A 72089-nucleotide genomic window follows, 5' to 3' on the forward strand; every position below is an offset into this window, starting at 1 on the left:
CTGTGGGGGACGAGAAGCATTTTCGCTCTGGTGGTAGTCTATATTTTCTGGGTAACTGCTCATTTCCAAGTCCAAACTTTTTTTTTTTTACTTGGCCAATTAAAATTAAGTAAAAAAGCAGAAACCGTACATGGGCTAGGCCAGACTAAAAGCTCGTCGTGAGGTCATCTTATAATCTAGCCTATTTGAAATGATAATAAACTTCTCCAGGCCATTCTATATACAAAATAAAACCTGGCCTACCCTCATAAAACTCAAAAATATCTTCAGCCAGCAAGCAGGCTTGTTTGGATAAGGCATCAACTGAAAAATTCACCCATCTATAGCTATGAATATAACGAATATTGTTGTAAAAGTTCTTCGCCAACCTCCACTTCTGAACTACTGCCATGGAAACTCGTCCTTTTGAAAAGCTTGAATGCAACTCATCGAGTCTGACTGAACACAAATATTTTTCACGTTCCACCTCTTGTCTAGCATCACACCATAAATAATAGCATCCATTTCTGTGCAATAATTAGTCTGCCAGCCAAGACCAATACAGAGAACGCCAAGTACTGCTGCATTGACATCACGAAAATGAACACCAGCACCATCCTGACCTGGATTTCCAAGTGAAACACCATCACAACAAATCATGATTTCATCATGGTTAGGAGGAGACCAACAAGCCTCAATTGGAGTGGAAATTTTGCACGATCTATGCTGCACCTTGAAGTAATTTAAGATGCGTAATTCCTCCACATTATTAAACATATGACTGTTCATTCTAATTGAGTTATCACGTATTACCTGATAAATCCTTCCTTTAAAACCAAGCCACTGGACCGCCATGACTTCAAAGTAAGCTTTATTGCGCAGCTTCCATAATTCCGTGACAATTGCGAGATTCGCAACCAGCCACAGATCCTTTATCATCCTGTTGCGCCCCTTAGCAGCCTTGTAAAAGGCCACCATATCTTCGTTTCGCTATTGATTAAAAATCCCAGCCGTCCAAGCCCAAATCCTCTTAGCAACTCTGCAATGCCAAGTAATGTGGCTAATAGTCTCGCAGCTCTTTCTATATAAACGACACATCGTAGGCATGCTCCTACCAGTCTTCTTAATAATATTATCTTCACTTGCGCAACATTGTTTTGTACAAATCTTCCAATATTGTACACTCAAAGTAGGGTGCACAACCGGCCGTGTAAAGAGAGCAACACTCGCAGAATTAACTGAAAAAACGCCTTTAAAATCCAAATCTCAAAGTTTATAATCTTCTCCACCAGCAATGAGTGGTAAATTATCAACATCAATATTGCACTGTACCATCAAGTCTCTCATTTTTTGAGGAACAACCCACACACCATCAACAATTATATCACTCACTTCGGCCTTAAAATCATTAGGGCTCTTAGAAGTGATTCTAAGCCTCTTTGCTATCGAAAAATCACCACACCAATTATCAAAAAATAAGGAAGTATTCATATCATCACCAATAATTGAACGTGTATGCCGTTGTACAAAACCAAAATCCATATGATTCCAGGAAAAAAACTTGGAACCCAACTTATAATCAATCAGATTGCCATTAATTTTGAAATACTTGGCCCTCAAAAATCTAGCCCAAATCTTGTCAGAGTCACAGATAGTAACCCACAACTTCATAAGCATTGCCTTGTTTACCTCCGCCAATCTTTTAATTCCTAGGCCACCTTCACGCCTTGAACAACATAGGCTATCATAAAGAACCGTAAAATACTTACGTTTCTCAGCATTGCCAGACCATAGGAAATTCCTAATGGCCCTCTCAACCTGCTCAATGATCTTCCTTGGCCACTTGTAAACAGCCATAGAGTGAACAACATAACTAGAAATCACCGATCGAATCAAGACAAGTCTAGCCTGAAAAGATAGAAGTTTTCCCTTTCATCCAGCCAACTTATCCATAATCTTCTCTACCACTTGTCGAACATGAATGTGGCGCACAATTCCTGGCTTCAACTGAATTTCCAAATACCTATCCGGGAATCAAGCTCTTCCCATGCCCAAATAATTAGAAATAACAATATCCCGAGAGCCCATGCCACCTCCATAATAAAATTTTCTTTTGGTACTGTTTACGTTTTGGCCAGAGGGCCCTTTGATACATGCCGAGCATGTTCATTAAGTTTTGCGAACTATGTAAATTTCCTTTACAGAAAATAAGAATATCATCCGCGAAGAGAAGATGTGTAGGCGCCACACCTTTCTTACTAACCATAGTATGCATGCTTCGTCTTGCAAACAATTTAGAGAGATTACGACTCAAAATATCTTCAATAAGTACAAAAATCAAAGGCGAAAGAGGATCACCTTGTCCCAAACCTCTGGTGATACTAAAGAAACCTTCTGGACTACCATTAATCATAACAGAAATCCGAACCGAGTGAAGAATGTTCCATGAACACCAATTCTCGGAAAAACCATATTGATGAAATACCTTAGCTATAAACTCCCAACTAACCGTATCAAAAACCTGGGCAATATCCAATTTAAGGTCAACATTATCATGTTTCCTTGCCACATTAATCTCATTGATTAATCAGAAGCCAAGACAATATTCTCATGAATGTTCCTTTCCTTCATAAACAACGCTTGCTCTTCAGGAATCAAACTTATTCAGCACTGTTCCAAGTCCAAACCACTGCATGCATTTTGGTACCCCATAAAAACAGCCATGTTCCGAACTCCAAAGATGTGGGATACCAACCACTAGGGTACCACTACTGTACTATACATAGTCTATTTATTGCGGAGCTGTCTGCCCAATCTAGTCTAGTCTTGTACTTCACTTCAGCTGTGCCTCCAAAATAATACCATTTTCTAATTCGAATATACTTGTTTTCATCTTCCATTTCTAATGGATCAAACCTCTCTCGCTTGATCTTCTCGAAAATGATTCGTTCAATGTCCCTTTTCTTCATCTTCTTCGTCTGCTTGTTTATCATTTCTACAGTACAATCTGCAAACTCATCTTCTCCAGTTTCCATCACTTACACTCCCAAAACCCTAGCCAAATCAGGTGATTCAGTTAACATCCAATGGAGTGGAATTGAATCTCCATCAGATTTAGATTGGTTGGGTATATATTCACCACCAAATTCATCACACAATAAGTGGATTGGTTATGTTTTTCTATCTTCTTGTAAGAACTGGAAATCCGGGTCTTGTTCAATCGACCTTCCATTGGTTAATCTTCGATCAAATTACGAGTTTCGGATATTCAGATGGACTGATGATGAGGTTGATAAGGAAAAAGTTGATCATGATCATAATCCATTACCAGGAACAAAGCATTTTTTAGGGAAATCAGAAGAATTAGGGCTTGAAATTGGTAATGGACCACAGCAAATTCATTTGGCTTTTACAGATAATGAAGATGAAATGAGGGTTATGTTTATTACAGGAGATGGGAAGGAGAATTATGTTAAGTATGGAAGAGATGAAGGTGCCATGAATAAGGTTGTGAAGACTATAGTGAGCAGGTATGAGAGGAAAGATATGTGTGATGCTCCTGCTAATACTAGTATTGGGTGGAGAGATCCTGGTTTTATTCATGATGGAGTCATCAACAACTTGAAATCAGAGAAAAGGTATTATTACAAGGTAATTAAGAGTTATTTAATTCTTTTTTTGCAATTTTTAGTTCATTCATTTATTAGTTTTGGAAGACTTCATTTACTTGTTTCTTGGTTAATTTATCATAGAAATTTCTAACATTCTTGGTTAGTTTATCTTAGTAATTTCTAAAAATGCTCTAGTTTTCTCCTTCTATCTATGATCCTCTGTGTGTGTTGGTGTGTTTATATAGTACACAGTACCCACCATCAGCATGCAGGGAATTTGATTTTGTTTTCATTCTATATTCTACTAATACTGTTGGATACCAATCAAGAAAAGAAAAGGTATTGTTGCTATGAGGGGTTTGAGTTTCCTGTGAAACCTTTCGAGTTCAATTATGGCACATTGAATTATTTCTTGAGAAGACAATGGTATGGGAGTCTTTCTCAAAATACTCACGGGGTAGCAGAACTGGTTGCTGAGGCATAAGTATTAGAGTATGGTAATTGATCACTATGAGTTTTCTCCAATTGTGCACCAATTCTGGAAACTGCTTTTTGAGTTCTTTCTTGTAAACTTAGATGTCACTTGTCAGTTAGCTATCTTTTTGTCTATAAGAGGTTCGACATCAGTGTCTGTACAGCAGATTGATTGCCTTGCACACCTTCTTTATCTCCTAAGGCACTAATCTATGTTGTTTCTCATGACGGATTAGAGCTTTCCACATCCAGTTTGTCTTTTAGTGACTGGTTCCTTCCATGTTTGTCATGATAGGTTGGAAATGATGCAGGAGGTTGGAGTGCGACTCATAGCTTCATGTCACGTGCTAGGAACTCAGATGAGACAAACGCATTTTTATTCGGCGACATGGGAACTGCAACCCCATATTCAACCTTCCTTCGCACGCAAGATGAAAGTATATCAACAATGAAATGGATTCTACGTGACATTGAAGCTCTTGGTGACAAGCCGGCTTTTATTTCTCATATCGGAGACATTAGCTATGCAAGAGGCTACTCGTGGTTATGGGACACATTCTTCACTCAAATTGAACCTGTTGCATCTAAGGTCCCGTACCATGTGTGCATTGGAAATCACGAATATGATTGGCCATTACAGCCTTGGAAGCCAGACTGGTCTTCTTACGGTAAGGATGGTGGTGGTGAGTGTGGGGTCCCATACAGCCTCAAGTTTAATATGCCTGGGAATTCTTCATTACCAACTGGAACTCGTGCCCCTGCAACTCGGAACCTTTTCTACTCGTTTGACAGTGGGGTAGTGCATTTCGTGTATGTGTCAACTGAGACTAATTTTCTTCCAGGCAGTGATCAATATAACTTCATTAAGCACGATCTCGAGACAGTCAATCGAAAGAAGACACCTTTCGTTGTTGTCCAAGGCCACAGACCAATGTATACAACTAGTAATGAGAATAGGGATGCCCCCTTGAGGAACAGAATGTTAGAACACTACGAGCCTCTGTTTGTGAAGAACAAGGTGACTCTAGCAATGTGGGGTCATGTTCATAGGTACGAGAGGTTCTGTCCGATGAAGAATTTCACCTGTGGGGAGGAAAATGAAGCTTTACCAGTACATGTTGTGATTGGAATGGGGGGACAAGATTGGCAACCTATATGGACACCAAGGCCTAACCACCCAACGGACCCAATCTTCCCTCAACCTGAAAGGTCTTTGTACCGCACAGGCGAATTCGGGTATACGCGACTTTTTGCCACGAAGGAAAAGTTAACCCTCACCTTTGTAGGTAACCATGACGGAGAGCCACATGACGCGGTGGAAATTCTGGCATCAGGCAAAACTACAAAGAGAGTTGAGGATGCTTCAAATAAGTTAGAAGTGGGAAAAAGTTATTTTTCATGGTTCATGAAAGGAATGGGTCTTCTGGTGACTGGAGCTTTGACGGGATATCTGATTGGTTCCATAACACATTCCAGAAGAGTACCTTCATCTGGAGCAAGCTGGGCACCAGTGAAGACTGAGGATGCATGAACGGGTGGTTTCGGAATCTAAGCTGCTGTAAGTTATTGAGGTTCGGTATTCTGTAAACTTTAAGTACTTTATACTATGTGAAAGAGGAGCATCTCTTCATTCCTGTAAAGCTGTGATCGTGCCCTTGAAGTTGATCCAGCCAGGTAAACTGTAATTCCTTTACCCCTTCTTAAGCTTATGTAAATTAATAAATATACCTTTTTAACTCACCAAGTTGTATTGTTATGTATTTTTCATCTCCACTCTCATTAATAAATATCGTGAATCTAAATATTCACCGCTGCCACATCTCAGTTCTTATTGTTTCAAAACGCCATTATCTTGTTCCTCATTCATTTATTTGACTCGTAGATGCAGTGATTAGTTTTTTTAATGCTAGACATGGAAACAAGAAGAATGTCAGTAACTAATATCTATTCATCCTGTTTAGCTAATTCTTCTTCTTCTTTTCCCATTTCTCAAGTCAACCCACAGCTAAATTCCTTAATGTAAACAACTGACATTTATCATAAGCATATGAATTATACTTGTCTTACATGCTGCGTCTACACAACTAGTAGCTATTCATCTTAATTATCCTTAATTGATGAATAGGTAATTCATTCATCCCAGCCAGACAATTGTATGCTTACTCAGCTAATATCACCAATGATAAAGAAGTTATGTTAGCCATTCGTGTTAGAAACCTGTATCTCAGAGTATTTTGCAAAAATACAGCATTCAGGGTGTGGTATCGTTGTGTTGCTCCCACCCAAGGTTGTAAGACAAAGATCAGCTAGAGTATTTAGTTGCGGCAACCAACCATGCCTTGAGAATTGCAACAAAGTTTTCTATAATAGCAATAGAGTCTGACTGATTCAGCAGCAATTGAGTTGTTGGAGAGTTTTTCTGGGGTCTTTGCTGGTGATGCAGAATGAAAAAAATCTAAGCAGCGACCTTTCCATATGAACCAACAAATCGTGTGATTGTTCTTGCTGGTGATGCAGCAGAATGAAAAAAGAAAATCTAAGCAACGACCTTTCCATATGAACCAACAAATCTTTACAGACAGATCTTTCCATCCAACATTCCCGGTAGAGCTAATATTATCACTTCCAAACAACAACTCCACCTATTGTCTGACAGTTAGTCTGGAATTTCAACTCACTCATATGCAGTTTAGGCCAAACCAAACTGTCTTACTGTTTGTGATAATTGGTATGCCATGACCCAAACTAAATCTTACTCCGTACTAATTAGATCAATTCATTGAGCCACGAGTGCTGAAGTACATATCAAATAACACGGGCAGACAACAAACGAAAATATCAATGACCTGAAACGGTAGCATGTTCGGTCCATTCTACATACATAATAAGTTCGTCGTATCATCAAGAAAGCAAACGCTGTAAATGTGCTAAAGTGTTAAAAACATCCAATTCGGGTTAGAAGTAAAACCAGTTTGTATCTTAGTTGAAAACCTTGGAGTCAGTAACAGTTGCAGTTCAATATTAACTTGCCGCACCTTCCCATGTTTATGATTTCCTGGAATATCATTTGGGAGCTGAACCCAGACTTCTGCCAAATATCCTTGCACCATATGCACCGCAAGAACAGCAAGTACAAGCTTTCACTAACTTCTAAAGCTTCCACACTCTGCAAAGGGGTTAAACGAGTAAACGTTGAACAGAAAGCCAAATTACATTAAAATTTCCTGCAAAGGTTTAAGAGAGAGGCTTGTATATTTTTAGGTTAATACTACAATACAGTCATGGACCAGTATCAAACTGTCAATCGAGCGTGGTCTCCTCCAATAGGACCGTCCTCATCATTCAGCCAGCATGTACACGACGATTATTGCCCATGGACCACATGCGATTAATCCTCTCCACAAATAAAACCCGACGCACAATAGGGTGGGCTTACCAGCCTAAGAATAAGAATATACTTTGTAAAAGTCCTGTAGTTGATCCTCAACCCAAAAAGGAGAAAATTTTTGATGGGGTCGAAAGGGGCGTGGGGGACAAATGATATGTTGATAATGTCTTTGATTCCCATGAATTTTGTTTCTAATAATACCAAAATATATTTCTTTTATATTATTGGAAACAGAATTTATGGGAATCAAAGACATGGATCAACATATCATTTATCCTCCATGCCCCCTTCGAATTTCGCCCCCATCAAAAATTTTATCACCTAAAAGTGTGAATCTAGTAGAGACCTGCCAGTCGACAATGGCACGCCAACAATTTTGCACATTATTGAATCGAATAAAATAAATAAAATAATAAACATTATTCCGATTATAATAAAATCTTAAACGTTGTATACTTGCATATAAATTAAAATTCATTTAACCAATAACCGAAAGAGGTTAAAGTTATTAATCATTAAACCACCGTAACCCTTTTTAATTTATATTAAAATGCTGAATCGCTAATGAAACTGGACCTAACTCTAACCGTTGTGTAATAAAATATGTTAGCCGCACAGAAAACAAAAGCTTAAAACAAAATGGTGTTTGGATTTCCACTTTGGAGCCTATCTGGGGGCGGCTTGGAACCAAACCAGCCACTAGATTCGATTTCGTAGGTGGAGTGGGGCTAAGTAGGTGTACGAAGTTTGGTCCATTAAACCCCTAAACATCAAACACATTGATGGAATCGTCCTTATGGAGCTCCTCGAGGGGGGCATATGTAGGACAAGACGAGACCAGAAATAAATGTTTTTTTCTTACTTTATAGGTAGATGGACAGAAAGATCTCTGAAAATTTACTTTCGTTTTCTTTTCGTTGCTTAGCTGGAATTAGCGGATCACAGCTGGCAAATGTGTACGGTTTCTTCGTATACGCAGCTACACCGAGGCCGTTTGAAAAGAGAGACTGTCTAGAACTGTAGCCGTGCTGTCCCCCACCACCACCATATTATATACCCACGCTCCCCTCGGAATATTTTATAGGTGGAAAGATGAAAAAATAATTAAGCTTCTTTCTATTAGTACCGAGTTTGTTCTTTTATGGTCATTTATGCCGAATCTGTCCTCAGCTTTTTTTTATTCGCTCTTTGTTTTTACAGGCATCTCCAAGAATCCAATAGGGAGTTTTGGTTGTTAAATTGAGACATTGACTATATACAATCTTCATACCGGTTGAATGCCAGTGGCCACCCTAACTAAATACAATTTTGTTAGGACAACTTCAATGGAACATGAAAACAAACAAATATTATAATCTGTTATAGGATATGTAGTCCATGGATGTGCGACCCAATATAGTATCTAGTTCTCTTCCTACTCGTATATAAAGCATACTATGGTATGTAATATGATTGGTGTTGCTACCAATAAGAACTCTCTTACAGTTTCACATGCTCTTTGTCTTTTTCTAAGTTCTCCTTGAACACGTTATCACCACGATGTTATACCGTGGAGCGATTGATTTTATTTATTTTTTCTAAATGGATGATAAACACAAATTATTTGATTCAAAAATTGGTGTTTGGATTTACATCAAGGAAATTGTGGAACCAAATCAATAAGATAAGTTGCATTTACTTTTTCCTATTTTTTTTTCCCTTTTTTTTGTTTTTGATTTTGGCATATCCAATATAATTGTATCTCTATATCTTGGATCTATTAAATCCATGGAGAAATTGATTTGAATGTATGATTACATTTTGTATATTGTGTATACGTTTGTGCCTGAATTCATAATCAATCAAGTGATTTGGTTTTCCTAATACATGTATATGTTTGTGCTGAGTTTGATTTTGTGAGAATAGTCCGTCATTTGGAGTCCTCAGAGCATCCACAGTGGGCGAGTATAACCAAAAATTTGGGATGAGATCGTAACACAGTGGGACGGAGTAAAGATCAAATCCCAACCAAAGATCAAATTCCAGACCAAATATGGTCGCGACCAAATCCCAAATTTTAATATAGTCGGGCGTAAATTTAAAGTACGCTTGTTGCTGGGCATAAATTTAAAGTACGCTTGTTAACGGGCGGAGATTTAAATTACGCCCGATGAAATTTTAATTAAATAAAAAAAAAAAAGAATGAGGCGGACTTTTAAAGTCCGCCTGTTAAAATTTACAAAGAATGGGGCGGACTTTTAAAGTCCGCCTGATGAAATTTTAATGGGGCGGACTTTTAAAGATGAAATTTACAAAAAGTGGGGCGGACTTTTAAAGTCCGCCTGATGAAATTTTACAAAAAAAAAAATAAAAGTCCGCCTGACGAAATTTTAATCATGTACCGTTGCGTCACAACACGGACTAAACCCAAATTTTGGTCTTTTTTTTTATCTTTGATCTTTGGTTTTGATCGCACCACTGTAGTTAGGGCTGCACATACTCCGGTACGGCCCGGTTCTCCTATGGAACCGGTCCCTGTACCTGGTGTTGACCGGTACTGAAATTTGAGTACCGATACCTGTACTTGTACCTGGTGTTGTACCGGTACTCCGGTACCGGTCCGGTACAAGTCCGGTACCGGGTTTTTTACCTGAAAAGAAACAGTTCAAAATACTAAAAATAACGTTTCCAATTTTCCATAAGTTCAATGTTTCATAAGTTCATAATACTAAAAACAGTTCATTCTGTTACATATTTTCAATTTCCATAAGTTCATAATACTAATTAGATTATTCTAAGTACTTAAACAGCTCAACTGCATTGGTTTGTTCAGCTGAACCAAAGCACCATTTCCTCACCAACTCATCCATCCAGTCATCAAAGCACCACTTCTTCACTGCATTGCTTCTGTTAAGCTGAGGCACTACCTGCAGCTACCAACTCCTTATGTACCTTCCTGCCTGCAACAACAACCATATATACCATTCAGTTTTATCTCCACAATACATACTCAGCATCCCCACATCAACAACTTCAAAAATGCATCATTTCTTAAGAGATTGCAATCAGTACTACTTTCATATGCATACAAAGAAAGTTGTTTCTACTCCTATGTATAGTTATTGTGTCCTGTCTCGAACAAAGTTTTCAAGAATAAATTTAAGAAAGTTGTTACATAAGAAAACAACCTTAAAAAAAGACTACACAGAAAGCTACCAACCTTGCTGTTGGGATTTTTTGGACATCTATTCAAATGCTTTTGTAATCCAGCAGTGCCATTTACTTCATTGTGAGCAGCCTATCTTCTGTGGAAATGATGACATTCAGCATGAATATCATTTATCCTAGTCATTTCCAACCAAACACTTGATCTCACTTTTCCGTGCTTCTTTTTGCTATCTCCAACTTCAACTGCGTCAGTTGTACTTGTTGGAGTTGCAGTTTCAGTTTCATCATTTGTGTGAGATGCAGCTTGAGAGGATGATCCAACCTCTATGTGTTGAGTTGTACTTGTAGTCGGAGTTGCATTTGATGTGGAATCTAACAAACATAAAATACAAACACAATGTTAGACTGAGATTAAATAATGCAATGTAAGGAAAAACATTAACTGAGTAACTGTCGAAAAGCAAGAACATACAATAATTGAGGTAAAAATTCAGACTATCAAATTTCAGTCATTATTAAATAATGGTAATTTACTAATTTGTCAGAAGATGTAGAGTACCCTGCATTTGCTACTCTGCTAGTTAAATGAATCTGTAAAAGCTTTCAAAAGCAATGAAACAAGACTAAAAGGGTTTAGAAACAACCATGTATTTTCATTCAAAAGCTCAAGCACCAAATTACAAATCGAGGGCATCACTGCTACTCTGCTAGTATGAAAAAAGAATAGAAAATAGAAGTTCAAGCCAGACGCACTAAAAACCCCAAATCAATCTCATACAGAACGATATTCAAACAAACCCTAAAAACACCAAATCAATCTCATACAGAACGATATTCAAACAAACCCTAAAAACCCCAAATCAATCTCAAACAGAACAATATTCAATCAAACCCTTAATCAATTTCAAATCGATTCAAACCCTAAATCAATCCATGAAGATTCAAACAAATTGAACAAGAAGATGCAGAATAGTTACCTAAGACTCAGATATGGTGAGGAAGAAGAACCAATCAAAGTATCGAACAGAGAAAAGTGTTAAGAAGAGATGTTGTTGCTGCTCTTCGAGAGAAAAAAAGAAGAAGAAGATGAATGAACTGATTCTCGAACTCGATAGTCTATTAGACTATACCTAGTAAGGACGGTTGAGATTAAATCTATATCTAGATCTTACGGCTCATATTAACCGGTACTTATGGTCCGGTTCAAGTCCGGTCCTCCCCAAGAACCGGTGTCTGTGCCGGTGTAGACCGGTTCTCAACTTTCAGTACCGGTGTCTGTACCGGCCACACCGGTTCCGGTCCGGTCCCGGTCCGGTATTTTCGGTTCCACTCCGGTCCAGGCCATCTCAACCGGTTCTTGTGCAGCCCTAACTGTAGTTGCTCTCAGAAAATGGGAGAAGAAAAAGCCGATCATGATGCGGGAAAGAATCGATATGATGTGTGAAAAAAAAATTACACGGTTCTCAAGGCCGAAGCTTTTCGAATCCTTTTGTTTTTAGTAAAATACGGCACAATAAAAGGTATTCCTAAATAATTTCTATAAAATTTAGTCTTCCATATTTGGCTTTCATGTATATAGCAGATGTCTTCTCCCTGTTCAATGAATCGTTTGTGTTCACATGGTTGCTTTGATATTTTATCTTTATACGATTGATTGATTAATTAAATTTTATAATAATATATTCATATGATAAGACAATGCATATGTTCTCAAATTTATATCTTTGTGCGTATTGATTCTAATCGATGATGTACATCATTTCTTTTCTTATTTATTTTTTGCGGCGGTTGATTACTCCAGTTCTCGTCCGCTGTATAATCCTCACGGAAAAGAGGAAGACGAAATTAGGGCAGACGGAAAAAAAAACCAGTCTGGTCCAACTAAAACCGATCCGACCCGGTCCGTCCAGACCACTTGACCCGGTCCAATTGTATTCCAGTTTTGGTTTGGGCAGTGCGCAACTAGGACTATTCTGGTTTTGCGTATATACAACAGGAACCAAAATGTGAGGTATGTAACTGTTTACATTTACATCAAGATATTCGTGGATCTTCTTTATCTGTTTTTAGAACACGCCTAGTTCTGTTTTTTTATCCCCTTAAGATAAGCCAATTGAGAATTTTGGTCGGAATGCTATTTTTTTGTTATATTGAATATGATATTGGTTATAGTTGAATGACGTCTTTTATTCAATTGGTTGTACCAACTCAATTCAAATATATTTATTTGGGATTTAGAAATACTTGAACACCATTAATGCGTGCATGACTTTTTCTTCCCTAAATTTGAATGATCCGTGGAATGTAATCCACTTGCTCGACTATTAATCTGTCTGTAGTTTCAAAAGATACATTCAAATAAAATCGCATGTATTCCAATTTTTATGGAAGAACTCACAAAAGATGATATGAGTCAAAAAATTTCCATTTATCTACTTCATCTATAATATTAACGAACCGGTATATGTTGAAGTATGGCGACAAGAGAATTAATTATTTTTAGTAATATATTCAATCTAAAGTAAGTGGTTGACATGTGTAGTGAGATTCTCTTGGCCTATTGAGAAAAATAAATTTCTCAAATAAAGCTAAATGTAGCAAAATTGAAGATGGAAAGTAACCCGAAGTAATAAGGGTTAGACGTAATGACTCATATAAAGCATGTGAAGAGGGATTTATATATCATGAGACAAAAATGTATTTTTTTTCTCAAGTAGTAGTGACACCAAAGTACAGGTATCTGATGAATATGGGATGAAGCTATGATGTATTCCTAGCTCCCATCATAAATGAAAGAGTTGGAAATGCAGCTGGTCATAGGTGTTGATATATATGTGTGTATCATAATAGCAAACAATTTTTACATCAACTTTAATGGCAACAAAAACTTTGCCTAGCCAATTGACTATATAATTGAACTAGATAAAATGTTTGCGCTTATGGAATGGAAAGTACAACATTCCCACAAGACATAAATTCTCTAGAGCACTTGGGATATATCTGGATGAAATGTAACATATATTCATTCTAAAAAAATAATTGAGTTTAATCCCATTTTTCTTACATAATAAGACCACACCACTTATTAAATCTCTGAAGACTCAATGTCTACGCTTTGTATGTACTAAAGGATAATCACATCTTGTTAAGTGCAAAGAGTGTTCATGCATGCACTATTACCTACCTTTTTGGAGAATTACAGTGAGAATGGAGTTGATTGCATCTATAAATTATTTCTAATGAATGTGAAGGAAGCATATTCTTAGAAAATTAATGTGTCAATCTAGTGAAATGTAAATCACTAGAACTTGAATTACTGAATCCATTTTAACCCCGACAATGAATCGAGTGGGATTGATTTATAAAGACTTTAACATAACCATAAGGCACATTGGTTGTGACATGATGTTACGTTTTGAAAGTATTAACACGGGCATCACTTTATTTGAGTGTACAAGACAATAAACTAGTAGAATGAGTAACGACATCTATCACAACCAGTGATTTCTAAAGTTAATAGATTTGCACTACCTCTCCCCTTTATGCTTTAAAGTAAGAAAGCACGTCACTCATCTTACAAAGTCTTTCTTTAGTTGAGGCCATCTTGTTTTACTTAGATGCAAATGAAAGATAACTCATTCTTCAAAGAAATAAAGTGTTGTTAGTGAACACATATCCATGCAAAATGCAGACCATTCAAGTGATTTATGGCTCTGGTGGATGATTCGACGCGTTGAATCAGTTATTGCTCACAACAAACGATGCGTTTAATTTTTGTAAAAAGTCCTAATACTTAATACACAATGCAAAGTGCAAAGGCTCACCACCCTTGTTAATGCTAGAGAATTTACATACAAAGGAATTGATGAATATTGAATAGGATCAATATAGAGCATCTTATACCCAATGGTCTCGCGGAGGCTACCATCAAAGGTTACAGATGGTGTCTAAGGCATGATTATGCGTATAAACCTACCTTTAACTTCTTGGGGAATATGCAATATTAACGCATCTTTAATTACTTCGTTTTAGAACCCAATATTAGTCAACCTTTTATGCGTACCAGTTGGTTACTGGATTTAAGCCTGACATTCGTGTATTTATGCATTTTTAGTTGTACTATTTATGTGCCATTGCGACTCCACATCATACTATGATGGGTCTTCAAAACTATTAAGTAGTTATGTTGGAAATGAGTTCCCAACAATTATCCGCATTTTAAAACTTTTGGCAGGAGATCTCTTACCGCTAGATTTGCGGGTTATTACTTTAATGAGACAGTATTCCCGTCGTTAGGGGGAGAAAAGAAAAAGTATTTTTTAAGGGAACGACAGGAATTGTCGTGGTGGTTCCCATTGTGTCTCATATAGATTCATGTACTCCACAAATGTAAATGTGAAGTGACAAAGAATAATCGATTTTCAGAATGTACACTGATGTCGCTAAAGTGATGAGATCACACATACCAGCTGCAAACCTACCTGCAAAGTTACAAATTCTCAATAAGGGATATACACCATAGACTAAGGTGTTGCAACTACACTTAGTGGAAGTGTGGTTGAGGCCGTGGCTCCATAAAGGAAGATGGAGATACCACCAGGTTCGATCGATGCTCACCTAAAAAGGAAGTAGAAGAGTAAGGCACAACCTAATTTGTATCAATAATGAAATCATCTCATTTGATTGTCTCTGACTATGTCCATGAATCAATACTGGAGGACGCTCCGAAGTTTAATGATTTCAGATAGCAATGAAATCCTAAAGGATTATGAGAACACATACGAGTCAATGGAAAGATCGTGCGAGAATATTAATGATTATTCTTATATATAGTTGCTCAAGGAAATAGAGCACGATGAGATCGAACCATGCTTCTTATTGTTTAATTCAATAAATAGCATATTTGGCCTATACAATCCAGGTAGAACTTAGTTCTTTGACAAATATACTGGTATTTGGGGTGGTAGTGCTAACCAACCAAGAGTAAAGCCTATTGGACATACATAATTAATTTGTCACAAAACAAAATGAGAATAAAGTAGTCCTAAAGTACAAAGACTCGCCTTCTGGCGCGAGGATTCTCACAAAGCCCGGGAATTGTTCTCTTGTAATGAACGTTATAGAGTTCCGCTACTAAGTTAGCTTGGTAATTTCAAAAGGACTTGAGATGCAACATATGTATGTGGTTGTTACGTATCTCTTAAAGAATCAAGAGATAGAAGATATTTACAAAAGTACTTGATATACTTTTGTTGCCCAAAACAAGTAACTCTAAACGACAGAGTGCATTTACAGTTAGATAGAACACTCACTTATAGATTCAAACAATCAGGCGGATGTGGTATACCCATATAAGTGGATATTTGATTTGGAGGGGATAGACAAGAAAGTTATTTTTCCTTGCGTATTCATAAGAAAGTTCCTGATTTGGAATTATAGCTATTTATGTTGATGGTACAAACATGATGTGTATTCTTGATGTAATAAGAGACCTTAAAAGCTATTTAAAATCCGAATTTGAGATGATAAATCTAGGGAAAGCTCGATCGAATACTGAGCTTGTGGTATATTATTCCACCAGTTTGCATATGTATAAAGTTGTAAGGAAATTTAACAAATACATGCATCCTGATAGATCTCCCATGATTAGTCGAGGTTCAAATGTAAGTAAGTAACCATTTCGTCCAAATGAATATGATGAAGATGTGTTGGGAGATGAAATTCCCATATCTAATTACAATAGATGCATTGTTGTACTTAGTATAATAATGTACTCGATTAAACTTTACATCCTCAGGGAACTTGTTAGCTAGATATAGCTCCGCGCCAACGCAACGTCATTGGAATGGTATACTGAATGTAATCATATACTTAAAAGTAACCATTGACATAAATTTGTTTTATCCCTATAAAGACATTAAAATGAATGCTAATGAAAGTTCAATCCAAAAGTTGTTGATTATGAAGGAACAATAATCTCTTCTCCAACGAAAGTAATCATAGGGAAACATGGTAGATTATTTTCTAAGTCATTACCAATATTCAGTTTCGAAAAATACATCACTAAAGGAACTTTCTGGAACAACTCTGAAAGTAATCAGGGGGAGATGCCGACATCAGGGGGAAGATCCAAGGATATGATGTCGACATATTTTACTTCGAAATTGAAGATGTGTTGTACTCTTTTTCCCTTCGATCGAGAATAGTTTTTCCCAAAGGGTTTTGTTAATCGACAAGGTTTTTAGCGAGACAACACTAAACACATCAAGTATGTTGAACGTTGAAGACATAAAGATCGCGTTGATATTACTGAAAATATCTGAATCAAAATGAATGGCGATAGTTTGTTAAGAAACGTAACTTCCAGAATCAACAACAAGGTCTTATAAACATTCAAGTCACCAAAGTAATGTGTGATAACTCATTTTGACTGCATTAGACTAATGAAAATTGTCTGACATCATGGGGAGAATCTGATGGTGTGTTGAACTATTTTCCTTCACCGAGGTTACTTTTTCCCACAGGGTTTTGTTGCTCGGCAAGGTTTCTAATGAGACAACAACAAGTACCGGGAATGTAATTTCCCAGCTAAGGTTATTGTCTTTCCCACGATGATTATCTGCCTTAGGAGTTGTGAAGCAACTAGTCAACTTCAATGGAGCAAAGTGATCATCTTTAACAGATCACCTTTACTTGCATCTGTCACGTTGTACTCTTTCCCCTTCGTCAAGGTTTTGTCCCACTGGGTTTCCTTGTCAAGGTTTTAATGAGGCAACGTATATGCATCTAACTATGTTCTAAGTTTGATTAATATTGTACTCTTTTCTTTAGTTCAGGTTTTGTCCCTATAGGTTTTCCTGACGAAGTTTTAACGAGGCAATTAACTTAGATCATCGATATTTGAAGATCATATTGCATGTGATGAACTACATGTAAAGTAAGAGACAACATGTGAAGTACTACATATGAAGAGTTATACCAAGGTTTTATACCACTGGATTTTTCCTTGTCAAAGTTTTAGTTAGGAAATTGATTTCGGCACAAGTCATCAAGGAGAGAACGACATTTGAAGAACTACATTCAAAGAACTATATGTGAAGCACTATGTATAAAGTTTTATTTTTGAACCGCACAAGGGGAGTGTTGTAGGACATGTAGCCCATGGATGTGCGGCCCAATATAGTATATAGGGTTCTCTTCCTACTTGTATATAAAGCATACTATGCTATGTAATATGGTTGTTGTTGTTATCAATAAGAACCCTCTTACAGTTGCACATACTCTTTGTCTTCTCCTAAGTTCTCCTTAAACATAACCAAATATATAAATTTAAATTACGGATACATGAATTTTGCATGTTATTCCAATGACTAACATTTTTCTTTTTCTTTTTTTTTTTAAAATGGAAGAGATTTATTAAATAAAAATAATATATAATAACATATGGTCCGAAAAAATTTCACATTCAATACAAAGAAAATCGCATATATTGCAATGTATTCCACCGGAAACAAGATTAGATTTATTAAGTACTCTTTGAAGGGTCTTTAAATGAACACCACAAGCATATCAATTATTTAACTACAAACACCGACTTTTCCCTAGTCTTAGGCCCGCGTGTATGCGTTGGTGCATTTTTATCACCTGTAGCATCTAAACAATTGTGTATTCTAATACACTACAATTGTGTTTTCGTTGAACCTTTAATTTGAGAACCCACAACTTTGTAAAAATAACAAAAACCTGTTTGACAATAACCAGTTTTAAATTAATAGAAGATGTAAAAAGTAACTCAAGATATAACCCATTCACGACGAATTAACATGTGATCAAAACTCTTTATTATCGTTACAAATACCACATGCAGTAGAGTAGATAGCTAAAAACACGGGGGTATCAAAATACACCACCAATTTTTTCGTAGGCAACCTGTATAGACTAAACTCAAATACAATCCCGAGATTTACAACTTAATGAATCTCAATCAGGAATTATATGAAGAGTTTACATGTCTTTCTCTCACAATCAATATGTAAACGAAAACGAGTCCGTGAACCTGATTATACCGTGAGAGTACTTGGACGACACCAAAGTTCAACATCCAAGATCAATCAAGTCGTATCCAACAATTAAGATGGATGTATCTACTCTGATTGATTTTACGTACAACCTGTGATATTTCAATTATATAAATAAACTATATAATGTGGAAAAGAAATAACACATACACCATGAATTTTTTTAATGAGGAAACTGCAAGCGCAGAAAAACCATGAGACCTAGTCCATACTCGAACACCAAACTGTGTTAAGAATCTACAGACTCTAGCCTACTATTAATACTTCGGACTAGAATGTAGTTGAGACCGAATCCACCGTCATAATAATTCAGTTACGTACAATCGCGCTCCTTAAGCCTTTTGAATCTCGCAAGACTCCACGCAATTGATTTCTTTAGCTGAGTTCCTTTATAAGATAAGAGTTGCTTCAACCTAAGTGGAGACTTTAAACCAATTTGCCTCCCACAGAAAAGCATATATGTGATTTCATTCATCCAAATAAATCGACCCAAAAAAAGGAATAAAATTGATGACGCTGTGGTATGATTTTTTTTTTTAAAATTTTGATTTCCAAAATTAATCTTGTTAACCTATTGGGATCTTTAACTTGCTTTCTTTTCCCTCCCGAAGATTGTAGCAACAAAAACACGACAAAAACAACAAACAAAATTTTTAATAAAAAGGTTGCTTCAACATCCATAAAGTTCTAAACTTACTCCTTATCTGTTAGATGATTTAACTCCACCACATACGTCACCATGAATCCTATTGAGTGGATTTAGTCTAATATAATAATTAGTTATAGTTAAACGTAATGGTTAGTTAAAATTTTTTAATTTTAATTATATGTAATAGATTTTATTTAGAAGAAAAAAGATCACGTAAGAAATTAGACTTCTTTTAGAAATTTGTACCATATAATTTTAATTATTGTAAAGGCTCCCAATGGTAATTATACTAGTTGCTCTGTAATGTATCTTATTAACCTTAATATTTCCATTACTTTGAGTATTTTCATAACTTTGAATAAAAGAAGTGGTTGACGGGTCTATGAATAGACGATAAACATTGATAATGCATTTTTATTATATCTTTGCCCCCGTATCACCAAAGCACCAAGGTGGTTTGGGTATTAAGAGTCTAAGAATATTAAAATAAGCCCCCATATCTAAACGATTTTCGAGGTACGCCAATGAACAATCTACACTTTGGAGGAGAGTTATATACGAAAATACAATTTTTTGATTTTTTAATTAGCGGCACTAAACGTATATATTAAAAAATTACGTGGGTGTGAATTTAAAAACTAGGAGGGCGCTTCATCTTTGTATAAAAGTAAAAGTGAACAACGGGGCTAACAAGATTTGAAACAACTGGTCACTGGTGGCTCAATAACCCCGGTGAAGCTGATTTTTTTTTATTTGTACATGATTCGTTTGGATAAGAACGCATCTGTAGTAGACTTATGGACCGACACCCGATAGGTTTCTGAATTTCGAATAAGTCTTAATGAAAAAGTATTAACCCCTTAGAATTGAAACATGAACTCAGGGATTTGCAACTGAATGATAACAACGACTTTCTTGATGTAAAATTCTCACAGGAAATCTACATAACAAACTTATTAACGAGAATTTTAATGCCATGTTCGTTAGCAAGCTCATGCCTTTCAAACTGCCTCTAAAAGTGGTTTTCTTTGCATGGGCTAGACCATATGATCCATCTCCTACAAGAGTTCTATTGCAACACAAAGGTGTAATGGTATCCTATTCCAATATTAGTATTCTTTCTGGTAAGGCTGTATAATATATTCAATATCTAATTCTTGACTGCGACTTCATGTACACCATTTTCACCAATACTTACAAATTTAATTGGGTCACTGCATAAAAGGTATGCCATCAGCTTGAAGTCGGGAAAATCAATAATCTTAATGGTATTAACAAGACTATTTGGCATCTTATCACTTGCGCCATTATGTGGGAGGTGTGGAAGGAAAATAATGATTGTACGCGTGGAGACACTAATCTTTTGAAGCTTGTTGTAAAAGTCTTTCGTAGCTTTCCTATTTTTTCATTTTTAGGTTAGCGGGAGAATGTAGTTATCTTGTAAGTCGAACCTCTATGGATATAATTGACCCAATACGTTTGTAAACACTGTAAAATATTTTCCTCTTCTTATGTAACCTCTCGTCTTTCATAAAAGAAGGAGGATCCACTCACACTTTCTATCTCACACATAGATCATCATTTTTTTCATATAAAAACCAAATGGTTATGAATTTGAAGCTAATATTCTGGAGATATATTCCTTTTATAATGCTCTACATACATACATACAAAAAATGAGTGCATTCTGAAGCATATCACATTAAAATTTATTACTTCTAAACCAACCATTGATATCAACGAATTTTCAACTGTTGAAATTAAGACAAGTAAATAGTGAGGTTTGATATTTTAGGATGTGCTCTTTTTTGGTAGAAACGTAGATATTCATGAATGGAGTGCATCTCCAGAAAGTTAGCATCAAAATCATTACCATTTAGTTTTTATGAAAAAGCATAATGTCTAAAGTGTGAGATAGAAAATGTGAATGAAACCTCCCTCTTCGTAAAAAACTTGATATATGTTTGCTGTTACGATGTAAATATACATACATCCATATGTACATATATATTATTTATTTTAGTTTTTTAAGGAAGGATCCCCACATTCTTATTTTTCACACCATCTTAAACTTTGCGAGACGTTTTTTTTAATAAAACTTAAACGATATCGTATTTGAAGCTAATATTTAGGAGATATGCTCGTTTTACAAAGCTCTACACATTGTACCCACAAAAATGTACACATTCCGAAATACCAAAACTCACCATTTACCAATCTTAGTTTTAACGGTTGAAAATTTGTTGATTTTCAAAATAATAGAAGGTGGAACAATATTTTTCAGAATGTGGTCATTTTTTGTAGGTATGTAGAACTTTGGAAGACGAATATATTCCAAAATGTTAGTTTGAAACACGCAACTGTTTCAATTTAGTAATATATCAACTTGTGAGCATGTGGCCGTGTGAAGAAAAAAAGAGATGGTTATAAAAGGAAAAAAAAAAGGTAACTTCACAAATGACCTATTTTTATTTGCTGAGAATACTTGTTGTGACTAAGACTAATTCTTATATCCCACTTTTACCCTACCAACAATCTTCCCTTACAGGGGGTTAGTCGTGGGAGAGTTCGAGAGATTTTAATGTATTTAGGTTTACTCCTGTTAGTCCTGAGGGAGTTTGAGGGAGTCTCTCCAAATCTCCGTTAGTCGTGGGGGAGTTTAGAGGAGTCTCCTAAACTCTCTAGAAAACACCTGTTAGTCGCTGGGGAGTTTAAAAAAAGCTCTTGAACTCCCTATTAGTCATAAAACCCTACAATACTAGAGAGTTGGTTGCTTTGGGGAGTTCGAAGGAGTTTTTAGTGTATTTTGGTCTCACAACAAATCTCTCAAAAGAGTAGAGATTTGGGAAGGATTTTGGTGCGTAGAAAACCATAGGAGAAAGAAGAGGAAACGTTTTTTTTCCAGTTATGTTTTTTTTCTTCTTTGATCTTCATGATTGTTTATAATTGTTTGATTTGTGTACTATTTTGATTGTTTTTCATATCTTTGATCTCCATGATTGTTTATTTTGATTGTGTATATAGTTTTTTTTTGTGGGTACTCTCTCTTTGTCAAAACCCTAATTTGTGGTTCAAAAGATCTTGGTAAGAAATTGCATGATTTGATTATAATGATATCTTTAAATTCAACCGTCGGAATATGATGAAATTTGAGTATGTCGTAGTTTACCTTGTTATAGAAGTACATTAAAATTTTCACGCGGATCAGGTCACGTTTGCTACTGCAAAGCTTGCACAATATATGACTATGGTCTGCTGATTTTAAATCCCGAATAGAGGACTGATTCTTATTTATCTCATTCTCCGCTTATCGTACAAAGCTGAAATTTTAGTATGATGTTTGTATAGATGAAGGTTACCTACTGTAGAAATTTTATGAAGTTATGATCATTTAGGTACACCAAAGTGTGAGAAATCCGGAACTGAATTCTGTATGCACGTATTGAAAGTAGTCGGGTTCTGAGTAATGTATATTTTTAATGAACCGTTGGAATGCTATGATTTTTGAGTGTGTTGTGGAATATTGAGTTTTAAGTATACCATAAAAATTTAAATAGGATCAGGTAAGTATTAGTACTGCAAAGATTGGACAATCTGAAACTGTGTTTCGGTGAAACATAATTCCTTTACAGCTATCTTCATAATTTGTTATGTCATCATGCATTAATTGACTTGCTACTTTGCATGGGTGTCATTGAGAATCACTATCACTTGTTAAGTCATCTTATTTAGACACATACTTCTCTTCTATTCTATATGCCAAAGTTCAATACAGTGACGTACTTCATTCCGTATTGGCGTGTTTTAGCCAATTCATTCGGTACTTTTGTTATAATGATATCTTTAAATTCAACCGTTGGAATATGATGAAATTTGAGTATGTCGTTTACCTTGTTATAGAAGTACAGTAAAATTTTCACGTGGATCAGGTCATGTTTTCTACTGCAAAGCTTGCACAATATATGACTATGGTCTGCTGAGTTTAAATCCCGAATAGGGGACTGATTCCTATTTATCTCATTCTCCGCTTATCGGAAAAAGCTGAAATTTTAGTATGATGTTTGTATATATGAAGGTTTCCTAATGTAGAAATTTCATGAAGTTCTGATCACTTTAGGTACACCAAAGTGTGAGAAATCCGGAACTGAATTCTGTATGCACGTATTGAAAGTAGTCGGGTTATGAGTAATGTATCTTTTTAATGAACCGTTAGAATGCTATGATTTTTGAGCGTGTTGTGGAATATTGAGTTGTAAGTGTACAGTAAAAATTTCAAGAGGATCATGTAAGTATTAGTACTGCAAAGATTGGACAATCTGAAACTGTGTTTCGGTGAAACAGAATTCCTTTACAGCTATCTTCATAATTTGTTATGTCATCATGCATTAGAGAAACTACATCATTATGTGATACAAGATGCGTTTCTATTGAAGAAATGCTTGGTACATTTTTACTCGTTGTTAGCCAAAGTTCACGATATTGCACAATATGTGACACATTTGGTCGCTCTCGGTGGACAGTTAGTAAAAACTTCAACAAGATGTTGCGAGCTTTAAATTCTATAGCTCCGAGGATGATGGCTAAGCCAACAAGTGCAACTCCATTTAAAATTCGTGAGAGTACACGATTTTATCCTTACTTTAAGGATTGCATTGGAGTTATGGAAGGTACACATATCCCAGCAATGGTAGAGAAAAGAAATGCAGCCGTTTATCGGAATCGACATGGAATTACATCTCAAAATGTTTTAGCGGTTTGTAACTTCGACTTGGAGTTCATATACGTGCTCAGTGGATGGGAAGGGTCTGCTCATGATTCGGAAATACTTAACGACGCAATGACAAAAAGAAATGGACTGAAAATACCGCAAGGTAATTTTACTTTTATCTAATGTGAAGTTTTGAGTTTTTTGGTTAAGTTATATTCAGGTTCTACTTGACGAAGTTTTATTTTTGTGTTTTATTCAGGTAAATATTACTTGGGGGATGGTGGGTTTGCAAACCGACGATATTGTTTAACACCATTTCGTGGCCAACGTTATCATTTGAAAGAATTCTCTGGTACGGGTAATCATGCGAAAAAGTCTGAAGAATTATTTAACATGCGTCATGCTTCTTTGAGGAATGTAGTTGAAAGATTGTTCGGTGTTGTGAAGTCTCGTTTCTTGATCTTTAAGTCTCAACCACCATTTCCGTATCAGGTGCAAGCGGAGATAATGACAGCTTGTGCAGGCCTACACAACTTCTTACGAAAAGAATGCCGTTCAGATGAGTTTCCGGTTGAGGAAGAGGAAGATAGCCATCCATCAACGCTTGTAAGTGACGATGAAATTTTGACACAACAAACTCAAGAACAACAACGTCAAGAAGCTAATGCATGGAGAAAGAGTATAGCGGATGATATGTGGGAAAATGTTCGTGAACAAAGGGAGTTAAAATTGTATGGAGACCGTTAAATTGAAGGGAAAAAAAATTATCTCGTTGCACAAAATAACATACTAGTGATACAGAGATATGATCATTTTCATTTATTTTTTTCTTTTGATTAAAGATCAATGTTATTTGAAAATAAAGGTTTATTGTTTCTTAAAAGAGAATGAGTTAGGAGTGAACTCTCTCAAACTCCCCCAAACTCCCTCTAATAAACTCTCTCAAACTCCCTACACTCCCCCAAACTCCTTGAACTCAAAAACACAAAACTCTCTCAAACTCCCTACACTCTCTCAAACTCTCTCAAAATCCCTGAGATTTAAAATACACTCAACTCCCCCGAAATCACTCGAGGACTAACCCGTGTTAATTTTTTTACTGCCTATTTGTATTTTGTATAAAACTGAAAAAAGGACTACAGAGTAAACTCGTGGAACGGTTTTGATCAGTAATTGTTTCTTAATCTCATTCTTAATCTTGTAAATCAGGGAGCTGAGTTTCATCACAAGCAGACGGAATGTCATAATCAAAACAGTAGATTTGTCAAGAAATAAGTTGACTACATTCAACTAGTGGGTTGAATTGTGTAAATATCTTTGAATTTGAATGTCAATATTCAAGAACCAAGAAAGAAAACACAAGTCAATTTATTTTCTTTTGTTTCATAAATTAATTTTTCCAACTTTTAAGGGAATGAGAATTGAAAGAAATTTTGAAGAAAAAGAAAGAAACAAATCTGGAAATACCGAATTTAAGTAAAGGCAAATCAGTCATTCACTAAAAAAAATTACGTAAACATCATCAGTTTGCTTTTCGACAGACACTCTTAATTTAAAGAGACTAATAAGCAAGGGAACTTCCTTTCTTCTTCTTCCCTCTTCCTTCTCTCTCTGTATTACAATTCTTTTTGGTGTTTCATCGAACACTTTGTCTTTATTCAAAAAACGGAGGATTATTGCTGTAAAAAGAAACCCTTTGATTTGCTATTGAAGAGAAACTGTTCAGTGTATAGAAGGAAAGAAGAGTATATACTTAGGAATACTGAAGAAATTTTCTCTTTTTTGTGGGATTTTGATGGGTTGAGTGGTGAAAGAAGCAGAAAGGAAAAGTGGGTTTTGGATGGGGAAACTAGGGTTTGGTTTAGCAGTGAGTTGTGCTGTAGCTACTTGTGCGATCGCAGCGATAATTGTAAGTAAAAGAGTGAAAAGTAGAAGAAAGTGGAATCGAATGGTGGGTGTACTGAAAGAATTTGAAGATGGATGTTCAACTTCTATATCGAGATTAAGACAAGTTGTTGATGCTATGGCTGTGGAGATGCACGCAGGTTTAGCATCTGAAGGTGGCAGCAAATTGAAAATGCTCCTCACTTTCATTGATAATCTTCCTCATGGGTAACATTTTTAACTCTAAATTTTTCAACTTCTATGGAAAAATTGTGTTTTTTTTTCTGTTGGATTTTAAGTTCTGAACAGATAATGAGTGTTGGAATTTGTTTAATGTGTAAGTTTCTTTTGATTCGGGGAGGGCATTTTCACATGGAGAAACTGATTTTTTAGTTTAAGACTCAGATTTTGTTGGATATCTGAATGTTTTTTCATCTGATGTGTGAAAATGGAACTAATTTTAGCAGTTTGTTTAAGCTATTGGGTCATTGATTCAGTTTTTTGTGTAAAATCAAGAGCTTTTCGACTATGACTGACTCAATGCCAGAAATTTCATGACTTGTTTTCTTAATTGAGTTGGGAATTAAGGTGTTGTGACATTATTGGTTGATTTGATTAACCTGTCTCATCATCTTTTATCCTTTGGTTGATAATGTCTTGCAATGTTACATTTTTTCTGGATCATATTGGTGCTGCTTTGTTTTTCAGCTTGCTTAATCACAATGGATATTTATTAGATAATTAGTTTACTTTTCAAATATTTACTTTCTTTCTTTAATATCTTGACATTTTCTGTTGACAATTTCCTTTTTAATTTTCTTTTTGTACTGGATGCTGCTTCTTGTTTCGGTTTTTCTATTTATATATTGAGTTGACATGATATCCGTTCTTTAGTTTTCTTCCACACTGTGCTGTTTCAGTGTTTCTCTTTAGCTATTGTGGTTCTAGGATGTAAATAAACTGTTTCATCTATTAAAGTTTAACTGATACTATATTTTAGCTTTTTGCTAATGCAACATTGCTGAATTTCTGAAAATTTTCTGTTCAGGAACGAGAAAGGAACTTATTATGCCCTTCATCTCGGGGGTACTAATTTTAGAGTATTGCGGGTGCAGCTTGGGGGGGAAGGTTTTGGGATCTTGGGACATGAAGTTGAAAGGCAACCCATTCCCCCGTCTTTGATGACCAGTACAAGTGAGGTATCTTGTATGCCTCTAATCGGAATTTGCTTCGTACAAATGTATCTGCTGTCCTTAGATGTGGCGGTAATGTTGTTGACACGTTTGTTGAATGCAGGATCTCTTTGATTTCATTGCTGATACATTAAATCAGTTTATTGAAAAAGAAGGCAATGGTTTTGATCTCCCACCTAATGAAAGGAGGCAGCTTGGATTTACGTTCTCTTTCCCAGTGAGACAGACATCTGCTAATTCAGGTTACCTTGTGAAGTGGACTAAAGGATTTTCCATTAAAGACCTCGTAAGTGGGATGATGTTCTTCCTTTAGATACTCATTAAATGTTCCTTTAAATCACTGGATACACTTGATTTATCATTTATCATGTGCATGTTTTCTATTTTTATTTTCAGGTCGGAAAAGATGTGACCGCATGTTTAGAAGAGTCTCTGGTCAAAATAGGATTGGATATTAGAGTAGCAACATTGGTGAGCCTTTCCTTCAAATGATTGAAGTGCTTCTGCTTTATAAAAATGCTTATTGATCATTTACGTCTTTGTTGCTGCACTTTTCTGTATGGGCATCAATTATGCACATATGTCAAGCTCATGAAAGATCTACTTCTACGAGCTTGTAAAGAGGATTAACCTCTTGATAAGGCTTGAACTTACTCCGCCAAATAGTCACATTACACTGGCTTCGTCGCAGCAAGAGTTGGTTTATATTGGCGTCGCCTTTCCTCTATGCTTGAGAGAATGACTCTTGGACAATACATCTCTGACTAAAGTTGTTTGAAACTCCTATGCAAAAACTTTTAGGCAATTTAAAATTGGTCATCATGATCAATATTAGCTCTCATAGGCTATCATGGCTGGATATTTATACTACAGCTCCACTGAAATAGGCCAGTAACTTGGAGTTCTTTAGTTGGTCCTGTGGTAGTGCTTAGGATGTTATTTCTGATGCTTCTTTTCATGGTTAAGTACTCAAGTGTGTACTTACCGTCTCCTTTTATAGCTTTTTAATGAGGCCTGCACATGTTCATCTATTTATATTTTGAATCGATGCTACTGTTATACTTATTAGAGCAAAATATGTTTCTCTCTCTAAGCAGGTGAATGATACTGTAGGAACATTAGCTCTTGGACATTTTCACGACGAAGACACTGTAGCAGCAGTGATAATTGGAACCGGAACGAATGCTTGCTATGTGGAGCGAACAGATGCAATAATCAAGTCTCAAGGCCTTCTTACAAATTCAGGAGGCATGGTATCTTTTTTTGTGATCTCTGGGATATAACTCACTGCCTACTTTCTTAGAGAATATGTTATAGTTTGCATAGTTTATATGTTGCGCTTTGGTTCTTTAGGTAGTGAACATGGAGTGGGGTAATTTCTGGTCGTCTCATCTGCCAAAAACTTCATACGATAATGATGTAGATGCAGAGAGTCCTAACCCGTATGATCAGGCAAGAAGCTGTCCCCAATAGATTATTGGTTGCTTATGCACAGTTTTTCGTTGGTTGATTGATAATTATTGGAACTTGATTTCCTGCATCAGGGTTTCGAAAAGATGATTTCAGGAATGTATCTGGGTGACATTGTAAGGAGGGTACTTCTTAGAATAGCACAGGAGTCGGATATATTTGGAGAGCTTCCTTCTAGCCTGTCGGTACCCTTTATACTGAGGTGTGTTTCTTGTACAGTGCATATCCTATCTTTACACTTTTCATGTGTGATAATCCTAATGAATATCACATACCTTAATGTTGAAAACTTGAGATTGTTTGTTTGAGTCATAACTTATTTTAAAAGACATCCATCCATGCAATATGCATTGTTAGGAAAACATTTAGCTATTTATCATAGGTCTACAAACCTATGAGGGTTCATTCTGCATATACACTGTATCATGTATGATTAGGCAGAAATTATCACTTTTCTTTACTTTTGACCGCGTCTTTTGTCCCCATTGATGAAGATAAAACCACATGTCTGCTTGTGTTTAACTCATCATCTTATTAATTTTCACCTTTTTGATACCGCTCCTTATGTTGTATACTGCTTGTTCTGATGCTTATCAAATAAGGAGCAGCCATTTTTAACCAGTCTTGCCTAAATGTTTCCCTATTAGTTTTATCTTTGTGATGCTATTAGTTTAGGATCCCTTATTTCCTTTTGTTTCCTGTAATTTTAGAGAACTACCTTCTTTGAGGTGTCAGTGTTGTGGTCTAAGAAGAACTAGTTGACACTTTGGTATTCCAAACTTTACCTGTTGTTCATGTTCGATTCAAATTCTAGTACGTGGTCTCATTCTTACGGGTCTTCCATTCTTCCAGTCTATTTAATGTCTTAGATGAACAATCTCTTAGATTTTCTCGAATGGACTATTAATATCTATGAAAGATATTCATTTTGCTACTTCTGGTCATTGACATGTGGAACAAGGACCAAGTTTGCATGATTGTAGCTTAATTATTTTCAGCTACTATCACAGTTTCTAAAATCTTGCTAATCAACTCTGCATTTCAATCAGGAATCTTCTATTTCTATGGAATATACTATGATAAGCATATTCATAAATAAGATTAGTATTTCAGTTCACGACCTGTATGTGTCATGTGCAATAGAAAATTTTAATTTTAGTTTTTCCTTTGAACATGAAACTAAAATAAAGCTAAGGCAAAATAATAGTATACATTTGTGTAGTGATTCTTGTAACTATAATTACATTGTTGTCATATGATTCAGGACTCCATTGATGGCCGCTATGCATGAGGATGATTCTCCGGACTTAAGAGAAGTGGCCAGACTCCTTAATGACACACTACAGGTACAAATATATTTCACCACTTGGTGTTTTTTCTACTGACTTTCTTTTTCAAAAGCAATTATCGGATGTTTTGTTGTTGTTGTAGATCTCTGATGTCCCTTTGAAGGTCAGAAGGGTTGTTGTGAGAGTATGTGATGTAGTGACACGCAGAGCAGCACGATTAGCAGCTGCCGGTATAGTAGGAATCTTGAAGAAGATTGGAAGGGATGGTAGTGGAGGAATATCAAGTGGAAGAATGAAGAGTGGAGTTGAATCATCGTCTACCAAAATGAGACGAACAGTAGTGGCAATTGAAGGAGGTTTATATTTAAGTTATACTATGTTCAGAGAACATTTGAACGAAGCCATGACAGAGATTTTAGGAGAAGAAGTTGCCCAACATGTTATTTTGAGGGTCTCTGAAGATGGATCTGGCATTGGAGCTGCTCTTCTGGCTGCTTCTCATTCTTCGACTTCGTCCTCTTCTATATAATAGTGTTAGCTATATATAAGTGTTAAATATCTATACATATGAAAAAGGTCCCTTGTAAAGAGCCATATTCATCATCATATTATATATGTATATGAAAGTGTTCATGTTGTACAGTAATTCCATTGTAGTTTTATTGACTAGAGAATTGATTATTATTTTGGGGTCATAAATTCAGAACGTTGCTGAGGAAGCTGTAAATTAGGATTGATCAGTCTCATATAAATCATACACAAACAACTTGAAGACTAGTTAACACTGTTCTCACTCATCGGACTCCCAATTCGTCAAAACCAATGTTACAGCTTGAACAAGTTCCAATGACAAGCTTCTTGTGATGGGCAATTAGGGAGGACAAGGAACGACTTGCAAAGTGAATGCTGAGGAACTAGGCATTGCAATGGTGTTCCCAGTTCCCGTGAATTCCACTTTTCTTCCTTCTATAGTTTAAAGTAGAGTTTTAGAAGATTCTTCGTTGTGTTAATTAGTTCCATCGTGGTTGTTGGACAGTGTTCCGGATCGGAAATGCTATTTGGCTCCCTATTCTCCACCTCCTTACAATCTAAGCCTCACATCCATATCGAGATCCGCATTCAGGTTCGGGTGGGTTCACCATTCCCCTAATATGAGGTTTAGATTGTGAGGTTTAGATTGTTGGGAGGAGAAATATACCACTAACCTTTTAACACTTTTTACTGTGTCTCAATCATTATAGTAATGACTGCCTCTTTGTAAACTGTCAAATTTCATGGCAGTCTTTGTTGAAAAATTTCTTCTCTGGTTCCTGAATGACTCTCCGAACTATCTTTTTTGCTGTTTACCAAGGATGGGCAATTCTTGCATAGAGCAGTGGTGAGTGAAATTTTATCTAGAGTCAGACGATGAATCCGTTTCATGAAGATTCAACATTAAGTGCAAGTGTGGAAACAAACTTTTATGTGTTTTGTTAAATTTCTTATGTCCATGTTGATCAAAAAAAGGAATTCACATAACCTTCTAATCACGCCTTGCAGAGACTACGAGCCGGTCAAGCCCTTGCCACAGACGAAGCAAAATTCCAGGTAAAACAAAAATTTAAAATCTGCCCACACTATACATGGAATCTTCATATTCCTGGCACCGTAAAATATCATTTAATTATTATCTCTATTCCAGAGGCGTAGTGTTGGTCAGTCCACGCGAGAAATTCAGAATGCTAAAGCATTACGGAGGTGCAATGCTATGTTATTCGAAGGGCGAATCTAATGTATTCGATCTCCATGCCGTCTAGGTTTAAGAGTATCTAAAAGAGGTAACTGCTATAGAGCTTCAGGAGTCGGAATGTGATTTTCGATAAACAGAAGACTTTGAATAGTGTCCGTCTGTTATAAAATTTTGTTGTGGTCAGCATCTATCTTAGCGTTTGGCACGGGAAGCCAATTAATTAAAAATAAGTAGTAGTAGAACACATGCTATGCAACCCATAACTGCTTCTACATGGAAGCTCAATATTTCAGTAGTTAACATAGAACGAAAGAGTAAACTAGCTCAGCTTACAGATGCTGAAGAGAAACCCATATACATTAGAAAAACAACAACCATGAGTTCAGGCTCTCAAATGTACTTGGAAGCTATGTGTTCTGCGATCGCCATACAAGAGGTTCGACCAAGTGACTATTCCAAACAGGTTTAAAAGTCCGGGACCCCGGGTATCTCATGTACTCTTTTCCTTGCTTTCACAATGAGTGGTCATAGCCTTAAATCTATAACCTTCAATACAGATAAAGAGAGATGAGATTGCGTCTAAAATCTGCGACGCTACAACTTAAGGTTAAAAGAGGGGTCTTCATGGACAATAAGCCTAAATCAAGTAAATGCTATATATACATGCTAACTATATATTTGATAATTGAATATGCAAACCAGTGACAAGCTTATATAAAATGGATGAAAGGCACTTATAATGTCTTTGCCAGAAAACAATAAACGTGAAATTGCTTTGTAGCGTTATCTAGACAGGGGACACCCCTATACTGCAAAATGTTTCCTAACACTGAAAGTAATTAATACCGCAAAATGTTACGTAACACTGATACAAAGTACTAATACTGCAAAATGCCTCGTGACACTGATACAAAACTAATCAGAACCAATCATAAAGCCCCACTCAATCTCAATAATCTCACCCATCGGGAGCTTGTCATCATCAATGTCAATCATACTCCATCCTGCAAATTGCTTGCAGAGTTTGCCGTACTTGCGGTCAAGATCAAAGGCATCTTGATATCTGCCATCACGAAGAAACAACTTCCTCATCTGTATCACTGCTCCCCCAGATAAAGCATTCATCTTCTTCAGCTCTTCAAAAGCTACCAAACCAAGACATAAATTGTCATGGTTTCCCACATTGAGCTAGTATGGCATTCCACATGTTTCGTGTGCCACTGTTGCCTATGAGGGAAATTGCTTCACTAAGGCGACCAGTGCGTCCTAGAAGGGTTTCCATGGTGATTTTATGACCCTCTAGAGGTGTAATACCGTAATCATAAATCATGGAGTTATATAATTCACAAGCTGTATCCACCAACTCAGGGTCCATGCATGAAAACAGAATGGCTGAAAACGTATGAGTTAGGACGTATTCCTTTGCTCTTCATCTCATTGAACAGACTTAAGGCTTTTCGATTATAGAAATGGAGACCATAACCCCTAATCATATACTCGTAACTAGACACAGCCCTGTCTCGAAATTTGATCATCATCATACTCTGGAAATAAGCTTCACCACTTCCAATATCTCCACATTTACAATACATATTCAGAATTTCATTTCTAACTTGCAACTGAGTTTCAAGTCCCGATTTCAAAGCAACTCCACGGACCTGAACTCCACTCCTAAGAGTTCCTATCTCCGCACAAGCATATACAACTTTTATCAAGGTTAAGTTATAGGGCCTTACCCTATCGTCTCTCATCAGATCCAAAAAGGCGCGTAAAGCATCTCCAAACTGTTTTGTTCAACAAAATGAGAGTATCATTCTCGTCCATTTTGTGGGGTCATCATCACTTTCAGTTGAATACTGAAATCATCAAATCAAGTAAAAATCATTCAATAACAAGTAAAAATCAAGGCTGTAGTTTGATATGCAAATGGACTTATTCTTGAATATTGGGTTCAAATCATCACACTCTGATCATTCGATGTTTATTAAGCGTTCAAGTGCTGGCATTCTCATCTTATTGCTGTATGTTGATGATATAATTATCACTGAAAGTGATACTGTTGGTCTTCAAAATCTTTTACCTGCGCTTCAAAAAGAATTCTCCATGACAGATTTATGACACTTGCACTATTTTCTTGGTTTGGAAGCTACACGCACAAAGAACGGTTTGGTTCTCACTCGAAACAGATATACATTGGATCTTTTAAAAAGAATTGATCTTACTGATTCGAAACCAGTTTCTACTCCTGTTTCGCCTCGCTCCAAACTCTCCTCCAATGATGCTGATTTGTTTCCTAACATAACACTATATCGCAGTCTGGTTGGCGGCTTACAATATCTCAATATGACACGCCCTGACATCACTTGTGCAGTTAACCAGGTCAGTCAGTTTATGCATCGAACAACTCAATCTCACTTTCTGGCTATGAAGCGTATTCTACGGTATCTTAAAGGAACACTTTGCCATGGCATCTCCTTTTGGCGCAATAATCCTATGCAGCTCAATCATTCAGAACACCACAACTCCAAAGTACAAAGACCCAGGTTCTCCTACCATTGCTTGCACAATAGGTAACTTCCGGGTAGAAAAAGCTTTACTTGACTTAGGAGCCAATGTGAACTTACTTCCATTCCATGTATACTTACAGCTAGGACTTGGTGAAATGAAACCTACTCAGATGACACTGCAGTTAGCTGATAGGTTTGTTAAAATCCCTCGAGGTGTTATCGAGGATGTTCTTATTGCGGTCGACAAGTTTATTTATCCAGTGGATTTCGTGGTCCTAGATACCCAACATGTCCCTGACCCAGAGAACCAGATACCTGTGATTTTAGGTCCCCCATTTTTAGCTACGTCTAATGCGATCATTAACTGTCGAAATGGTGTGATGAGTTTATCTTTTGGTAATATGACTATGGAGATGAACATTTTTAATGTCAGTAAGCAACCTCATGAGCTAGATGACACATGTGTTGAGGAGGTGAACATGATAGAAGCCTTAGTTCAGGAGTCATTACCAAACATCTTGTCTGAAGACCCATTAGAAAGTTGTCTATCCCATTTTGGTTTAGATTTTGACGACGATAGCCCTATTGAACAGGTGAATGCTCTATGAGATTCTACCTCTGTGTTAGACACTGATATATGGAAAGCTAGGTTTGAACCGTTACCAGTTTCCGAGAATACCCTAATTCCTTCTTTAGAAGAGCCCCCAAAGTTGAACCTTAAACCACTACCCGATACTCTAAAATATGTGTTTTTAGGCCCATCTGAGACTTTACCTGTGATTGTAGCTTCCAATTTGGATGGTGATCAGGAAAGTAGGCTAGTAAATGTACTTCAAGACAATAAGGAAGCTTTAGGGTGGACTATAGCAGACATTAAGGGTATAAGTCCTACTGTGTGTATGCATCATATTCATTTAGAGGAAGACTCCAAACCTTCTAGGGAGATGCAATGTCGACTGGACCCTAACATGAAAGAGGTAGTTCGAAAAGAGGTGCTTAAGTTGTTAGATGCGGGTATTATTTACCCAATTTCAGACAGTAAGTGGGTCAGCCCTGTTCAGGTTGTCCCCAAGAAATCAGGTATCACTGTAGTCCATAATGATAATAATGAATTAATCCCAACCCGAGTGACCACGGGATGGCGTGTGTGTATTGACTATAGGAAATTGAACAAGGTCACAAGGAAGGATCACTTTCCCCTTCCTTTTATCGACCAAATGCTAGAGCGATTAGCTGGACATAGTCACTATTGCTTCTTAGATGGCTACTCCGGTTATAATCAGATCGTTATTTCCCCAGAAGACCAAGAGAAAACCACTTTTACCTGTCCCTTTGGTACCTTTGCGTATAGACGCATGCATTTCGGGCTATGTAATGCCCCTGCAACATTTCAGCATTGTATGATGAGCATATTTTCTGATATGGTAGAACGGTTCTTAGAGGTCTTTATGGATGATTTTTCAGTGTTTGGTTCATCTTTCGATGAGTGCTTGCATCATTTGACATTAGTGTTGACTAGGTGTAAGGAAAAAAATTTAGTGCTTAATTGGGAAAAATGCCATTTCATGGTTAAATCAGGAATTGTGTTAGGGAACACCGTCTCTTCAAAGGATATAGAGGTAGAAAAAGCCAAAGTTGACCTTATTAAGACTTTACAGGTCCCAAAAACCGTAAAAGATATTAGGTCATTCCTAGGGCATTCAGGTTTTTACTATCGATTCATTAAGGATTTTAGCTTGATTTCTAGACCTCTTTGCAATTTGCTTGCAAAAGATGTTAAGTTTGTCTTTGATGATGCTTGTTTAGAGGCTTTTGAGAAGCTTAAAACTTTACTCACTAATGCCCCGATAGTCCAGGCACCTAACTGGAACCTACCCTTTGAGATTATGTGTGATTCTTCAGATTATGCTATAGGCGTCGCTTTAGGACAACGTGAAAACAAATTACTTCATGTGATTTATTATGCTAGAAAAACTCTGAATGATGCCCAAATGAACTACACAACTACCGAGAAGGAACTTTTAACCATCGTGTTTGCCTTGGATAAGTTTAGGTCCCACCTATTAGGTTCTAAGATCATAATCTATACAGATCATGTTGCTTTGAAATACCTTTTATCTAAGAAGGATACCAAACCTATATTGATTAGATGAATCCTATTGTTACAGGAATTTCCCCCAGACATGAGAGACAAAAAGGGTGCAGAAAATGTAGTAGCAGACCACTTGTCTAGGCTAGTTGTTAGTTCCCCTAGTGATTCCCTTCCTATAGGGGATAGCTTTCCTGATGAACAATTGTTCTCTGTTTCCCAATCACCTTGGTATGCAAATATAGTGAATTATCTTGTTACTGGTCGAACCCCTCAACATTGGGGTAAACAAGATCGTTCTAAGTTTTTAGCCGAGGTTAAGCATTTTTTTTGGGACGATCCTTATCTGTTTAAGTATTGTCCGGACCAGATTATTAGGAGATGTGTATCTGAGAGTGACCAGTCTAGTATTATCTCCTTTTGTCATGAACATGCATGTGGGGGTCATTTTAGTGCTAAGAAGACTGCTGCTAAGATTTTGCAGTGTGGATTTTACTGGCCTTCGTTGTTTAAAGATTCCCATAGTCATTGTGTTTCTTGTGAGCGTTGCCAGAAGTTAGGAACCATTTTCAGTAGAAATATGATGCCTTTGAACCCTATTTTAGTGATTGAGGTATTTGATGTGTGGGGCATTGATTTTATGGGTCCATTTCCTATTTCGTTTGGTTATCTTTACATACTTGTCGTTGTAGACTATGTGTCTAAGTGGGTTGAGGCGGTTCCGTGTAAAACGAATGACCACAGGGTCGTAGTTCAGTTTTTGAAAGAGAATATACTTACACGTTTTGGTATGCCGCGAGCTATAATTAATGATGGAGGTTCACACTTTTTTAATAGACTGTTTGCTCTTTTGATGAAACAATATGGTATTACCCATAAAGTAGCAACCCCATATCACCCTGAGACTAGTGGTCAGGTAGAGGTTTCCAATAGGGAAATTAAACGTATTATAGAGAAAACAGTTAATCCAAATAGGAAAGACTGGTCGTCGAGGCTTACTGATGCCTTATGGGCTTACCGTACTGCGTTTAAGACACCCATTGGAATGTCACCTCATCGTTTAGTGTTTGGCAAGGCATGTCACCTGCCTGTTGAGTTAGAGCATCAAGCCTATTGGGCTATTAAGAACTTAAACTTTTCACTTGACAAGGCAGGATCTCAAAGAAAGCTCCAGCTCAATGAGTTGGACGAGATTCGTAGAGATGCATACGATAGTGCTAAGGAGTATAAGAACAAAATGAAACTTGTGCATGATAGGAATATATTACGAAAGCCATTTTCTCCAGGTCAAACAGTTCTTCTGTATAACACTCGTTTGGATTTATTCCCCGGGAAGTTGCGCTCTCGGTGGACCGGTCCTTTTGTGGTCCGTACTGTTTTTGGCGGAGGCCTTCAGACAGATATGAGAAACACCGTTCACCTAGTAAACATCAAAACCATCTATGTTTTTCTATATCCATCTTCTTGATCTATCCATGTGATTAATTTTGACTCAGGATATTGATGTCCATAGTGCAACTATCTGAGTAGAGCTCTGTCACTTCATATGAATTTTAGTATGCTTGAGTGCAAACTCGTGTACAACAATTGGAATTTCGCATCAGGGTACTTCCTCCTGTGGTCAATAAGTATGCCAACCAATGAGATTCTTTAGTGCCTTCCAAGGTTCTGTGTAAATAGCTAGGGTCTGGAGTATAAAGGTTTTGTGGGTATACCTATGGTAAGCCCTCCGGAGACAACACTCCTCCACTAGGGACACAGGGGTTTATAGGCTTATTGCATACGCTAAATGCAATCGACGATGCCTGCGACAGTGAGTTAGGATTTTATTTCTATTTTATTTTTGCTCGAGGACTAGCAAATAATAGGTTTGGGGGTATTTGGTAGACACATTTTTGTGTCCGATTTGTCTCGGTTCTATATATTGTTAGGGCTCATTTTTGTACTTATTATGGTGTTTTATTTATTTATAGGTATTTTTGGCCAATAAACATTTTTGGAAAAAATTGGCTCGAAAAGTTGTCGGAAAGCACCGGGAGGACATTTGCTTTTCGGACTCTCACTTTGGATAAGGGGTAACCTAATTACTAAGGGGCATCCCATTTTCAGGAAGTTTCTAATCGTACCCCTACCCTGGATAAGGGGCAACCATCTTCAACATTTCAAAAACCAGGTTTTGGCGGGAAAATAGGTGCAGTGAAGAACAGTTTTGGCAATCGTGATATGGAGGAGTTTGAGGTCGATTAAACCTCTGATTTTCATAGGATAGACTCCTTATGGGTCTAGGAATCTGATATGGGTGCTTAAATCGATTAGACTGGCTCAATCGACGGATTTTTCTCACAACAGAAAATATGGAAAGTCACGTGTGTGACCTGTTTTAGGGAATTTTAGAGAGATTAAAGTGCTGTAAACTTTCCCAATGATTTGTATCTATCTAAGGAAGAGTTTAGAATAAAAAAGGAAAGCTCAGAAATGCGTAGAAATTCTAAAACAAGAAATTGCCGCAACTTGGCCGTGAAGAGAAGAAAAGAGATTTTTTAAGATTTGGGAGAGATTTAATCGGTATTTTTGATATAAATAGATGTCTTGGGTCATATAGAAGAGGGGTCGAGAGTTTGGGGACCTAAGGAGAGCCAGAGAAGAAGAAATCAGAGCTTTACTAAACTCTGTTTCTGCTGCTGCTGCTGCTGCCGAAGAGGAAGAACGCGAAGAACATTGACGCACGGGAAACAGTCGCAGAACAGTGTCGTTGTTTAACAGTTGAAGAACATTAAGATGTGCAGGGCAGTCGTATTCTAGAGTCTTCAAATCAGCGACAAAGCAACAGTAGTTACAACAGTTTTCTGTAACAGTTCCATTGTAACAGCTGTTCTGCAACACCAATACACTGTTGCAAACAGTCTGTGTTATTACTTTTCACTCTTTTAATCATCTTTTGAGCAACAAACACATATTTTGAGATCATGATTAATTGAAACATATCATGACTTTCGTCACTAGGTAAATATAAACATGGTCGAAGCGAAACGCTTACCGACGCATATTTCGAGATATAGATAGGCGAGGTATACTCGGCTCGAAATACCAAATGTGTATAATCTAAGTCTATATATAACATACGACTTTTTGTCTCAAGAAGTAGGAAATAGAGTAGATAGACTTTTGAGTGACAGATAAGTTCAAGTCTTCACATACCTTTTTGTCGAGAAATTCCACCGATTCCTTGAGTAGTTCTTCTTCTTGTATGATGAATCGCCATGAAGTTCTTGAGCTCAACTACACTTTATATCCTAGTCCGAGACTTAGCTATAGTAAACTAGAAATCAAGACTTATAGTTTTGATCACTAACATTGACAAACATGCTTGAGATAGCAACACAAGCGAGTTCGACCAGGCAATGCTCTAACAGTATGGGTATGAGATGAGGATTTCATCCTAGGAAACAATGTTTTTACATATGTTTTAAGGAAGTAAGTTCATAAACTTGTTTATGAATCGAAAAAGAAATCGCCAGGCGTTATTGGGATTGTTATTCATTGCATATCTTGTGAACATCCAATATGTGTGATTTAGTATAACCGCTCACGACTTATTTGTGTTCTTGGTAAAAATATTCACAAAGGCCTGACTTATGTATTGGTATGACTTTTATTAGTGAACCGATCTTAAGTAATCACCTGAGATGGTATGATCGAGTTTGTGTTTGTGTATGACCGAATCTGGGTAAAGAGGAACTGATCCTAGTAAGGGGTGCAACACATCACAAAGGAGAATCGATCCTTGTATGAGGTGTAGCAGAAAGGGGAACCGATTCTATGGACATGTGCAACACGTTTTTAGGAAAAGGGGAACCGATCCTATGGACATGTGCAACACATATGAGTTAGATACCATATATATGTGGGGAACCAATCCTAGTACCTAGTCAACCGAATTTTGGAAAGCTAGTGTGACTATGCACAGTACTCACATGGAGGTAGAGCCGAAACTTGCTTTGGTAGAACTGTTAAACCCATGATTTGTGATTGAGTGTTCTTGATCAATCACATAGTTCTTGAAAGTCAGATGAACCAATTCTAAACTTGTTTGGAGGTGTGGAAAATCGGTTTCAAGGCTGTAAGTATGAAAGAGGACTTACAAAGTTATTCCTTAATAGCTAATGGAAGAAAATACCAGGATCGAAATATAAATAAGTTAAGAATCTTTTATTTAAGGTTGTTAATTTTATTTTAGGAAAATGAGAATTAGCAATGTGCATTTACTAGTTGATATTTTCCAAAGAGATTTTCGGTCATTATTTTGGACAGAGCATTTCTAGGAATTATGGAAACCGAATTTGGAATTATATTGCATATCTTGAGAATATTTTAGGTTTTGGAAATTCCTTGGTGTCCAAACTTCCTTGTCTATAAATACTCGAAGTTTTCATTTCCATCAAACTAATCCTTCGTGACAGCAAACTTCCTCGGTTGTGTAGTTACTGGTGTACCCCCCTATTCGGAGAGGAGAGTAACCTGATTAGGCGAAATATCTTACGGCCACTCAGTTCAAATTCTTCTTTAGGATTGAGAAGCTCTACGAGTACCGTTGGTGGGAACTAGATAATTGCAGTTTATCTTGTGTTTTCGATTGATTTGATTGACTAACGGTGGTTGAACTTTGATTGCACCTAGTTTGTTTGTGCCTGAGAATCTTCACTTCTGACTAGAGGTAATTGACAGCCTTTTAATAATCTCTTTATAACCTTCAATTATAATTTTTTAGGTTGTCTTCCATCTCTCCATTTTTTCTTCCTTCTTCTGGTACCTTTTTCACATAATGAACAACATTATCTCCCTTTTTGATTGAAGAAGACCCATGAGTTCTTCTTGAACGAATTGGTTTAGGGAGACTGTTTCGTATTTGAACATTTGAGGAACACATTGAACTGACTTTCCAGGTAGGGTACACAGGTGAGTACTAAAACCAATTGGTCTAGACATACGAATGTCAGTTACACCTTTGAGAATTAAATCTATGGTGTGTTGAATACGAACAATAGAGTTGCCATTCAACCTCGATTTTCTCTTTTGTTCAATATATCCTTTTGAATCACAAAATAGACATACTTTATAATCACCTGAGTGATTAGACATAACAGTCTTACACCATCGTTGGGAGATATCTTCCTTCCATGTGATGTGGATATTCCTTGATTAGAGGAAGACACAGGCACATCCTTTTCAACAGGAATGGATTTCGATTTACTTCTGGAACTAAATTTTTTACAGTTAAGTCGGAAACAATTGGTATTGTAGACTCTTTGAAACGTTCTTGAAAAAAGAGTTTACTCAAGAGAAGTTCAATTTCCAAAGCATCCTCTTTGAGTTTTTCTTCAAGTAGAGTTCGTGAAGAACAGACTGAGGCGTTTTCCTCTCGAAGGACATTTAGAAGAGAGTCACGCTCATTTACCATACCAACAAGGCAATTGACTTTGTGTATCAACCGGTTGACATTATAAGCCTGGATTCTAACAAGTTTTAGAATTACTGCACTCTCTCTGGCTGCTTCCCTTTCAACTTCAGAGTCAGACTCGTCGGTAAGGTAAACCGGGTAACACTTGTCAATGGAAGTTTGTTTTGTTGGAACACTAGGTTCGTCTATATTCGAAATTGAAAAAATATTTATTTTTAATAAATTTCATGGAAACAGACCTTTTATTTCCGGAGATGCGTTTATCAGAGATAACACTTCTGTCAATATTCAGTTCGCTACAAACACAGACTTATGAGGTCTTAAATGTGTTTGCCCGCTATGATATCAATTGGAAAAAGTGGGGGTCTAACAACCACACCCAATATTTTGTTCGACAATCTGAATATACAAACTCCAATATACTTTCAAGAGAATCAACTAGAAAGTTAGACTCAATCTAGAGAAAAGTATATCAAACCGTTTATATCTCTGTTTCACAATGTAATCAGCAAATGAAATAGATAGAAATCCGCGAGCCTGATTATTATGTGAAACAACTTGAATGGTACCAAAGACCAATGTTCAAGTGTCAATCAATATAATCAACAACCAAAGGTTGGATTCACAATTGATTGAACTTACGCACAACCTGTGATATTTCTATTATATAACAAAATATAATGCGGAAAAGAAACAATACAGACACCAGAATTTTGTTAACAAGGAAAACCACAAATACAGAAAAACCCCGGGACCTAGTCCATCTTTGAACACCACACTGTATTAAGCCGCTACTGACACTAGCCTACTACCAATGAACTTCAGAATGGAATGTAGTTGAGCCCTAATCAATATCACACTGATCAAGGTACAGTTGCGCTTCTTACGTCTCTGAACCCCAGCAGGATTCTACGCACTTGATTACCTTAGTTGATCTCACCCACAACCAAGAGTTGTTACGACCCAAATTCGAAGACTTGATAAAAAATCTGTCTCACACAGAAAAGACTATTGGAATAGATAAATCTGTCTCCCATAGAAACACCTACGAGTTTTGTTCCGTCTTTTGATAAATCAAGGTGCGCAGGAACCAATTGATAAACCAGACTTATATTCCCGAATAACAACCTAGTATTTTCAATATTTCATCTCACGATGAAAACCACTCCCCCTTACATAATGATCTGTAAACCATATGTATTTGTAGTGTGAACTACACATTAAATCTCCCCCTTTTTGTTAATATAAATTGGAAAAGGTATGAAAACTAGTGGGATCCTCATGAAATTTTCATAGAGATACTTCATGACCAAAAGAGAATAACATATTAACTTGTTTCGATGATTTCACATACTCGAAACTTAGCATATATCAAGGAGTTTATAAAGATACAATAAAACTCCTACAATATCCCACAACCGCACTCCCCACAAAGATTTGGAAATTAAGCAGAAGTTCAATTAAGAATTCTCCCCCGTAAAATGTCATTCCCGAAAGAACAACAAGAGCGATCTTACTTTTACAAGAAAAGAAGGATTTCTTTGGACATTAAGAAATCACATGAAACATGAATTTGTATCTAAAAATCCCAATTGAATTAATCACAAGGAAAATGATCAATTCAATTGGCCATGCTCAACATAAGAGAACTTACGGAGCCGCACAGTACATACACAAAGATGTGGATCAGGGAAAGACCAATACTGCGGAATAATCAAAGATTATCTTTGTAAACAAAAGTTCATACTATCTTCCATCAAGATTTGCATAATAACATAACATGCTTAACTTCTTTAGTCAAAATTTCATTCTATCTTTTATCAATATTTTCATACCGACATGTAATAGAGTTAACTTTTTGAGAAAATATGGGACAGTCAAGGTTCGCAGACGTAAACAACATATACCATAACAATTTTGCAATATACAAAACCATAAAGATTAATACTGCAAAAATCATCTTCCAAATAACTTAGAATTTAAATAAATAAATCTAAAAACATTGCAAGATGAAAACGTTGGCAATAGCTATGTGTACTCACAATAATGGCTATTCCAAACCTAGTTATCCTTTCTTAAAAACACAAGAATAAATTCTCATAAGAAGTATCCTAGACAAGAATAAAATAAATAACTAAAAAAAATTAGAGTCTGTGTTCGGAAACTTCATGGGATTCAAGACCTTCAAGCTTGTGACTGAAAGCATTGACAGCTTCTTCTGAGAAGATATCCTCTTTGAGAAGATCCTTAACAGGTGATTTCATGAGAACAAGGTCGGAGTTAACCTATTTCAACTCAGTTCGTAACATATTAAGATCCTTCATAGAGTTTCCAAGCTTCAGTTTTGCTTTCCCGAGATCATTGAGAAAACCATGAACCACTTCAACAGAAACCATCTCGGCATTTTCTAGACCTTGATGTGAATATGCATAAAAGCATGATGCACCAAGATGAAGATTTTCAGCTTTAACAATGGTTCTTTTCTTCTTTACTTCGAACTCGAAGTAAATAGAGTTATCAACAAAATCTTCCGGAAAATCCCAAGAACACGGAGGAGCAACCATTCTAGAACAACAAAACCTGGAGTATGTGTACTCAAGCAAAAAGTTTTGGTATTTAAATGGTTTCTCAAGGAAACAAAGTTTAGGGTTTCCAAAGTTGGCATGTGACAAGTAACGTGAGTACCCATATGAACATAAACTTGACCCAAAGCCGGAAAATACCCAAGTAACGAAAAAACGAAATACAGGAAAACTGTTTGTACACAAAAGTTTTGCTACGTGACTAACTTCACCAAATTTAGCTCGATAAATTTTACATTCTCTTCAGAGAAAAATTTAGAGCAACCGAGTGGCATTTTTTGAAACAATAAAATAAGAAGAATCAAGAAGTTTTGTCAAAAACATACAAATACTTATGCAAACGTGTTTGTGAATGATAGTCCGGCTAAAAACGATAAGAAAATAGATAGAGCATCAGAAAACACATAGCCATCAAGTATACCTGATTATATCTCACTAAACCAGGAATTTTTGTGAGTGAGATTTTAACCTTGTGATTAATTAGCACAAATATGAGCCTTGAGCTCATAAAATGAACGTTGTTTTCAGTTAAACCTCTTTCTCCTGATCTTTGGAGGAAAACCGTTATGATGTGAAAATTTATCATAAAAGTTACTATCATTAAAATACGGCACATAATATGTATTCTTACCTGAAGAATTTTTACTAGAGGGAATTGACATCCTGTTAATAATCTCTTTATAACCTCAAATTATCATTTTTAGTTGTCTTCCATCTCTCCATTTTTTCTTCCTTCTTATGGTACCTTTTTCACATCATGAACAATATTATCTCCATTTTTGATTGAAGAAGGCCCATGAGTTCTTCTTGAACGAATTGGTTTAGAGAGAACATTTGAGGAACACATTGAACTGACTTTCCAGGTAGGGTACACAGGGTGAGTACTAAAACCAATTGGTCTATACATACGAATGTCAGTTACGCCTTTGAGAATTAAATCTAAGGTGTATTGAAGACGAATAATAGAATTGCCATTCAACCTCAATTTTCTCTTTTGTTCAACATGTCCTTTTGAATCACTAAAGAGACACACTTTCTGATCACCTGAGTGATCAGACAGAACAATGTTAACACAATCGTTGGGAGATATATTCCTTCCATGTGATGTGGATATTCCTTGATTAGAGGAAGACATAGGCACATCCTTTTCAACAGGAAGGGATTTCGATTTTGCTTCTGGAACTAAATTTTTTACAGTTAAGTCAGAAACAATTGGTATAGTGGACTCTTTGAAACGTTCTTGAACAGAGAGTTTACTCAAAAGAAGTTCAATTTCCAAAGCATCATCTTTGATTTTTTCCTCAAGTAGAGTTCGTGAAGAACATACTGAGGCGTTTTTCTCTCGAAGGACATTTAGAAGAGAGTCACGCTCATTTACCATACCAACAAGGGAATTGACTTTGTTAACCGGTTGACATTATCAGCCTGTATTCTTACAAGTTTTAGAATTACTGCACTCTCTTTGGATGCTTCCCTTTCAACTTCAGAGTCAGTAATGTAAACCAGGTAACACTTCTCAATGAAAGTTTGTTTTGTTGGAACACTAGGTTCGTCTATATTCGATATTGACAAATCTTTCTTTTTAATAAATTTCATAGAAACAGACCTTTTATTTCCGGGGATGCGTTTATCAGAGATCTTAAATGTGTTTGCCCGCTCTGATATCAATTGGAAAAAGAAGGGGTCCAACAACCACACCCAATATTTCGTTCGGCAATCTGAATATACAAACTCCAATATACTTTCAAGAGAATCAACTAGAAAGTTAGACTCAATCTAGAGAAAAGTATATCAAAGAGTTTATATCTCTGTTTAATAATGTAATCAGCAAATCAAACAGATAGAAATCTGCGAGCCTGATTATTATGTGAAACAACTTGAATGGTACCAAAGACCAATGTTCAAGTATCAATCAATATAATCAACAACCAAAGGTTGGATTCACAATTGATTAAACTTACGCGCAACCTGTGATATTTCTATTATATAACAAAATATAATGCGAAAAAGAAACAACAGAGACACCAGAATTTTGTTAACGAGGAAAACCACAGATGCAGAAAAACCATGGGACCTAGTCCAGCTTTGAATACCATACTGTATTAAGCCACTACATACATTAACCTACTACCAATGACCTTCAGACTGGAATGTAGTTGATCCCTAATAAATCTCACACTGATCAAGGTACAGTTGCGCTCCTTACGTTTCTGAACCCCAGCAGGATTCTACGCACTTGATTCCCTTAGCTGATCTCACCCACAACCAAGAGTTGCTACGACCCAAAATCGAAGACTTGATAAAAAACTATGTCTCACACTGAAAAGTCTATTTGAATAGATAAATTTGTCCCCCACAAAAATACCTACGAGTTTTGTTCCGTCTTTTGATATATCAAGGTGCGCAGGAACCAATTGATAAACCAGACTTATATTCCCGAAGAACAACCTAGTATTATCAATCACCTCACAATAATCTTAATCATATGGAAGCGAAACAAGATATTGTGGAATCACAAACGATGAGACGAAAATATTTGTGACTACTTTTAATCTTACCCATCGGAGAAAAATCAAGCAAATCTTAGCAAAGATTATACTTAATCACGATAGTATAAATAAGATCAGAACATGCAACTACAGAGAAAATAGTTAGGTCTGGATTCACAATCCCATTGAAGTCTTTAAGTCGTTAACCTACAAGGTTTCGTGAAAAACCTAAGGTTAAAGGAGAATAGATTCTAGTCGCAACTAGTATCACACAGGAGGTGTTAGGATTAGGTTTCCCAGTTGCTAGAGTTCTCCCTTATATAGTTTTCAAATTAGGGTTTGCAATCTAATTTACCTTGGTAACAAAGCATTCAATATTCATCGTCAGATGAAAACCTGATTAGACTCAAGCTAATATCTTTCAACTGTTAGATCAAACTTAGCTTGTTATACACAAATTAAATGTACCTTCATTTAGGTTTGAGTAACCATACCTAAACATGTACACTAGGTTGGCTCAAAAGTAGTTAACCGCGGTTAGCTATATGAAAACTCTCATATCAACCTTATTCATCTTAACCACAACTATTTCAAATGACTCAAATGAAACTAGTTATAGGTTGTTCAATTTCTTTATTCTCATAAAAGTATACAAGAACACAATTGAAGCAAAATTGGTTTGATTCACTCAAATCAATTCATGAAAAGAATGCAAAGAATGCAAAGAATGCATTCCTTAAGAACAGTTCCTATGAAATGAACAAACTTGATAGTTTGTTTATTTTTCTCCCACTATAGACTCAACAAACATGAAAAATGTATGTCCAAACCAACAAATTTGTTGGTTTGTTCATTGAGTTGGAACATGTAGCGAGTGTTTGATGATAGGCCATCTAGATATGAAAAGGATAATGTGATGAAAAATGTAAGACCATTCCTGAAAAGGATTTTGTGATGAAAATTCTCAGATCGTTGCCATCTAGATACGATTCTAAGAAGCATGCCATCATCTAGGGAAATAACCTTGATACTCTTTCCAGAAATACCCTTTATTCGAAAGCTAAAAATTCTTGATCAAAGTTCTATTCGAACGTCTGCATTCAATGCTGTTTCCAACACATGTGAAGCCTCTAACTTATCTTGGGTTGATGAATGTTGTTCCAATGATGGTTGTTTCGATAAACCACTGATAACAGAAAGGATCAAAGAGTTTGTAAAAAGATGCAATAGATGTGTTAAACGTCCTTTGTCAGTGTTTGCTTCAGATGATTCAATAGAAGAAAAATCTCTAAGTGGCAACGTCTTGAATAAGTATGATGGATGTAATGAACCCCCATATCTTGTAGCAGAAACATCCACGTACTCAAGTTCTGATTCAGATTTTGAGTCTGACACAGAGATCTTTTAATTCTTGAATAAAGAGGTTCTTCAAGCAAATCTTCAATTAAAAGCTTCATTGAAGAAACTAGAATCATCAATCCAGGTGAAAAATCTTGAGATAGACTGTCTTAATGATAAACTCATCAGAACCATTGCTCTAAAGGAAAAAGAGATATACTCTTAAGGATGATCTACAAAGATTATCTGGAAGTTCTGACAAAATTTCAGCAATGCTATTTGATCAGAAATCCTTTGTAAACACAAATGGTTTATGGTTTAAAGGAAAAACTGCAGGCATAGTCAACCCCTTTGTTTCTATTGATCATGGAAAAATGAAGATTGATGGTTGTGATAAACATAAGGCAATTCAACAAGACAAAGAATCCTTGATTTGTTTGTTTTGTGGAAATGCAAATCATGTTCAAAGCACGTGTTGGAGATTCAAAAAGAACAACAAAAGAATTTCCAAACTGCAGAAGAACATGCAAAAGATGAATCTAGATAATCAACATGGTTCTCCTAAAACCAGTGCTTCCAGAGTCAGAAGAGGTAGGAAACCTGTTTATACAACAATCCTTGGTAAACCATATGTGGTAAAAACGGGGAGTGTTTGGCTCATGACGTCACTATCTAAAACCTGTGACGTTTGCATTCTCATCTTTAACTTGAGAAGATGAGGTTTGCGTCTATGTGGCTCAAGTGATGTAGTGATTCGTTTTTTCTTATTTTTATTAAGAAAATATTCTCCTAACGTTATAGATAATGGATCATTAAACCACGAAAGACTTGTTCTACATTCTTCTAGGGTTTAGACGATCATAAGTCTTGTATAAATCATTTGTAGACTTCCTTTCCCCCCAAAAGATACCGTTTCATGGCTCCTATAACTAGAGGCACCACAAGCAGGGATGCAGTCGAAGTAGTTAATATGTATCTATGTAAAGGAATCCTTTCTTCAAGGGTGAAGAAAGTGAAGGCTACAAATAATGGAGAAGGTTCTTATTATAATTGCCTCTTGTCTTTTTATCAGCTTGATAATAACTTCAGGGGTTTGGTGAAAGATTTCATCAACAAAATAAACAATTTAAAATCCCAAATTGTTTCGTCTTTAGAATAGATAACTCACTATGAATGAATGTTGTCTCTAACAAAGAACACCTTGCGTGAGCTAAAAAGAGAACTTAATGAGTTGACAGAGATTTCTGAAGACTTAGAGGAATTGAACGATCCCATAATCAATGGATTTTTTCAATAATGAGAAGAAATTCTCGGTAGATGCTCCGAGAAAGATCTACAACGACTAGTAAGTCTTCTATTAAGAATTTTATTTTCTTGTTTTGTTTATAAGAATAACTAGAGTTTGGAATAGCCATTATTGTGATTACACATAGCTATGTCCAACGTTTTCATCTTCATGCTTTTAGGTTTATTTGTTTAAATTCTAAACAATTGTTTGGAAGATGATTTTTGCAGTATTAATCTTTATGGTTTTATATATTGCAATTTGTTAGGGGATATGTGTGTTTGCGTCCGTGAACTATGATTGTCCCATACCTTGTCAAAAGTTAAGTATTTCGTATGTCGATATGCATGTACTGATAAAAGAATGAATGAACTTTTGACATTACAAAAGTTTGAAGCCTATTATGTCATTATGCAAATATTGATGGAAGATAGGATGAACTTTTGTTTACGAGGATTATGTCTATTGTATGTCATTGTGCAAATAGTGATGGAAAATAGAATGAATCCTTGTTTATTCCGAAGTATTGATCTTCCCTGATCCATATTTTATGTATATACTTTGAGGCTCCGTAAGTTCTCATATGTCGAGCAATTCCGATTAGATTAATCATGGGTTCTCTTGTGGATAATCTAATTGAGTATTTTTGGATTCAAATTCAAAAGAAATCCTTCTTTTCTCGTGAATGTAAGGTCGCTCTTGTTGTTCTTTCGGGAATGACATACTATGGGGAAGAGTTCTTAATTGAACTTGTACTTAATTGCCAAATCTTTGTGGGGAGTGCGGCTGTGGAATATTATAGGACTTATCTTGTATCTTTATAAACTCCTTGATGAAAGCATTTAGCTTCGGATATATGATTGCATCTAAATAAGTTGATATCTACTTTCTTTTGGTCATGAAATGTCTCTATGGAAATTTTCATTAGGATCCCGTTTTCGTACCTTTGCCAATTTTATTGACAAAAAGGGGGAGAATTAATATGTAGTTCACACTACAAATACATATGGTTTTCGGATCATTATGTAAGAGGGAGTGGTTTCCATGTGAGATGGAGTATTGACTAAGGGGGAGTGATACATATCCCCATAATATTGTTTTCGAAGTTGTGATACAATTGAACTTTGATACTGTATAATAATACTACGACACTATATAACAATGATTGAGAATTCTTGTTTTCTCATTGTTATAGCTACGGATTTTCAACAACGATGATGCTAAACTTACAACCTTTGGAATCATTGGAGTACTTGGAAGTGATGAATATTTCGAGTAATGTTGAAGATTAGGCATATGGAAGAAGAGCTACAAAAGTTTATTTTTTTATTCCAAATGTATTGATAGTTTTGTCACTAAAATTGACAAATGGGGAGATTGTTAGAGCACTGCTCGATCGAACTCGCATGCGTTGGTATCTCAAGCATGTTTTCCAATGTTAGTGATCAAAACTATAAGTCTTGATTTCTAGTCTACTATAGCTAAATCTCGGACTAGGATAGAAAGTGTAGTTGAGCTCAAGAACTCCATGGCGATCATCATACAAGACGAAGAACTACTCAAGGAACTGGTGGAACTTCATCGACTAAAAGGTATGTGGAGACTTGAACTTATCTATCACTCAAAAGTCTATCTACTTTATCTCCTATCTTGAGACAAAAGTCGCTATATAGACTTTGATTATACACATTTGCTATTTCGAGCCGAGTTTATCTCGCTTATTTATTTCTCGAAATATGTGTTGGTAAGCTTTCGCTTTGGCCAATTTCATCTTTACCTAGTGACAAAAGTCATGTTGTGTTTCAATTACTTGAAAATGGCTTTGACGAAAAATAGTTTGTGAACAACAACTATATAACGTCCTCTAATAATGTTTCAATGATTGAAATGAGAGTTTAAATTATATAACCATTGTTGGATATAAGCATTGTGAGGTAACTCATACATGTATAAGTCCTTATTCCTTGAACCAAAATATGCGTACTTTGCTGCTCAGGAAAATCGGAACAGAGTCCGCGAACCCAGTCCGCGTACTGTCGGAGGTTCTCTTCCCGAAAAAATCTGCTGGAGTTTGTAAACTATTTACAAACTTATTCCGGGTACTTAAGTCCGCGTACTTAGGTTGGTTATTTTCTAAAAACGATTATTAGTGAATTTATACTTATATTAACTAAGAAATGCAAGTTTACAAACCGTGGCTATAAAGTTCATGAATCGATTCGAGTGAATCAATTCGTTTTTGCTTCGATCGTGTATTGTATACTTCTATAAGATCTAAACAATTGAACAACTCTCTAACTAGTTCATTTGAGTCATTTGAACTAGTTATGGTAAAGAAGAATATGGTTAATATGGAAGTGCTCATATGGCTAACCATTTGGTTAACTACTGTTGAACCAACTAGATGTACATGTTTGGGTACGGTTACACAAACCTAAAACGTGCATTTCATTTGTCTGTAACAAGCTAATTTTCGATCTAACGTTTGAAATATATTAGCTTGAATCTAATCCGATTTTCATCTAACGGTGAATATTGAATGCTTTGTTACTAAGCTAATATTGATTGCAAACAAAATTTGAAAGACTATATAAAGGAGAACTCTAGCAACTGGGAAACCTAATCCCCACACCTCCTGTGTGATACTAGTTGTATAAGATAGAGTCGATTCTCCTTTAACCTTAGGTTTCTATCGGTACCCTATAAGTTAACGACTTGAAGACTTCATTGGGATTGTGAAGCCAGACCGATACTACTTTCTTGTAGTTGTGTGATATAATCTTGTTGTTTCTATCGTATTGAGTACAATCGTAACGATTGGCTTGAGATTGATATCTCCGATAGGCAAGATATAGAAGTAATTACAAACATCTTCGTCTCATCGTTTGTGATTCCACGATATCTTCTATCGCCGCGTCGATTAAGATTATTATGAGATGATTGATTAGGGTTCAACTACAGTCCAGTCCGAAGTTAATTGGTAATAGGCTAGTGTCTGTAGAGGCTTAATACAATGTGTATTCAATCTGGACTAGGTCCCGGGATTTTTCTGCATTTGCGGTTTCCTCGTTAACAAAACTTCCGATGTCTGTCTTATTTCTTTTCCACATTATATTTTGTTATATAATTAAAATATCACAGGTTGTGCGTTTGAACCAATCAATTGGGAAATCCGACCTTTGGTTGTTGATTGAAATCGATTGATCCTTGAACATTGATCTTTGGTACTATTCAAGTGATTTTTCTTGTATTCAAGTAGTCTCGCAGATTTCTATTTGCTTGAGTAAGAATTGAATCGAGAAAGAGAGATATAACTCTTTGATATACTTTATTAAGATTGGGTCTAGTTATTCTATTTAAAGTATATTGGAGTTAGTCCATACAGATTGCTAATCGAAATATTGGGTGTGGTTGTTGTACCCCCGCTTTTTCACACATATGTTTATGGGTTAAAACTGTTTCTGCTGGTTTTGGTAAATTTGGGTGTGTGTGGATGAGAAAAGAATGTAGACCCTAAACAAATGCACTGCACGGGAGTACTTTAGATTCGAGAGATCAATCTGTACACTTCTGGCCTAAACCAAGAAATGGACGTTCCAGACTTGCTTCGGTCACAAAGTGAAGGAGATGGGGTTGATATTAAGGAGGGAAGCGAATTACGTGTTGAGATTGTGAAGGTGTTGGTTGTTTATGACTTGTATCAAAATTTTGAACTGGCTTGCATAATGTAAGCTATCAGTTCTGGGTGTTTTCTGAATACGTTGTTAACAACAACTTGGTTTTCAGTGTTGTTGGAAATAGGTCAAGAACCTATTTATACAAGTCATTTGAGCGCAATCCTCATCTCGTAGGAAGTGGAGGAAGTTAAGTAATGAAGTAGTGGGGTCGTATAGGGATGGTGATTGTCACACGATCATGCCTTTGCCCACTTCCCTCATCACTGTTAACCGTCCATCATTTCTTAACACGTTCTCGTAATGAGCGTGTTGCGCGCCGCATGCTGTAGACCGCCAGAACAATACCCAGTAAGTATCCCCCGATTTGTGACATGTTTGACGTCTCGAGTGAGTGGGTCAAGTCGTGAGACCTGCCGTAAAAAATAACATATGGTGCTATTAGGTTAAATAACTTAGTTACTTATGGAATTGATATTCATAAAATATCGTACATGCTCGATGCATGCAATGCATCGCTTTTAAGCAAGCATCTCAAAACAATCGATATGCATGAAGCATCGTTGTTTTAAAGCTTGATTGAATAAGTCGCGGATTGAGCGTCTTAAAATGGAAGCATGCCAGACTTCCTTTATGTGATCGTTTGAGGGACGCGTAAACAAGCCATCATTTGGTCGATCACTCCCTGTGGAAGAGAGGCGGCTGATGGTCGTCATGCTACTTTGCAGGTTTGCTGGAAATAAATCTTCATCATCCAATTATGGATGGCCGAGATAATTTACGGCAGTTGCGCATTGTCGTTGATGAATTTTAGGGTTTAGGAACCGTGCGTCGTCCCTACTTTGGCCAACCGAATTCAAGCACTGAGTGCTAATCCACACGAGCCGATCGGGTTTGCATGGAGGCAGGCTGCCGGTGTGCATGTCTACACCTTTTGGTTCATCAAAAATCAGATCTAGGCAACTCAATTCGACCGGAGAAGATTAGTGGTCACGATCAATTTGCGACATAAATACATTGCCGCAAAACACAAATTAGGGTTTGAAGGCCGCGTGACCTATCACCTTTTAGGCGTGCGTTTCGAGGCATCTGGCCCTGGTTTGCATTGGACGGCAGGTCACATGTAAATGTGGGACAATGGTGGACATGTTAACACCTTTGGGACCACCTGAATTTATATCTACACCATTCGTTTAGGCTGGCGAAGATGGATGTTTGTGATCAATTTACGACAGAAGCATGTTGTCGTAAACCCTAATTAGAGTTTTGAGACATCCACGTCCACACGAGTTTGACCAAGCGGTTTGGTATGCCGTTGGCTTCCCTTGGGGAAATCGATCACGTGTGGACAATATTGGGCTGGCGGTGAACTTGTGCTCACCTTCCTGATGGTCCAAAATGCGATCTAAGCCATCCAAATAGGCTGGCTAAGTTGGATGGTTGTGATCGATTTAAGACGCTAGTGTACTTCCGTGACCCAAATTAGGGCTTTAGAAGCATCATGCCTGCCATGTTTATGGCAATCGATTCATTGCTCTATGGCCCTGCCGTGGGAAAGCTGTTCGAGTGAGGAGAAAATGGGCTGCTAGTGTGCATGCCAACACTTCCTTGATCACTCATGGGATGATCTAATCCGTCCAACCAAGTTGCGATGATTTTAAGACTGTCTTGGACAGTCCATGCTCAATCGAGCTTCTCCCAAACAGCGCGACCACCCTACCCAGGGTTGGATTTTGACAGCGCTGGGAGATGCGTGGGTGATTTTCGGTTGGTTAGGGCATTAGTGGGCCCGTCGATGGTCATCACGATGGTTGCCTATTCCTGCCAGGGTTTTGATATTCTTTTTAAACTGCGCGGCCAAATTGTGTGGCCGTGATCGTTTCTAAGACCGATATTGACAGTCTAGATTTCCCTTAAGGAAATTAAACATGTTCGATCGAGCTGTCTTCAATAAAAAGCGCGTCGATACGAGACTCTCTTTTTGAGAGAGCGATGTATCATGTGTGGGTATTTCATGCAGATCTCAATATTGGCACTTCGGGAGATTCATGCTACTCTGCTGAGAGTGAACACTTAATTGTCATGTCAATGATGAGAGTTCGGCAGAGAACATAACACGGAAAATACTAGGAAAATCATGCGTTAATTAATAATGCTAATAGAATTCACAAAATATTTGGGATTGCTGTTGCACACACCATTTTGAGTGAATTTCATGTATATATATTGAATTGATTCAAATAAAGCGAAGAGATTTTCTGCCCTCATCACTTCTTAAGCGGCCTTTCCCTTTGCAGGGTGACATCACGTTAAATACTGATTTTACAATTTAAGCCCTGAACTAAAATCCAAAATCAACATTAAGTCCCCTGCTTAGCACGTAATTGTTACACTATTGCGGGGTAAGCATTAGACGGTGACGTATACAATGTAAAAGGACGATATAAAGGAAATAACCAGGGGAGCTTTAATAAACCGTGAGTAATAACCCATGTAAGTGTGCCGGCGCGACCATGGAGTCCTGGTGGGACCGGCTTCCCTTTTGGGTGTACGAGCCAAATAAGGATTCTTCTTCCACTAGGATTTTTTCAATTGCTCGTGTATAAAAAAGGCGTCGACCCCTTCTCCTTCCTTCTTGTTATTTTTTCTTCCGTCCGCCGATCTTGACTGGGGTTTGAAAGAAAATATGACTTGGTTGGCGTTGATCCCTCATTTATCAGATAAATCTCGCTGTAGCTGGTCTTCCTTTAGGGTTTCTTCGACGTATATGTACATGCAGAGATTTTATAATCGCCTATTATCGTTTCGTGATAAGGTTGTCTTGCAGAAACTCCATATTCTCATCATGTCGAAAAACGGTGGATCGTCTTCTTCATACCAACCAGGTTCTTCTATCAAATGTATACGGCTTGTATCCGAGGTATGATTTTGAACATCCCTTGGCTTTAAAGACACTGCTTTCTCCCTTATTTTACTTCTGATGATTTTTATTTTACTGTGAACGGATTCCTGAGATTCGCGATGGCTCCCCTGCTCGTATCCTTCGAGTTAAGAAGATCATACCGGTTAGTTCTTCTTTTCCTCTTTTCGAATAATTGTTTTCTCTTCATGATCAGGTGAATAACCCTCCTTTCCTGCAGAGACATCCTACTGGAACATGCGTGACAGTGATTGATGATGGCGACCTAGATATTCCTCTCCCTTCAAACTCAAACACACCTACCCATGCAGACCTTGAAGATGCTGATCTGGGTATCTTTTCTAATGAATACCCAAATGAAGGCCTTTCATTTGATATTCATATGAGATGTCTATCTTCCAGTTATCAAACTATCGGTGGATTCTTAGTGCGGAAGGAGTTTGTGTCTTTATACACAAAAGTATGGAGGAAGTATGGCCACATCGCAAACAGGAATGTAGTTCGACACTGTTCATCTGCTTTAGTTACCACCGTAAACTGCCTCCTTCCCATGATTGCTGAGATTGGGGGTATCTCTATTCGCAACGTTGCTGAATCAAACATTGAAAAGTGGGAAAATATGGTGTCTACCTGCGAATCCATGGAGTTCAATGTGAGCTGGCTGCGACAACGCCTTGACATCATCAAAGTTGATCGAGCTGGTATCCTCGTGAATGTAGTTCCTGGTGCGAAATCTATCTTGGAGCAGGAGAAGGCTCTGACTGCGGAATCGGAGAGGGTGGAGCAGGCAGTTCAAAAATTGAAAAGTAGGACAGAGAGGTACCAAGCTAGGCTGAAGATGATGCTCTCAAGGGATTATAATCTGCCGGACGGTCTCTTCTGAGCCGTACCCTTTGATTGCTAATGACGCTTGCTTGCTTGTCTTTTTTTTTTTTTTTTTTTTGGTCTTGAACATCGTTCTTGAGAAATGAATTGCATTAGTTTTTGGTAGGTGAAGGGAGTTTTACATTAATTTATTTTGAATAAATTGATAATTCAAATGTGTATTGAATGAAAAATGCATGTATTGCCGTGTCAAGGGGCAGCGGGCGATGGGACAATGATCAAGCATGGTATGCCTTGAGCCATTTCCCATTAATGATTGCTTCCTGCTTGCCTCTATCCACCTTAATAATCTTGTAGTAGCCGGTGTTGTAAGCCTTATTGATCACATAGGGACCTTCTCATTTTGGAGAGAACTTTGGTGCAGACATGTCTTGCTGAATGTGCTTGGCTTTCTTTAAAACCAAATCCCATACTTTAAAAACGCGTGGCTTTACAGTTTTTTCGTATGTTCTGGAGATCCTGTTTCTGTATGCCTGAGTACGCTCCTCTGCTTTACTTCTTCTGAAGTCTAGAGTGTGTAACTCGGCGATTCTGGAATTCGATGCTTCAACTTCGTTCCAGTGGACCTGTCATGTACTGACTATGTTAGAGAGGGTGCCATATCATGTCGTCAGTCTTTAGTAGTAGTTGTGTTTAGTAGTATTTAGTGTAGGAATGGGTTATCAATGTATATGAATGGTTAGATGAGAACAACATGGGTTAACACCGGTCGTTGGATGTTAGGATAGAAAAAGGAGCTTTATATGCTCTAGAGTCTGTTATGAAAGGATTATCCAATTTATGAATTAATGAAATAGAATTTAGTTTAGATCTCTTCTCCCTCTTAGGCTGGTTCTCTGAATCGGATTTCTCTATTCTAGGGGTTTATATCAAATCCAGGATCCAACCTTGTCATGTATAACCAGGTTCATGAGAATTGGTATCAGGAGCCGTTTCGATCCATAGGGGATTCGATGGCAGGGTTCGAGAAAATCACATCAAAATTGGTAGAATTGAATACGAAATTGGTAGAAATAAAGAATCAAAGGGACGATTTAGCATCAACGATGCTTACCAAAGAAGCTTTTTATGCGACAATGGAGAAATATTTTGGTAAGAAAAACTGCAGTCATGAAGATCTAGTAGGATCTTCAAAAATCACTTCAAAGTCATCGGATGAAGAAACTCGTACTAAATCAATGGGAATCCGCGACCTAATTCCTATTTCTGTTGCTCAACCCTCTGATTCGGAAGACTTCAGTGTTGTTACATCGGAAGAAGGAAAATCAATTCCTACTTCTGTTCAACTAGATTCTTCTTCTCAAGTCCTCAGTAAGGTTGATTCTCAGAATGTTGACTCAATTTCCGCTGGCGCTGTTAAAGACAATGATGGTTCATCTGATTGTATGAATTTTCCATTTAGTGAAACTGCAAAGACAGATGTTAAGGACTCCGCATTGATAAATCAAATCAAAATTGGTGAGGTAAATGATTCTTCCCTAGATTTTAATTTCAATAAGTCTGGGAAGAATTTCGAATATCTCGAATACTTGAAGGAGTTATTGTGTATTTCCTATAACATATCAAACTACGAGGATTGTTGTTCCGTCCAGCTTGATATCACTCGTTCCTTATTTGATCGAGGTAAGCGTATCCTTACTTCATTCAATGCTTATGAGAAATTGATGGTTCCATGGATTTTAAGTTTGGGGTACCAGTTAGATTTCTGGTCTATCCATTTGATTGTGCGTTTGTGTGCTAATGATGCTGAAATTTTAGATGAGATGAAAATGTTTGTTAAAATGGCAGATAGAAATAGAATTTTTACATATTTTTTGGCATGGATGTTTAAACATGGGAAGGCACAAGAACTGCTGGTTAAAATGCCTAAGTGTGTAGTTTTAAATTTGGGCAGTGGAAGAGACAATTTTCTTTTGCAACTTAAAAGGCATAAAGTGAGTTACAAGTTACTAATAGATGAATGTCTCTTAATGGTCATAAATTCTTCTCGCTGGCTATATGATCGAGGCAAAGTGTTAGATGTTATTGACGGGTATTTTACTTTTGCTGATACTTATAAATGTGGTGTTCATACAAATACTTCTTGTGAGATGGTTTCTGTTGGGTCAATACTATTGGCAAATTACAAAGAGGAACTCCTTAATGAGCTTATTCTGAAACATGATTGCCACGTAGAATTTTTGGTGCATACATGGATTGTATTTGTGTTCATGATTGTTTCAAATGGTATGAGTAATAAGATGATTTCTGCATTGTCAGAGAGGAATAATTTTTTGTTGCTCTTGTTGGCTAGAGAGGTGAGGTTTAACAAAGCACATAAAGGGGTAATGGCCAATTACAGTGGCAGGTGTGTTATTGCACTTGTTTTCAAACTAGGGCACCCAATGATGTTGCCAAGGAAGAGATCAATTGCATTTCTATGGGCTCCAGGGGTTGAGACTGGTGCTATTACAAGTTATGGCATAAGAAGTTACATGGTTCAGTTCTAGGGTCCATATTGATACTTCAGGTGACAGGTAATAGTGAAGCTGGTACTATGAGGGAGTTATTTGATCAACTACATCATAGTAGATGGATTTTCTGTTACCCTCTAATCTTGCAGCTGGGAAATGGTTCACAAAAATCTCTAAAGATCTATGTTGTTGCAAGACAATATGCTGGTACATCGCAGGTTCTCCCAAAGAGGCTTACCTGTAAGTTCATGTTTCTTTATCTTCGTACCAGCAAGCTGTGTGATGTGTCTTCGCAGCGGGGAATTTGATTATGCTTGCTTCATCTCGGGTTGTGTTGTACAGTAAGTGATGATGCTTTCACTTGGATTTTTACTTGGCTACCAGAAGGACATAACTCTCCATTTTACAGTAGTAATGAATATTGTTCTGGTTGGGAAGAGTTTCAGGTGGTGAAATTCAAAGTGCTGCTTGTTTTGTTTAATGGCGGTGTATGCTCTTATGGATACCTGAGATGGAAATTTCGATTGGTTCCGCCGGGGTTATGGAGTGTCCGAAGTGTTAAAATGCCAGTTCAATGGGTTGTTCCTGTTTACATGAGCAGTGGCGAAGATAATATTCTTGACTGTGGTTTCCTTAATACTTATATAGTTCTGCGTTATGAATGGTTGAGGGAGAGTACAGGTGCACATGGAAATAAGACTTCTGCCATGATTGATTTTGTGCCCTTGTGTTGTGCTCAACTTGTATCAGGGGTGCTGCTATGTATACATTTCAAGCTGGGAGTGGTATAGATTATTGACCTGTTTTCTGTTGGGAAACAAACCCAGGAAGGTTTAGCTCCGTGGTTAAAGTTTAAAGGAGGTACTACTACCTTATTCAGATATTGTACCTTGCAGTTAAGTGGTCAGTGGTGGATTTTTAGTCAGAGGAACACAAGATCTGTGCATACTGAAGTTGAGACTTCCACATCTGTCATAGTACTCAACTATGTGCTGAGGCTCCAAACTAAAGTTTTCAAGCACCTTAAGGTTTACTCAGGGTTTTCTACAATATGTGTTGTTCCTTGTCAAACTTTTAAGCTGCAATGATGAGGGGACATCTACAACATATCTTGGTATACAAAGTCAAAACTGTCGATGCAAATGGTGCTTCTAGTGGTACCTACTCAACAGGGAGTTATGAAGATAAATGGCTGGTTTACCATGGGAAAATGAACACTCAAGAGTTTACTTTACCGGTTCACCTTGCAGGGGTAATTTCAACTTTAAGACTCACATGGCAACAAAAAGGGCAGTGGGCTAGGCCAGACAGGTGTTTATGGGCCTCACATGGGTTTTCAGTGGCATTTTAGATACTGGTCTTCTGATGGGTGGCTCTCCGATTTTCGAAGTTGTTCACTTCACTCTCATCCTTGAGGACAAGGATGTTGTGATGGGGAAGGGGATGTCATGTACTGACTATGTTAGAGAGGGTGCCCATATCATGTTACCGTCAGTCTCTAGTAGTAGTTGTGTTTAGTAGTATTTACTGTAGGAATGGGTGCCTTTATAAATGTATATGAATGTTTAGATGAGAACCACATGGGTTAACACCGGTCGTTGGATGTTAGGATAGAAAAATGAGATTTATATGCTCTAGAGTCTGTAATGAAAGGATTATCCAATTTATGAATTAATGAACTAAAATTTAGTTTAGATCTCTTCTCCCTCTTAGGCTGGTTCTCTGAATCAGATTTTTCTATTCTTCAAAGGGGTTTATATCAAATTCAGGATCCAACCTTGTCATTATAACCAGGTACGTGACAGGACCCCACTTGCTGCTGCAATCCTGGCCGACGGGATCTTAATTTCTGCTGGGAAGATCGCGTCCGCGCCATAAACAAGTGAATAGGGAGAAACTCCAATGGAGCTTCTAGGTGATGTCCGATACGCCCATAGCGCCATGGTTATTGCTCGTGCCATTCTCTGGGATTGTCATGCACTGTTCGACTGAGAATCCGAATTAATGTTTTGTTGGTGCTCTCATTTTGTCCGTTCCCCTGGGGGTAATAAATGGTGGAGAAGACTTGTTTAATTCCATATTCCTCAAGCAACTCTCGTACTTGTTTGTTGGCGAAGGGAGTGCCGTTATCGGTAATAATATGTTTAGGCACGGCAAACCGACAAATGATGTACTCTTTAATGAACGCCGCAATCGTCGCTCTTATAGTCCGTCGTAGAGGAATGGCTTCAACCCACTTGGTGAAATATTCCGTTGCGGTTATGATATACTCATGCTGCTTCGATGACGGCAGATTGATCTTTCCAATGATGCCAAGTCCCCATCTATAAAACGGCCGCGGACTACTTATCGAGTGTAAATGAGTAGAAGGTGCATGAATGAGGTTTCCATGAATTTGACATTTGTGGCAGCTTTGAACAAATGCAGCTGCATCATCCTCCATGGTCGGCCAATAGTATTTCTCGTATATCTGGAGAAACCGTTTCTTCTTCCCTTGATGTTCCCCTTCATGCATTTCCTTCAATATAATTGGAATCTCTGCCTCATCCAGGCACTGTAATAGATCACCTCCAAAGCTTTTACGATACATGATCCCTTTGTGAAATACAAATATCTTCACCTTTTGCTTTATCTTGACGGCATCCTTTCGGTTGGCGGGATCCATTCCGTCGCGAAGATATCTAATATACGGTTCTCTCCAGTCCCCAGAATGACTTACGCTGAAAATATCCAATTGATGTGGCGGTGCTTGACAATTTGAGAAAGACTTTTGGAGCAACCGAGATTGAGTTTCCATTTCCGTCCAGTAATAGCCAAGGTGTTGAAGACGACGATAGAGCGTTACCACCAATGTTTGTCCGAAAATTTCGCCATGAACGCGGTTAAGTTACAACTGTGCTTCTTCATATCGGAGACATCTTGACAGGGAGACATCCGGGTTTCGATGGTATAACATACCATGAAGCATGAAGAAGTTGTACAGGGTTTTGAGGCTGACCTTTCCTTGAGAAAGCGAGCTGTTGAGCTCTTGAACGATCAGAGTTCGCCAATCACAGGTTTCAGTGTCCTTGCTTTGCGAAAGCCATATTGACTCTACTATCCTCCTTTTCACCGTTAAAGTTTCTTCTAAGCCTTCGAACTGCAACTTGGATGCTAGTGTGGCTAAACAATCGGCGTGCCTGTTGTTGCTGCGGCCGACATGAGTTATGGTTACATCAGCAAAGTAATTTAGCAACCTTTGGGCCTCGGATCTGTACGGGGCCAGTGTTACTTCCTTTAGCGCGTATACTCCATTCATTTGATTAACCAGTAACTTAGAGTCACCTCTTATTTCCAGGCGTGCGACCCCTGCCTGCTTGGCTAATGACAGTCCTATGAGGAAGGCTTCATATTCTGCTGAATTGTTAGTGCACTGAAAGTCTAGCTTGAAGGAATGCAAGAAGACTGCACCGTTTGGAGATACTAGGAATACACCCGCCCCTCCGGTATTATTGCTAGGGGTGGCGGAGGCATCAAAATACAGTAGCCACGCTTCTCCTTCGATAACAGATATCTATGGAAATTCTGCGGGAAGATCTTCGTGTAGTGCAGTGGTGCCCTCTCTCGGGAATGCTTCTAGTAAATCTGCGACTGCTTGCCCTTTGATAACTCTTGGTGATGCGCACGTTATATCCAACTCTGACATTTGGAGGAGCCGTTTGGCCGGTCTTCCCATCAAGACCGGTTTTGAAAGAAAAAACTTCGCATGATCAGATTTAGATATGACCACTACCTTGTTGGATAGCAGGTAATGTCTGAACTTCTGAATGGAATGGATTAGGGCTAAGCATGCCTTTTATGCTTTGGGATATCTGAGTTCAGCGTTTCTCAAAATTCGATTGAAATAGTATATAGAATGTTCAACTCCTTCATCATCCTCTTGAGCGAGCAGAGCTCCGACGACGATATCACTAAAAGCAGTGTAGAGGAACAGCGGTCTCCTCTACGTAGGAGATTTCGTGACGGCTGGAGACGACAATATTTGTTGAATCTTCCGAAACGCCTCCTGTTATAGTGCGGTCCAGAAGAAACTTGCTCCCTTTCTCAGCAAGGAGGTAAATGAAGCAACAAGCTGGGCTAAACCAGGTATAAAACGTCGAATGTAGTTCACCTTGCCCATGAAGCTTTGGATCTCTTTCACAGTTCGCGGAGGCATCGTCGTGAGGATGGCTTGGGTCTTGGATGGATCCACTTTGATTCCCTCAGCAGTCACCTGGAATCCCAGAAATTTGCCTGAAGAAACGCCAGAAGCGCATTTCAAAGGATTCATCTTCAATTTGTATTCGCGTCACCTCTTGAACACCTGTCATAGGACTCCTGTATCGGCCGCTCGGGTTTTTGATTTGACTACTATATCATCCACATAGTCTTCAACTTGCTTATGCATCATGTCGTGGAAGATTGTCGTCATGACGCGTTGATACGTTGCACCGGCATTCTTTAAACCAAATGGCATTACAGTATAATAAAAATTTCCGAGAGGAGTTCGAAAAGCTGTCTTACTTGCATCAGGCTCATACATCTTTATTTGATTGTAGCCGCTATATCCATCCATGAAGGAGAACATGCCGTGTCCGCTGGTGGCATCTACTAACATGTCGATGTTAGGAAGCGGAAAATCATCTTTGGGGCAGAATCTATTCAAATCTCTGAAATACACATATCACCTGATTTGTCCGTTCTTCTTTTTTACCGGAACCACATTAGCCAACCAGGTTGGATGATGAATGGGTTTAATAAATCCAGCAGCCAGCAATTTCTGAATCTCAATCTTAATTTGTTCCTCTACCTTGTGTCTAAATTTCCTTGGAGATTTTTTAACCGGCTTGGATCCAGGTATGACATGTAGATGATGGGTGACCAATGTTTCATCTAGACTGGGAATTTCTTCATACGTCCAAGCGAATATGTCCTGGTACTCTTTAAGAAGGTCTACGAGCTTCGTGCGCTCATCTGTACATAAAGCTGAGATGATGGAGATAGGTCTAGGAGATTCCTCATTCCCGATGTTAACAATTTCGAGCTCATCAGTTGTGGAGTTGGTCACATCCTGTAGCTGTCGTGGAGCGTCTAACACTTCTTCTCGTGGATCGTCGTTGTTGAGCATTCCGTTGGGCGGAGAGACCGGGTGACACTCTCCCCTGCTAATTTCTAACAGCGGCGCCGACACATAATTTTCCCTTTCTGATCACGGCTCGCCTCAAAATTTCGCTCTCTTAGTGTGAGCATGGGATGCGCCTTCAGACGATGAAGAAGAACTAATACGTCTTATCAGCAGAGATGTATCATGAGACTTGGTCCTTAATGATGCAAGTCGGTCTTCTTCCTGGATCGATGCACACGTAGGGAATGGGGTGCAATAAACTTTGTCTGATTGATCCCGTAGGAATTCCTTTGGTTCGAGCAATTCCGCTCCACATATCGGTGCGTAAGGAGACAACGATGCAGGAATACAGACAACTTATTTGTTTAGCATAGTCTTCAGGAATTGGTGATAGTCAAGGGGACGATCCTATTGTCGTGAAGCCATGGTCTCCCCAGTATCATATGGTAGTCCGGCTCCTTTTCTATAACTTCGAATTTCACCTTAGACTGGACTGGCCCTACAGATAAATTCAGATTGACATACCCGTACGTGTTGGTTTGGTTTCCTTCAAAGTATGTCATCGTGGTAGGTTGTCGCACGATCTTGTTTGGGAGAACCTTGGACGTCCTGAGAGTCTTGAGAGTAATCACGTTCGAAGATGCTCCCGTGTCGATGAGGGCCCTTTTGAATTCTGAATCCTTGATGCGTGCAGTAAAGTGTAGGGCCCGGTTGTGACCTTCTTCCGCCATCATGTCTTCTTCTGTAAATGTGACATTATTCACAGACATCTATGGTGTTTTCGAGGCTTCCGGGCGCAAAGGGGTTAAATGTACGTCTAGGGATATCTGGTTGATTGCAGCAAACATCTCCGCCCGCTGATTCTTCAAGAGGTGTAGAAGTTCGCACAAACTTTCCACTAGAGAAGCTGCTTCTTGGTCCATCGACCTCTAGTTCATAGTGAAACTATTGACTTGAGGAGGATCTTTGCGAGGATTAGTCCCCAGTGTAGAAATCTCTGCGACAGAAGAACCGCTCATATCCGATATCATCTTGATGAGGAAATCGAGTATGACGTTTATTGTTTTCTTGATCAGATCTATGTTCTTCGTGTGAATCTCTTGCACCCGTGCTAACTCGATCAATGTTGGGATTCTTCCGTTGGTTACACCACCAGATACACCGTCGGGAAAATGGGCATCTTAATTGGAGGAACTTCGACTAGAATTTGAAGTTGTTGGGATAGTCTTAAGACCAACCATTTTGAAATAAAAAAAATGGAATTGGGCATTGAAGAAATTGACTTCACAACCGAGAGATTAATCTCCCACTGTGGTCGCCAGTTGTTTATGGTGAAAACTGTTTCTCCTGGTTTTGGTAAATTTGGGTGTGTATGGATGGGAAAAAAATCTAAACCCTAAAAAACTGCACTGCACGGGAGTACTTTAGATTCGAGAGATCAATCTGTACAATTCTGGCCTAAACCAAGAAATGGCCGTTCCAGACTTGCTTCGGTCACAAAGTGAAGGAGATGGGGTTGATCTTAGGGAGGGAAGCGAAGAAGGTGTTGAGATTGTGAAGATGTTGGCTGTTTATGACTTGTATCAGAATGTTGAACTGACTTGCATAATGTAAGCTATCAGTTCTGGGTGTTTTCTGAATACGTTGTTAACAACAACTTGGTTTTCTGTGTTGTTGGAAATAGGTCAGAGAACCTATTTATACAAGTCATTTGAGAGCAATCCTCATCTCGTAGGAAGTGGAGGAAGTTAAGTGATGTAGTAGTGGGGTCGTGTAGGGATGGTGATTGTCACATGATCATGCCTTTGCCCACTTCCCTCATCACTGTTAACCGCCCATCATTTCCTAACACGTTCTCGTAATGAGCGCGTTGCGAGCCACAAGTTGTAAACCGCCAGACCAATACCCCAGTAAGTATCCCCCAGTTTGTGACATATTTGACATCTCGAGTGAGTGTGTCAAGTCGTGGGACCTGCCGCAAAAATAACATATGGTGCTATTAGGTTAAATAACTAAGTTATTTATGGAATTGATATTCATAAAATATCGTACATGCTCGATGCATGTAATCCATCGCTTTTAAGCAAGCAGCTCAAAACAATCGATATGCATGAAGCATCGTTGTTTGAAAGCTTGATTGAATAAGTCGCGGATTGAGCGTCTTAAAATGGAATAATGCCAGACTTCCTTTAGGTGATCGTTTGAGGGACGCGTAAACAAGCCATCATTTGGTCGATCACTCCCTGTGGAAGAGAGGCGGCTGATGGTCGTCATGCTACTTTGCAGGTTTGCTGGAAATAAATCTTCATCATCCAATTATGGATGGACGAGATAATTTACGGCAGTTGCGCATTGTCGTTGATAAATTTTAGGGTTTAGGAACCGTGCGTCGTCCCTACTTTGGCCAACCGAATTCAAGCACTGAGTGCTAATCCACACGAGCCGATCGGGCATGCATGGAGGCAGGCTGCCGGTGTGCATGTCTACACCTTTTGGTTCATCAAAAATCAGATCTAGGAAACTCAATTAGACCGGCGAAGATTAGTGGTCACGATCAATTTGCGACACAAATACATTGCCGTAAAACACAAATTAGGGTTTGAAGGCCGCGTGACCTATCACCTTTTAGGCGTGCGTTTCGAGGCACCTGGCCCTGGTTTGCATTGGACGGCAGGTCACATGTAAAGGTGGGCCAATGGTGGACATGTTAACACCTTTGGGACCACCTGAATCTATATCTACACCATTCGTTTAGGCTGGCGAAGATGGATGTTCGTGATCAATTTAAGACGGAAGCATGTTGTCGTAAACCCTAATTAGGGTTTTGAGACAGCCACGTCCACACGAGTTTGACCAAGCGGTTTGGCATGCCGTTGGCTTCCCTTTGGGAAATCGATCACGTGTGGACAATATTGGGCTGGCGGTGAACTTGTGCTCACCTTCCTGATGGTCCAAAATGCGATCTAAGCCATCCAAATAGGCTGGCTAAGTTGGATGATCGTGATCGATTTAAGACGCTAGTGTACTTCCGCGACCCAAGCATCACGCCTGCCATGGTTCTGGAAATCGATTCATTGCTCTATGGCCCCACCGTGGGCAAGCCGTTCGGGTGAGGAGAAAGTGGGGTCCCCACTGTGCATGCCAGCACTTCCTTGATCACTCATGGGATGATCTAATCCGTCTAACCAAGCTGGCGAAGTTAGACGGTTGCGATGATTTTAAGATTGTCTTGGACTGTCCAAGCTCGATCGAGCTTCTCCCAAACAGCGCGACCACTCTACCTAGGGTTGGCTTTTGACAGCGCTGGGAGATGCATGTGTGATGTTCGGTTGGTTAAGGCATTAGTGGGCCCGCCGGTGGTCATCACGATGATTACCTATTCCTGCCAGTGTTTTGCTAGGCTTTTTAAACTGCGTGGCCAAATTGTGTGGTCGTTATCGTTTCTAAGACCGATATGGACAATCTAGATTTCCCTTAAGGAAATTAAACATGTTCGATCGAGTTGTCTTTAATAAAAAGCGCGTCGATACGAGACTCTCTTTTTCAGAGAGTGATGTAGCCTGTGTGGGTATTTCATGCAGATCTCAATATTGGCTCTTCGAAAGATTCATGCTACTCTGCTGAGAGTGAACACTTAATCGTCATGTCATGTCAATGATGAGAGTTCGGCTGAGAACATAGCACGGAAAATACTAGGCAAATCATGCATTAACTAATAATGCTAACAAAATTCACAGAATATTTGGGATTGTTGTTGCACGCACCATTCTGAGTGAATTTCATGTATATATATTTAATTGCTTCAAATAAAGTGAAGAGGTTTTCTGCACTCATGATTTCTTAAGCGTCCTTTCCCTTTGCAGGGTGACAGCGCGTTAAATACTGGTTTTACAATTTTAGCCCTGAACCAAAATCCACCATCAACAACATGATCATCTTCCGTCAAGAATATAAGATGAACTTGGTTGAAGCGAAAGCTTACCAACACGTATTTCGAGAAATATGTAAGCTAGTTAAACTTAGCTCGAAATCTCAAATGTGTATAATCGAATACTATATAGTAATACGACTTTTGTCTCAATATAGGAGATAGAGTAGAAATAGACTTTTGTCTCCACATACCTTTTGTTGATTAAGTTCCACAAGCCCTCCTTAGTAGTTCTTTTTCTTCAATTGATGAACGCCGTGAAGTCTAATGCTCAACTACACAATCTATCCTAGTCCGAGACATCACTATAAGTAGACTAGTAATCAAGACTTATAGTAGACTAGAAATCAAGACTTATATTTTTGATCACTAACATTGAAAAACAAGCTTGAGATAGCAACGCTTGCGAGTTCGACCGAGTAGTGCTCTAAAACATGTTCGAATCATCAAATAACCATAAATAAAATAGGTATTAGAGCTGAGTTGTTTAGCTTCCAAAAGATAAATTAACAGTTGTACCCAAGAAATAATCAGTTAATAGGAACCAAGATTATTATCTACAAATTTTATTTCACCGAATTTGAAGACCTCGAATTGAAGCTTCAAAACATATATATTTACGACTAACTGTACAACACATAAGATGTTTGCAATGTTATTTACAATTGCAAGTTCCTAACCTTTTCCATGTTTGAAATGCATATGTGGAGGGCCTCTTAAAAACTACCATGAATCCGATGTTTTGGTGCAACATATGCATATCTAAAGTTATTGTGAACTTGATATGTAATCTCTTCAACGATTGAACACCAAAATCATCAAACCATTCAGGTAGTGAAGTTTTCTGTCACCACATTCCTTTGTTGTTTTTTTTTAATCATGATCCTACTAATACTTTTATGTTTTGATTCCATTTTTTATTTTTGTATCATTTTATTTTCAAAAATCTCCCTTACTCCGATTGCTTTTCGGTATATCGTAACACTAAAACTTCTAATTTAGGCTCTTTTCAATGTGCTCTTTAGATTGGAAGTATGTGTTTTATATGTCCCTATTGTAAATCCTTGTGGAAGTTTCTTATTTTGGGTTATGACTGATTTAGTTTTTGTGTAAGTTTAATTATGTAAGTTTAATTGTGTACTTTGTCTTTTCAATTTACATCACTGTATTTTTCCTTCCTCAGTTTATCTACTTAGTTTATTTCTAGTTTTACATCACTGTGTTTTAAGTTTATTTCCCGCTATTTTGTCTTTCTTGATTTAATACTTTTCCTTCCTCAATTGATAACTTCCATTTTAACATTCGATTTATGTTTATCCGTTTGGATAGTCACTATGCCTGCCATGTTGATTTTATGCAAACCCTTTAGATGGTTTTGTATGTTGGGTTAGATATACTCTCACAAAAAGTCTTTAGTCCCTGGTTTAAGTTGTGTTTAGCTGATTATAATTATGTTTGTTATCTTTGTTTAAAGTTAGCTTCATACATAGACACTCCATGACATCCCAATCAGTTGCACCCTTCAAAAGTTACCTTCTAAAATCACACTTAGCAATAAACATGGATCCACGCTCGATCGACGAGGGAAAAACATGTCCCCTTACAATTCAATTTACTAAGAAACCAGGATAGGTGATTCACGTTCACCAATGATGTCACAAGCATTTAACACATTTATCATTAACAAAAAGGTTACCCTCCAAAACCCGTGACTTATTTATAAATATGGTTGTGAATGTACCAATGTATAACTATAATGATAAGCTATGATGATTCCATCAACGACACTAGTTATCATTCGAGGGAATATAACATTTTTAACTTAAAAAATAAAATTAATACGTAAGTCCAATATGCGGCATTGAGAGATGGACACATCCAATAATTCCTCATGTATCCATGTAATATAATATGTATTATTTATGTCCATTTAACCTGATTATGTATCTTAATAATGATATACAGTACGGAGAATATTAAGCTAACACGGAGAAATGCTAATAATTGAAAAATGTTTGGAGTACGCAAGTACATTCACTTTTGAGACAGTCGTTGTTGTTTTAAATGTGTATTAACTTTAAAAGTAATCGGTTTGGGCGTCTAATGTAATTTATTAACTACAAAAAGGAAATCTAGTTTGATGTATTCAATTTGGATGCATCGGGCAAATTAAGGTCACCACATAAATGAAGTTGAATGACCACTGATACAAGTATTCTACGCATTTAATTGGATTTTGAGTCTTTGACAGTCCAAAATTTACACCAAAGGAATCCTTGGCTACATTCAGAGATTAGAGAGGTGGAAAAAGGTGGAAAAACGAATAGATGTTTTTCCTACAAACTGGGGTGCTGGATGAGAAGGGATGTGATTGTCTTGTATTCCTGTTGTTGAAACATGAACACGTAACTTTATTTCCAATTTAGCATATAACCAAAGCTACCTAAGATTATTAGCTTGTAAAACTTTTTGTGCCGTTTCGGCATGGGTCATTCCCTAGTCTTAATAAAATAAAATTTGAAACAAAGAATGAACAAATTAGATCAATATACATATATAACCTTTGGATTGGATATCCTGATTTCAATTGAATATAACCATCGTATTTCCTTCGAGAGAACTAAATTTTTCCAGATAATTCAACACCTCTTAGCAACCAAAATATATTTTATCATCTCTTTGTTTGTTATCATCTTTGGTTACAAATGAATAATCTCAGAAACCCATGATTCTTTGGGGATATTAATTAGAAGAGATTTACATAAACTAGCATGAAGCTATGTTGCGAGATGGAATTAATCTTAATGGATCTTAATTTTTGGATCGTAGACCTAATTAATAGATCTAAAAAACCGTAAAAAGTGTTAAAATTGAATAATATGGATCGAAATAAAAAATAGAAAAGAAACAACATTAAGTAGAAATTTAGAAACGATAAAAATAAAAAAGGATGATGAAAGATCGCGATATCCCAGTTGCATTTCTCCTCTTAACTATCCGTCTCCAACACTCAACTCTCAACCTGAAGAACAAAAGCACGATGTTACAAAATATGAGCATGTAAGGAAATAACAGTAAGAGCATACTGGCTTGTTAGTTGTTTTTTAGCTCAAAACATATCGATTATAATTTATGTCAGTTCTTGTGTTGTTTTAATCTTTTAGGTGCTCATGTTGATACTCAATTTTTTTTTTCTATATATATTCTAGTCTTTCTTTTGTTTGTTTGACGATGACAAACTTAGGAACTACATGTGTAAAAAGATCCCAGAACACCATGAATAGCTCCCTGCAAGCTTTATTGTAGTATTTTGACAGTCCTCTAGGGCTATAACCCATTGTGCGCTACCCGGGATGATGATTGAGGAATTTGTTTTATGTTTTTTTTTTGATTTAATTAACTTTCATTATGAATTAATAAACAACCAACAATATGGACGCAACATAAGGACATATCAAAATGAAATATATAAGTCTGGCCGGCACTTGCGCACATTAGGAAGGAACATAAGGACAAGTCAAAGTTAAGTACATAAGCCCGGACGACACTTGCACATATTAGGCCAACTCTTTAAATACACATGAAATCCATATTAGCCTAGGTCTCGGCCATTTGCACACTAAAGCTTCTCTGAGGTAGTCTAAACTACACCATTCACTTAACTTTGACAACACCAACAAAAAAAAAAACCTAATCAGTGAATCAAGAGAGTTTAATTTGAAAATCGAAGAACGCAAAG

At 37.5% G+C, this 72089-nt stretch overlaps 5 protein-coding genes across 5 annotated transcripts; 3 read left to right on the forward strand and 2 right to left on the reverse strand.

The window, feature by feature from the left end:
• Nucleotides 1–381: 381 nt before the first annotated feature.
• LOC113324329 lies at nucleotides 382–957 on the reverse strand. Its single transcript, XM_026572645.1, has one exon. The coding sequence runs from the start codon at nucleotides 955–957 to the stop codon at nucleotides 382–384; it is 576 nt and encodes a 191-aa protein (XP_026428430.1).
• A 1834-nt stretch (nucleotides 958–2791) lies between these two features.
• Nucleotides 2792–5881, forward strand: LOC113321951 (probable inactive purple acid phosphatase 2). Its single transcript, XM_026569938.1, has 2 exons — nucleotides 2792–3630; nucleotides 4360–5881. Exons 1-2 carry the CDS (start codon nucleotides 2920–2922, stop codon nucleotides 5593–5595), a joined length of 1947 nt encoding a protein of 648 aa, XP_026425723.1. The 5' UTR covers nucleotides 2792–2919; the 3' UTR covers nucleotides 5596–5881.
• Nucleotides 5882–23902: 18021 nt separating this feature from the next.
• On the forward strand, nucleotides 23903–24727 carry LOC113322294 (the record flags this gene model as incomplete). The annotated part of the gene is made up of 2 exons (XM_026570357.1): nucleotides 23903–24197; nucleotides 24582–24727. Coding segments are annotated over exons 1-2 (441 nt in total), but the record flags the coding sequence as incomplete, so codon positions are not given.
• A 758-nt stretch (nucleotides 24728–25485) lies between these two features.
• LOC113323508 (hexokinase-3-like) lies at nucleotides 25486–30539 on the forward strand. The gene is made up of 9 exons (XM_026571823.1): nucleotides 25486–26146; nucleotides 26967–27117; nucleotides 27215–27397; nucleotides 27508–27582; nucleotides 28209–28364; nucleotides 28465–28563; nucleotides 28656–28783; nucleotides 29846–29927; nucleotides 30013–30539. The coding sequence occupies exons 1-9, from the start codon at nucleotides 25875–25877 to the stop codon at nucleotides 30397–30399; spliced, it is 1533 nt and encodes a 510-aa protein (XP_026427608.1). The 5' UTR covers nucleotides 25486–25874; the 3' UTR covers nucleotides 30400–30539.
• A 1975-nt stretch (nucleotides 30540–32514) lies between these two features.
• Nucleotides 32515–33350, reverse strand: LOC113324330 (putative pentatricopeptide repeat-containing protein At5g13230, mitochondrial). The gene is made up of 3 exons (XM_026572646.1): nucleotides 33047–33350; nucleotides 32827–32949; nucleotides 32515–32744 (listed from the first exon to the last, which is right to left on the reverse strand). Exons 1-3 carry the CDS (start codon nucleotides 33348–33350, stop codon nucleotides 32515–32517), a joined length of 657 nt encoding a protein of 218 aa, XP_026428431.1.
• Between the last annotated feature and the right edge of the window lie 38739 nt (nucleotides 33351–72089).

Source organism: Papaver somniferum, chromosome 11, assembly GCF_003573695.1.
Source record: "Papaver somniferum cultivar HN1 chromosome 11, ASM357369v1, whole genome shotgun sequence".
NCBI classification, from domain to species: domain Eukaryota; kingdom Viridiplantae; phylum Streptophyta; class Magnoliopsida; order Ranunculales; family Papaveraceae; genus Papaver; species Papaver somniferum.

Excerpts from the sequence above, each read along its gene's own strand:
- LOC113324329 (XM_026572645.1), bottom strand. The coding sequence starts at position 957 with ATGGTGGCCTTTTACAAGGCTGCTAAGGGGCGCAACAGGATGATAAAG.
- LOC113321951 (XM_026569938.1), top strand. The coding sequence starts at position 2,920 with ATGATTCGTTCAATGTCCCTTTTCTTCATCTTCTTCGTCTGCTTGTTT. Across the intron at positions 3,631-4,359 it reads AGAAAAGGTATTATTACAAG|GTTGGAAATGATGCAGGAGG; the intron begins GTAATTAAGAGT and ends TTGTCATGATAG.
- LOC113323508 (XM_026571823.1), top strand. The coding sequence starts at position 25,875 with ATGGGGAAACTAGGGTTTGGTTTAGCAGTGAGTTGTGCTGTAGCTACT. Across the intron at positions 27,398-27,507 it reads GATTTTCCATTAAAGACCTC|GTCGGAAAAGATGTGACCGC; the intron begins GTAAGTGGGATG and ends TTTTATTTTCAG. Across the intron at positions 27,583-28,208 it reads ATATTAGAGTAGCAACATTG|GTGAATGATACTGTAGGAAC; the intron begins GTGAGCCTTTCC and ends CTCTCTAAGCAG.
- LOC113324330 (XM_026572646.1), bottom strand. The coding sequence starts at position 33,350 with ATGAGAGACGATAGGGTAAGGCCCTATAACTTAACCTTGATAAAAGTT. Across the intron at positions 32,950-33,046 it reads CTATAATCGAAAAGCCTTAA|CTTGTGAATTATATAACTCC; the intron begins GTCTGTTCAATG and ends TGGTGGATACAG. Across the intron at positions 32,745-32,826 it reads TGAAGCAATTTCCCTCATAG|CTTTTGAAGAGCTGAAGAAG; the intron begins GCAACAGTGGCA and ends TTGGTTTGGTAG.